Genomic DNA, 72,089 nt, shown 5'->3' with positions numbered 1-72,089 from the left:
AAGGGTGCAGGTGCCCAAGGCCTTGAGCCATCCTTAATGCTGTCCCAGGGCAAAAGCAGGAGACCAGATTGAAAGTGGAACACATAGGGCATGAACTGTACCCATAAGGGAAGCTCAGCCCATCAGGCCACAGTTCAGTCCACAGATACTGACAGCTTTCAAAGGAAGCAGGGACTGACCATGAAAACACTGACATGCTCTCTGCGTCTTCCAGGGGAATACTCTTTACTGCTTCCTCAGTTTGTGAAATGGTGAACACCATAGGCAATCCTTGAGTACCATTTGCAATACTAGTTTCATCATTTTCCACTTAGATCAGCAATGCCTAATTTCCGTTTTTCTTTGTGAACATTTTTGAATGAAGGACACTGCAATGTGTATGAAGTGGTATCTCATTGTGGTTGCCATTTTCATTTTCCTAATGATGAATCATGCTGAGAAATATCGCTTTAATTCCTTGTCCATTTTGGAATCTGTTTTTATTGCATTTGAGTCCTGTGCGTTTTGCTGCCAGCTGGTCTCTTGACCACTGAGGGAGTGATGCATCAGTGTTCTCCAGCTGCAAGAACCAGTGGAGACAGTTTGAGGGCATTTCCATTTATTGTAAAGCAAGCCCAACATTTATGGACAAGAAAAGGAGAAGGCAAAAGGGCAATCTGTGGAAGTGGACCTCTGGACCAGTTCATCAGATGCCCCAGGATCCCAGAACTCATACAAGAGTGCTAGCAGTGCATGTTGGTTTCTCATAAAACAATTGTTCTGGATATATTCCTAGGAGTGCTATTGCTGGATCATACGGTATGTGGAATTTGAGTTGTTTGAATATTCTCCATACTGATTGCCATAGAGGCTGTACCAGCCTGCAGCCCCACCAGCAGTGGAGTAGGGATCCCTTTTCCCCGCAACCTCGCCAACAAGTGTTGTTGGTGCTTTTATTCATGTGGGCCAGTCTTACTGGCGTTAGGTGGTACCTCATTGATGTTTTAATTTGGATTTCCCTGATTGCCAGGGAACTTGAGCATTTTTTCATATGTTTATTTGCCATTTGGGTTTGTTCCTTTGTGAAGTGTTTGCCCATTTCCCGTGCCCATTTCTTGAGTGGCTTGTTTGTTTTGACATTTTGGTTGTTTTGTAGCTCTTTGTATATTCTGGAGATCAGCCCTCTATCACCTATGTCCTGTGCAAAGATCTTCTCCCATTCTGTGGGTTGCCTTTTTACTTTGTTGATTGTTTCTCTAGCTGTACAGAAGCTTCTTAGTTTGATGAGGTCCCAATTGTTTATTTTGGTCTCGATTTCTACTGCATTTGGAGTCTTTTTTAGGAAGTGAGGGCCTACCCCTAAGTGTTCCAGTGTGTTTCCAACATTTTCTTCCAAAAGTTTGAAGGTTTCTGGATGTAGGTTTAGATCTGTTATCCATTTAGATCTGACCTTAGTGTATGGTGAGAGATGTGGATCTATTTTTTTGTTTCTGCAGGCTATTAACCAGTTGTCCCAACAGCATTTATTGAACAGACCTTCCCATTTGCCTGGATTGTCGTTTGTCTTTTTGTCAAAGATTATTTGGCTGTATCTGTGTGGGTTTCCTTCTGGTGTTTCTATTCTGCTCCATTGATCTTCCTCTCTATCTTTGTGCCAGTACCACGCTGTTTTGATAACCACTGCCCTATAGTATGTCCAGAGGTCCGGAACTGTGATTCCCCCTGCTAACTTCCTGTTCTTCAGGATGGTTCTAGCTATCCGTGGTTTTTTGTGCTTCCAGATGAACCTTTGGATCATTGTTTCCAGTTCCATGAAGAATGTTTTGGGCAATTTGATTGGGATTGCGTTGAATGTATATATTGCTTTTGGCAGTATAGACATTTTAATGATATTGATTTTACCTATCCAGGAGCATGGGATGTTACTCCATCTTTTGAGGTCTTGTTCAATTTCTTTTTTAAGTAGTTTGTAGTTTTCTTCGAATAAGTCTCCTACCTTTTTGGTTAGATTTATTCCCAGATATTTCATACTTTTCTCTGTTATTTTGAATGGTATCTTGCTGGTTAAGTCTTTTTCCATCTTGGGGCTGTTCGCATACACTATGGCTGTTGATTTTTGTTCATTAATTTTGTACCCTGCCACTCTACCAAACTCTTGTACAAGTTCTAGCAGTCTCTGTATTGAGTCTCTTGGCTCTTCTACATAAAGAATCATATCATCTGCATATAGTGAGAGTTTGACTTCTTCGTTTCCCATTTGGATTCCTTTGATTTCTTTTTCTTGTCTTATGGCCTCAGCGAGTACCTCTAGGACTATGTTGAATAGTAGTGGAGAAAGTGGACATCCCTGTCTTGTTCCAGATCTCAGTGGGAAGGGTTCCAGCTTTTCTCCATTCAGTATGATGCTGGCGTTGGGTTTTTCATATATGGCTTTAATTATGTTGTGGATTTTTCCATCTATGCCTACCTTGGTTAGGGTTTTTAGTAGGAAGTGGTGTTGGATTTTGTCGAAAGCTTTTTCTGCATCTATTGATACTATCATGTGATTCTTGTTTTTCAGTTTTTGGATGTGGTGTATCACATTTATGGATTTGCGAATGTTGAACCATCCCTGCATTCCAGGGATGAATCCTACTTGATCTGGATGAACGATCTGTCTGATGTGTTTCTGAATTCTGTTGGCTAGGATTTTGTTGAGAATCTTAGCATCAATGTTCATCAAAGAGATAGGTCTGTAGTTTTCCTTCTCTGTTAGTTCTCTGTCTGGTTTTGGGATTAAGGTAATGTTGGCTTCATAGAATGAGTTTGGAAGGGTTGCCTCTTTTTCTATTGTTTTGAAGAGTTTGTAGAGGATTGGGGTCAGTTCTGTTCGGAATGTTTTGTAGAATTCTGTAGTGAAGCCGTCTGGGCCTGGGCTTTTCTTTGTTGGGAGGTCTTTAATCACTGATTCAATCTCTACTTCAGCTATGGGTTTGTTCAGGTCGTTTGCTCCTATGCTCATAGCAGCACAATCAGCAATTGCAAAAACATGGAAGCAACCAAAATGCCCATCAACAGAGGATTGGATAAGAAAGCTATGGTTCATCTACTCCATGGAATACTACTCAGCTATTAAAAAAAACAAAATGCAGTTCTTTGTGGCCAAATGGGCCAAACTGGAAACCATAATGCTAAGGGAAATGAGCCAATTACAAAAGGTTAAGTACCACATGTTTGCCTTAATTTAAGATGATATGATGTTATGTATAAAATGTTATGTTTTGAATGTTATATGTTGTGTATAAACTAAATTGAAGTATAGGTGAGGTGGTCACAGAAGGTGGCTGGGAACTCGCATTTACTTTTAACATATTGGTTACTCATTAGTATGTCAATTAATTCCATAATGATGTAAATTTTTGCTGATGGTATGATGGAGCTTTCAATTGACTGGGATAATACTCTGCTAGCTCTGTCTGCAGACCAGAGAGGGTATACCTAAGAAGCCGTTGAACTTGACTGGACAATAAGATGCTGGACTCTATGTTTGGTATATGCTTGCAATGGGGGAATCTCAACTGAACTTGAGCTGTGGTTATGCAACAAGGTGAAGGAATCCACCATGGTGGGAGGGTTTGGGGAGGGGTGGGAAAACCCAAGTATCTATGTAACTGTGTCACATAATACAATGTAATTAATGAAGTTAAATAATAATAAAAAAAAAAGAGTGCTAGCAGGAAGCAGACTTGTTGTGTAGGCCTGTGGCTGCCTTGCTGGCCAAGCTTGGCTGGGAATGAGCAGCACCTCCCTGTGCCTCCTTTCTCATTAGTTGTTTGTAGCTGATCTTACCCCTTTTGCAGTTGATTGGTTTGATTCTTAGAATCTGTTCCAGAAAACCATGTTTACTCCTTTGCTGCTAAGGTGATTGTTATTTTATTTTCCTGATGGCTATCCTTAGAGGGGCTTTCCTTGGTTGCCTAGGTAATCTGTTATATTGAGTTCAATAAATGATGCATTGCTTCCCTTGCCTTGCATCCCCTGTGTCCCGATCTTTCTCAGTGTGGTTGTCATGCCTCTGGTCCTGTTCTGAGGACAGAGGGATCATCCACACAGTCCCTGACAGGCCTCCCACCCAATAATGGCACTGTAATTGAGTTGAAGGCATGTCTATCCCTTTAGACCGTTCAATCATGTCACAGGTCATCTTTTGCACACGTGAGTGGAAGCCTTGCCTCAGGTTATGGGCAGATAGGATATTAGTTTCGTCCACCAGGCAGTATTTTATTTGACAGTCATACTTACATTGTAGTATAAAAGTATTACTTAATTTGCAACTGATGCACAAATTAAGTTGAGATAGTCTTATAACTCTACCAGCCAGTGACATTTAACATGTTTTTCAATGTCACAATTACGTTTAATGTTGGGATGGCAATTCCTGAAAGCAGCCCACTCTGAATGTGCTATAATGTGTGAATTGGAGTGAAATCTTGATAACTCTAACTTGGCTCATAACACCATTCTTAAGTTACAGTTTGATAAACTTATTTTCTAATTGATTTTGATTGGAAAGTCAGATTTACACAGAGAAGTGATGGAAAGAAAGATCTTCCATGTACTGGTTCACTCCTCAAGTGTGCACAATGACCAAATCAGCCAAAGTTGAGCTTAAGTTACACTAGGAGCCAGGAAATTCTTCCAGGTTTCCCATGCAGCTGCTGGTTTCCAAGGCATGAAGCCCCCCTCTACTGCTTTTGCAGGAAGCTGGGAGGGAGGTGAGCAGCCAGGATACAAAGCAGTGCCCATATGTAATCCTTGTGCATGTAAGGCAAAGACTTTAGCTACTGCTCTACTGTGCCAGGCCCTAAATTTATATATTTATTTATTTAGATTTGTATTTTGAATTTTTTGTTTTCATTGTGCAGTATCGTAGACTGGGATTCCCACCCCCGACAGTTTTTTCCCCAGTATGTTATGATAATATAGTCCTTCATGAAGAGTCAAGATTCCATCAGTGTGTTATTTAAGTGTGCCCCAACTTTTCTCGTACAATGTCCATCCAGCATCCCATTTTCTATACATTTCTGACATCTTCATTGGGATTGCATCTCTGATTTGGCAGCAGATGCATATGGCATTGTATGCCCACATCTGGATATGGTAGTTTGTACTACTCCATCACTATATATTCCCATCAATGGGAAGCCATGAAATAAGGTCAACAACCAACATGAACTGGAACAACAACAAAATTACAGCACTGTCAAACAATGTGCCACTGAGTAACCAATGCATGGGGGACAACAAGAAAACACAAGACTCTTAGGTGAAGTGATGCCACTCTGTAATCCATGAGCCAGTCATGGTTTGACAAGAGAAAGGGAAGTATCTAGAAGAAATGAAACTGATATCAAAACACATGAGATGATCATATGGGTCTTATTTTCATTGTGTTTATTTGATGTATCACATTTATTGATTTGCAAATGTTGAACCATCCCTGCCTGCCTAAGATGAATTCCACCTGACCCGGGTGAATGATCTGCCTGATGTACTGTTGGATCCTGTTGGCTAGCATTTTCTTGAGAATCTTTGCAATTATATTCACCAAGGATATTGATTTTATGTTGTTTCTCTATCTGGCTTTACTATTAAGGTGATACTAGCTTCATAGAAAGAGTTTGGAAGGATTGCCTCTCTTTTTGTGTTGTTTTGAAAAGCTTGTGCAGGATTGGGGTAAGTTCCTCTTGAAATGTTTGGTAGAAATGAGCAGTGAAGCCATCTGGTCCAGGTCTTTTCTTGGTTGGGAGGGCTTTAATTACGCATTCAATATCACTGCATGTTATTGGTCTACTTAGATTGTTAATTGCTTCTCAATTCATTTTTGGTGGATTGTATGTGTCCAAATATCTCTCCATCTCTTCTAACTCTTCTGATTTTTTTGTTCCTTGCAATAGTTCCTAATAATTCTCTCTGTGTCCCAGGTGTGTATGGTCATATTACCCTTCTCACCTCTGATGCTATTGATGGGTATCTTCTCCCTCGTGTTTTTAATTACTTGGGCTGGCGCAGAGTCTAGTTTGTTTTCACAGAGAACCAGCTGTTTGATTCATCAATTTTATGTGCAGTTTTTTGTTTGTATTTGGTTTATTTCCTCCCTTATTTTGATTGTTTCTCTTTTTTTTGGTCTAATCTTGGGATTGCTTTTGCTGTTGCTTTTCCAGTTTCTTCAACTGCAAGCTTAGCTCATTTACTTGGTGCTTTTCTAGTTTCTTAACATAGGGCACTAATTGAGATGAACTTTCCTCTTAAATAAGCCTTGATTGTGTCCCATATGTTTTGATATGTTGTATTGTGTCCTTCATTTTTTCAAGCAATTTTTAATTTCCCCTTTGATTTCTTCTCTAACCCACTGCTCATTTAGTAACATGTTATTCAGTCTCCATGTGTTTGTAAGTCTTTGTTGGTGTTTTGACTTCTTGGTCTCTAGCTTCACTCCATGATGGTCTGAGAAGATGCATGGTATGGTTTCTATTTTATTTTTCAATTACTAATGCTTGTTTTGTGGCCTATTTATAACATAGTCAATTCTAGAGATGGTTCTGTGATGAAAAAAGTGCATTCTCTCTTTTTAGGATGAAATTATAAAGTAAGTCCATTTGCTCTAGAGCTTGGGATAGTTCCGTTGTTTCTACTGAGTTTCTGTCTTTTCAATGCATTCACTGCATTCTCTTCTGGCCTGTAGTGTTTCCTCTAAGAGGACAGCTCTGAGTTTGATTGGGCTTCCTCTGTATGTCACTCAAGTTTTTTTCACATGTGCATTTAAGGATTTTTCCTTTTGTTCAATGAAGAAAGCTTGATTATCATGTTTTGTGTTGAATTATGCTTTTGACCGATTCTGTGGGGAGTTCTGTGCCCCTCCTGTATAGTTTTGTAATCCTGTCTCCAGATGGGAGAAGTTTACGTGTATCATTTTATTGAATACACTTTTCATTTCAGCTTCTCTTTCTGTACCTTCTGGAACTCCCATCATTCTTATGTTGGGCCTTTTAATTGTGTCTTTTAATTCTTGGATACTTTTTACCTTAGCCCTGCTCTGCTTCTAGCTTTTATTTGTTTATTTCTTTGTTTGTTTCTTTATGGTAACAGGAAATATCTTCCAATTCTGAAATTCTTTCTTCTGCTTCATTCATTGTATTTTTGTGACTCTCCACTGTACTTTTAATTTTCTGCACAGTATTCTTAATTTCTGATATATCATCTTTGATTTGACTCATTGCTGCTATTTGCTGTGTAACATGTTGCTTAAGTTCCTTGAGCTTGGGTTGGTGTTTCTCATTGTTCAGAAGCTTTGAAACAGGTTTTCTGAAATCTGTGTCCCCATTTTTTTTCAGTATTTTCATCAGTTAACTCTGAGGGTGGTTGAGGTATTTGTTTCTGCCCCGGGTTGTGTTCAGTACCATTCTTTTTTTTTTTTTTTTTTTTTTTTTTAAAGATTTTATTGTTATTGGAAAGCCAGATATACAGAGAGGAGGAGAGACAGAGAGGAAGATCTTCCATCCGATGTTTCACTCCCCAAGTGAGCCGCAATGGGCCGGTACGCGCCGATCCAAAGCCGGGAACCTGAAACCTCTTCCAGGTCTCCCATGCGGGTGCAGGGTCCCAAAGCCTTGGGCCGTCCTCGACTGCTTCCCCAGGCCACAAGCAGGGAGCTGGATGGGAAGTGGAGCTGCCGAGATTAGAACCGGCGCCCATATGGGATCCCGGGGCTTTCAAGGCGAGGACTTTAGCCGCTAGGCCATGCCGCCGGGCCTTCAGTACCATTCTTAGTGCCTCTGTCTCTGCTTTTACTTATTGTCATTGCCATTCTGGTTCTCAGATTCTTCTTCTTAATGCAGTTTTTTAAGATGTATTACCTATACGTCTACAACTTGATTTTTATGTTCAATCAGTGTCCTGGATTACGAAATTGCCACTTGTCCTGAATGACTGTTTTTTTGGCAGTTCCGATGCTGTGGATACCTGATGGCCATAAATAATTTCACGTGGAATTCATCTGGGTGGAGATGGCAGGACTCGAAAACAGCACTGTTTTGTTAGAAAAGCCATGGAGACAGTTAGCCTACTCTGCGTAGTGGAGAAAGATAGTGTGGTTCAGCCTCTGCTTAATGTTGCCTGGGTTGGTTGTGTTTCCAGGCCTGTCTTCCACTGGAATCAATGGGTCTTGCAGTCCAGCCTGATTCTGCCCAGCACAGGCTCGGGCATCACTCTTGCTTCACTCACGTCACTCCCTGTGGCTGGCTTGATGACAGGGAGCATTCTGATTGGCTGCAACTCTAAGACCTCACAGGGCTGTGTGGCCCTACAAGCTGTCCAATCAGCAGCTGCCTGGTCATAGCAGCCCGGAATCCTGTAGCCTCAGCATTCTAGAAAAGCCATGGTGACAGGCAGCCTCCTCTGCAGGGTGGAGAAAGATGGTGAGTGGTTCAAGCTCTGCTTTCTTTCATCGTTCTTCCCCCACAGGCCCTGGCAGGGAGGACGTGCAGACTCCATGGAAGCCAGCAGAGCGTGAGTGTGTGGGGTTGGGTTTCCCTTGAGTGTGGGTTTGCCAATCCACTGAAAATGTAGTAAAGCCTAGGGCCTTTTCAACACTGGTACTATGAAAGCATTTCCATTTTCCGTCGATGAGAATCCTTGTGTCTGTTCAAGGAGACAATCTAATCCTAGTTCTCCATTAGAGGTAGTGTGTGGACAAACCTATGTAATGTGGAAGAGCCAAGCCAAGCTGATTTCCATAGACAAACATTACATCCCATTTCCTGTCATGGCTCTCAGTGAATTTTTCCTAGTGCAGTCCTGTGTCATGTAACTGGGTCAGCATAGTGTAAAAGAGATCACTTCAGGGAGATGGTTGGGATCAATACCATGGTTGGATACAGGCTTGGAATTAGGGTTATAATGCTATCTAGGCTTCTGGTTGCAGTGATGTCAAAGCCTAGATTTCAGGTTAGGGTGAGGTTGAGTGTTAAGGTTCGATTGAGGCTTCTGATTTGGGTTACTAGTAGCAAGAGAACTAGGATTATGCTGAGGTGGAATTAAGGTGAGGGCTAGCTGTCTAATGCTAAAGGTCAAGTCTAGTAGTGAGGTTACTGTTAGGTTTTGAGATTTGAGTTCTGGTTATCCCAATGGTTAGGGTTAGGGTTAGGGTTAAGGTTCAACTTAGAAATAAGATTAGGTCCAGATTTAGGTTTTGTATATGGCATGAAGTAGGATTTGTGTGAGGATTAGTATTAGGTAAAGAATAGTGTTTGGATTCATGCCAGATATAGAGTTTGGGTTCCATTTCTGGTTCAGGCTTGGTGTGAGTTAGTGCTAGTTTGAGGGTTATTGTTAGGACTGTGGAAAGGACTGTGTGGAATCAGAATACAGTTAGGGTTACACTTGAGGTTGATAAAAGCTGTGGCTACATTGAGGATGAAGAGGTTGTTTTGTGTGAATTTGAGTATTATGGTGAGGTTCTAGTGAATGTCCGAATGATTATGCTTAGAGCTAGAGTTCATGTTAGGGTGTGGGCTAATGCTAGTGCTACAGTTCTTGTAGGATTAAGGTTAGGTCCAAATGTAGTGTTGGGTCCAAATCTTGTGGTGAAGGTTTTGGCTACAGTTGGATTTGGTTAGCTTAGTGTTCTAATGAGGGTGATGATTCAAATTAGCATTGCAGTTTAGAATTAGAAATTCTCTGGGATTGGGTTCAGTGTTAGGGCTAGGCTTAGTATGACAGTGACGGCTCCATGTGTGTCAGGGTTGGAGTTGGTGTTGGGACTAGGGATTTGGTTGTGTTTAGGGCTAGGATCACTTTTAGGACTGGGGCTAGAGCTAGAGCTAGAGCTAGAGCTAGTATCAGCATGAGGGTTAGGATGATGGCAAGGGTTGGAGATCATCCTGTCTGGCTTTGGGTGTGCTCTAGGTCGTTATTAGTATTTGTGCTAGGCTTTGAAATATGGTTGGGTAAGTGCTGTAGATCTTACTTTCCAATAAAACGCCACAATTCTTAAAAACAAAAGAGTTATGGCTACTGTAGCTTGAATTTATGACTAGGGTCAACGTCAGGTTTAGGATTAGGCCTATAGCCTGTCTGCTGATTGCAACTTTCAAACGTCAAGAGACTGAGTCAGCATTACAGGCAGGGTTAGTGTGAACTCTTCCTGTAAAAGTAGCCCTAATTCTAATCTTACACCTAGCGCTACTCTCATCGACCTCTGCTTTGACTTAACCCTGTCCCAAATACTAACCTTAATCCTTGTCCATCTCTACTACTTGCCCTAACCATCGTCCTGCCCGATCGTAATCCCAAGATTTTTAAAACAATCTAACTGAAATATGAGCGTTCAAGCTCAACATAATGCCAAGCAGAGTCATAGCTCCAAGTGTCACACCAGACCCAAACACAACACTAAAGATTCCCTTCATCCTGAACCAGCCGGGTTCCTGAAAAAAATCTTCCCTGAGGCCAGCCCTTTCTGTAACTCTAAGCCAAGCCCTAGACTTTACCTGATCATACCCCTAGACCAAATGATGACCCGATTTCTACTACTACTACTACTACTAAGTGCATCCCTAGCTCAAACACAAATCAAACTCCTAAAGCTAACCCTAACTCCTTTTGTCTTTGTTTAATTCTATTGTTGACAATCTTGACATAGTTGATAAGGTTAAAAAGGTTCAAGGGCTACAGGACAGTGGGTAAGGCTATTATTTCCACATTCTCTTCTTTGACTGTATGTGGGGGTAAATGGGGAGGGAGATAAAGGGAGAAGCCGCACTCAGTCTCCCCTTGGCAATCATTTAACCCTGCTCTTTCTCAGATACTTAAAACTTTTTATTTATAAAAAGTCTCAGTGCCATGGCCTAACAGATAAAGTCCTCACTGTGGGCACACCGGTACCCTATATGTTCACCAGTTCTAATCCTAGCAGCTCCACTTCCCATCCCTCTCCCTGCTTGTAGCCTGGGAAATCATTCAAGGACCGAGCAAAACCTTAGGACCCTGCATCTGTTTGGGAGTCCTGGAGGAAGTTCCTAGCTCCTGGCTTCAGATTGGTGCAGCATTGGCTATTGCAGTCACTTAGGGAATGACTCATTGGATGGAAGAGCTTCGTCTCTGTCTCTCCTCATCTCTGTATATGTGACTTTGCCATGAAAAAAAAATAAATCTTAAAAAAAAAGAAAAGACTAGTGGAAAAATTCAAAGTCACCTAGTATATTTAGTAAATAGTAAGGACGTTAAAATGAAGCAGACCTGGAATTGATTAGGTAGGGTAATGGACTTCTTCCTCGCTGAAACTTACACAGCTGGAATGTGTTTGTAATCCAACAAATAAATCCACTTGGGATGCCCACATCTGATATTGAAGTGCCTCCTCATGTTGCAATCTTCTGCATTTCCCACCCTGTTTCCTGCTAATGTGCATCCTTGGAGAGTGTAAATGATGACTCCTGTACATTTATCCCTGTCAGCCCTGTGATGGACCCAAATGGTGTTCTGAGCTTCTGGGTTTGATTTGGCTGTTACAGGCATTTGGAGAGTGAACCAATGGGTGGAAGAACCCTCTCTTTCTGTCCTGAAATATAATGAAAGTAAGTTAATCTTTTTAATTTTTAAAAAATAAATGCTCCAAGTGTAAGACTTCAAAAATATTTTTGTGAGACTCCCAGGTTAGTGAAAGGAGTTTTATTTAACTTCTAGTTGAGAGCCACATCCTGCCATGGACAGGAAACACATTGAACAAAATAAGTGGAGTTTTTATAGAAAGTATCGGTGGAAAAATCAAAATCTACATGACATTGGGCAAAGACATGATTAGGGGCTTTTTGGTGACACAAAGCAGAAAAAGCAGATACTAGAAATTTACAATGCATAGGCTTGAAATCCTGATCCTACTTCAATGTGGGCAGTAGTAAAACAGCATGCCTTAAAGGTAGCTGTCTTTCCCATAAATCCTAAAACTCCAAGATCCTTTATATTTCCTAGCTGCTTCCTGGTGTTTCAGGAAGTAGGACCTTTTTCTCATAACAGGGTGCATGTGTCTCTTTGGTGATTCCAGATTTATAGGAGTCCCGTCACCTTTACAATTAACACTTTCATCCAAGAAATAGAAGTCTCTATGTTCTCATTCCATATTGGGTTTGGTAGTTTTATTTTTTTTTTATATTGTTGAAAATCTTCACATAGTTAATTACAGTATAATGGCTCAGGGGCTATAGGGAAGTGGGTAAGACTTTTATGTCCATATTGTTTCCTTCATGTATCTGAGGCAAAGGGGGATATTGAGGGAGAAGCCCCACCCAGTTTCCCACACGCCCAAAGTCCCGGATGTGGGACATGCTCTGAGATACTTGCTCAAGTGGTTTCAATAGTTCTCCAGTTATGGATCGCTGCCGATCTCACCACTCCCAGCTCGATGAGGTCTTTGAAGAATCCACTGATTGTCATCCGGTGCTTACTAGAACATACAAGACTGATCTGGGAATACCTCAAAGTTTCTTTGGAGATCTCCCCAATCAAACTGCTGGACTCAGAACTCTAGCCAAGAAAAGACTGAGGACAGAACAAATCAGTTAACCACCTCAGCTATATGTTGGGCAGCGAAATACTGGGCAAATGAAGACTCTATTTTGGACTGTGACAATCAGTGGTAGTTTTATTTTCAGAAGTATTTAACTATTGTAGTCAGACACAGATTGAGGACATAATAAGCTAGTTTTCATCTAAATATACTCTAATATGATGCAATATATACACACACATATGTATACATATGCACATATTAAGGATCTATTTCTTTTTTTTAAAGATTTATTTTTATTACAAAGTCAGATATACAGAGAGGAGGAAATACAGAGGGGAAGATCTTCCATCTGATGATTCACTCCCCAAGTGAGCTGCAACGGGCCGGTGCACACCAATCCAAAGCCGGGAACCAGGAACCTCTTCCAGGTCTCCCATGTGGGTGCAGGAACCCAATGCATTGGGCCGTCCTTGACTGCTTTCCCAGACCACAAGCAGGGAGCTGTATGGGAAGTGGAGCTGCTGGGATTAGAACCAGCGCCCCTATGGGATCCTGGTGCCTTCAAGGCAAGGACTTTAGCCGCTAGGCCATGCCACTGGACCCAGTTCTTTGAACTCTTGTATGTGCTTCTCATTGTTGATCAGAAGCTTTAAAATAATTTTTCTCAATTCTGTGTCTCCCCTATTTTCTTGATGTCTTCCTCAGTTAACTCAGAGGTTGGCATAGGGTTTTGCTCCTTTGCAGGGAGTTCAGTAATATTTATTGTGCCTTTGTCTCTTCTTTTGCTCTTGGTCACTGTGCTTCTAGTTATCAGATTCTTCTGCTTGGGATAGGTTTCTAAACTGTGTCACCCACAAGTCTACAGTTCGATTTTACTTGTTTCTGTTGGAACACAGCTCTTTGCTTATAGCCAATTGTGCCACTCCCTCCAGCAGGTTCCAGGTCTGGGTTCCTATCTTAGATTTCCACCATGGTCTCTGTAGCCCCAACTCCTGGCTCCCCACTCTCCACCTCCTGTGATATCGTGCTGAGGCTGCACCGTTATGTGTACAATCTACTCCCACTTTCAGCTGGAGCAGGTCCCAGGATTAGGGAGACACCAGGTATCCTACATAGCTAGGTTGTTGGTGGCGCTGATCTTGCCAGACCTGTTGGATATTAGGTCTGTGTGCCACACGGACTTATTTGGACCCGTATGATGACATAGACGGTATTATTTTCCTGTGGGACCAGGGCAGTCTACTGAACTCGATGTGTTCTTGTGAGCTCAGCACATGTGCAGTTCATTGTTGTCCCTGCAGTCCTAAAGCTTTTGCCACAGTGTGCAAAATGGAGCCTGACATGCCCCTACTAGAGTTCTTGATCTGCTGGCCGTCAAGTCTGAGGGCTACCCAGACGTGTTTTAGGTGGAACCTGTGGAATGCTGCGTTGCTGCAATTATCTGAGTCAAAAAAGAGTTCACTCCCAGCTCAGTTTATGCTCATTCCTTCCCCTTTGCCTCCTTAGGCAAAATGGTGCCCAGTTCAGCTCTAGGAGGCTGACTGGGCTGCGAAATCCACCCTGTTCTCGCACTTCCCGTCTGGGATCTGCTGCTCTGTCTCTGCTCCTGCTCAAATCAAACAGACCGGCAAGACGGACAGTTCTTAGTATGGGCTCACCTCCCAAGCTCCCAGTGAAAGTCACTTCCCACATGGTTGCTGGTGGAGTTCCAGCTGCTGGTGGAGTTCAGATCACGGTTTGCTGAATGCGGCTGGACTATCAGTCACTGCAACACCACACTGTTGTGTCTGCTGCTTTCCTGTGTCTCAAAGTCTCTAGGTACCCCCCTGCTGCTGTTCTGTCCTCTCCTATTTCCTGGAATGTGTCCTCTCTGCTTCATCCTGATGAAGTGTTTCTCCCTCCGTTTAAACATGTCCTTACCCTATTCTGCCATCTTGATTCTCTCCCTGACCCAGCTTTGTGCGAGTGTCCCAGGAAAGCAGCAGAGGATGGCTCAAGTACTTGGCCCCTGTTGCCCACCTGGAAAATCCAGAAGAAGCTCCTGGCTTGAGCCTGGTCCAACTGCAGCCATTGCTGGCATTTGTGGAGTGAACTTGACGGTGAAAGATCTCTCCATCGCTGCCTCTCAGTAATGTCCTCCTGACTGGCTCACCCACCACTGTAGTTGGTGACCTCCCCAGGCTGGGCCCTGGGCCGGCCAGGACTGCCATCTTCATGGAACATCCGGGCTGACTGGCACAGCCTGTTCACCTTTCACTTGTTACCTCTTTGCATCTTCACGTCTCTTTAATTTTAACATTTTTTTTTTATTGGAAAGTAAGCTTTAAAGAGAGGAGGAGTTCCATCCGATGATTCACTCCCGAAGTGGCCACAATGGCCAGAGCTGAGCCAATCCGTAGCCAGGAGCTAGGGGCTTCTTCCAGGTCTCCTGTGCAGGTGCAGGGTCCCAAGGCTTTGGGCTGTCCTCGACTGCTTTCCCAGGCCACAGGCAGGGAGCTGGATGGGAAGCAGGTCGGCTGAGGCATGAACCAGTGCCCATATGGGATCCCAGTGTGTGCAAGGTGAGGACTTCAGCTGCTAGGCTACCGTGCCGGGCCCTCACATCTCTCTTCATTATTTCTTTGCATCTATTTGGAAGGTGGACTGACAGAGGGAGGAGAATACCTTCTGTGTTCAGATTCACTCCCACATGCCAGAGCTGACCCAAGACAGGGAGCTCTTCCATCTGCTGGTTAAACCCCACAAATGGCTGCAGCTGCTACAGCTGAGCTGCTCCTAAGCCAAGCCAGGCGTTTCTTCCAGGTCTCCCACGTGTGTGCAGGGGCCAAGCACTTGGGCCATTCTCCACCACCTTCCCAGGCCAGCAGCATGGAGATGGGTCTGCAGTGGGGCAGCCAGGACTCCCACCAGTGTCCATATGGGATACCCGTGTGTAGGCAGAGGGTTAGCTTGTTGCACTACTGACCCCTGCACCTTCCTTTTGAAAAGTGTGCTTTTGTAGGTAGCACGTTGTTGCATCTTGCCTTTTTTCCCCCTAAGTCAGTCTGGCAGTTCTGCTTATTGATTGAGCTTTTTCAGCCATTCACTTGCACTGTGCTGAGGGAGAGGTTGGGCTCCAGTGTGCTGCTTCCGGTTTGTCCCTGTGGGGTTGTCAGTGGGAACCTGGCTGTGGAATGTGGTGGCTGTGGGGTTGCTGGTGTGCTGCTGCAGTGTGTCCCAGCTCAGCAGGAGCTGCTTTCCTGGGTCCCTCTTGTTTCTTTGATTTCCACGCGCAGAGTGCACAGAGCAGTCCACGGTTCTGTTTTATTTTTTTTTTCAATACAAAGTCAGATATACAGAGAGGAGAGACAGAGAGGAAGATCGTCCGTCCGATGATTCACTCCCAAGTAAGCGCAACAGCCGGTGCTGCGCCGATCCAAAGCCAAGAACCTGGAACCTCCTCCGGACCTCCCACGTGGGTGCAGGTTTCCAAAGCGTTGGGCCATCCTCAACTGCTTTTCCAGGCCATAAGCAGGGAGCGGATGGGAAGTGGAGCTGCCGGGATTAGAACCAGCACCCATATGAGATCCCGGGGCTTTCAAGGCAAGGACTTTATTCACTAGGCCATGCCACTGGGCTGCCACGGTTCTGTTTTAAATGACCACTTGTGTGATTTCTTTTGCTGGAGTAAATTCCTGTTGTTGGCCGGAATCCCAGACATGTGCTGGTTCAAGTCCCAGCTGTTCCACATTTGATCCAGCTCCCTGCTTATGGTCTGGGAGAGCAGCAGAACACGGCCCAGCTCTGGCCGTTGTGGCCATTCAGGGAGAGAATCAACAGGTGATTCTCTATATCTATCTCTGTATCTAGTTGTGTGTCTTCCCTGTGACTCTGCCTTTCCACTTTTATTTGAAAAAAACTAGAAAAATGAGGTGACAGGGGCAGTCCAGCAGCTGGTGGGCTGGCTGTGTGCACTGTGGCCCCTGGCCGTGAAGAGTACAATGGTGGAGGTCAAGGAGTCTGGTGGGAGATCATGGTGGGTGTTTGTTGCCCATGGGCTGTGGGGGCTGGGCTGGGCTGGCTCTGGCTGTCGTGTGTGGCACAGGACAGAGCCCCGAGGCAGAGCGGGCACCAGGGTACTCTGCGCACATGTCCCACTTGGTGTCTCACTGCTGTTGCTTTTTTTTTTTTTAAGATTTATTTATTTTATTACTGTCAGATATACAGAGAGGAGGAGAGACATCTTCCTGTCCGATGATTCACTCCCCAAGTGAGCTGCAATGGCCGGTGCTGCGCTGATCCAAAGCCGGGAACCTGGAACCTCTTCCAGGTCTCCAACATGGATGCAGGGTCCCAAAGCTTTGGGTTGTCCTCAACTGATTTCCCAGGCCACAAGCTGGGAGCTGGATTGGGAAGAGGAGCTGCTGGGATTAGAACCGGCGCCCATGTGGGATCCCGGTGCATTCAAGGCGAGGACTTCAGCTGTTAGGCCATGCCACCAGCCAGGGTTTGTTTTTTAATCCAGTCTACTATTCTGTGATATATGATTGAGCTTCAGGATTAATGCGTATGGGTGGTAATTTGATCCTGTCATTTTAGGAATGGGTTTTTCATTGATTTAGACTTGTGTTATCATTTTACTGGGATGTTCTTCACATTTGTGTTTGGTTTTACTGGGTGCTATTCCCCTTCTCTGTCAAGAGAACATCTTTAAATATCGTTTATAGGTCAGGTTTGCAAGAGGTATATTCTTTTAACTTTACTGTGGAAGAATTTGATTTCATTTTCTTTTCTTTTTTTTTTTTTTTAAAGATTTTATTATTATCGGAAAGCTGGATATACAGAGAGGAGGAGAGACAGAGAGGAAGATCTTCCATCCGATGTTTCACTCCCCAAGTGAGCCGCACTGGGCCGGTGCACGCCAATCCAATGCCGGGAACCAGGAATCTCTTCCAGGTCTCCCACGTGGGTGCAGGGTCCCAAAGCATTGGGCTATCCTCGACTGCTTTCCCAGGCCACAAGCAGGAAGCTGGATGGGAAGGAGAGCCTCCGGGACTAGAATCGGTGCCCACATGGGATCCCGGGGTGTTCAAGGCGAGGACTTTAGCCGCTAGGCCATGAGGCTGGGCCCTGATTTCATTTTCAAAGACATTCTTGCATGTAGAGTTTCCTGTGAGAGGTCTCCTCTGAGTTTGTCATTCCTTTTTATGTCAATTTTTTTTAATGTGAACTTAAATTCAAGAATCTTTTACTACTAATTGATTTGAGAGAGCTTGATTATCATGTGTTCTGGTGAAGATTATGTTTGCCCTACCCTGTTGGGAGTTCTGTGACCCTCCTGGATGTCGTTTCCGGATTCTTTCACTAGATTGGGGAAATTTTTGCTTATTATTTCATTGAATAGACCATGAATCCCAGCTTTCCTTTCTGCATCTTCTGGTAATCCTATAATTCTTACATTAGGTCTGTTAGTAGTGTCTTTCAATTCTTGAATACATGTTTTGATCTGATCCAGTTCTGCTTCCAGCTTTTGTTTGTTTCCCCAAGTAACAGGAAATATCTTGCAATTGTGAGATTCTTTCTTCTGCTTGCTTCATTCTATTTTGGAGACTCCCCACTACACTTTTAATTTGCTTCTCTATATTCTTCATTTCTAATGTATCAGCTTTTATTTGATTGATTTCCAGTGTGACATATTCCTTAAATTCCTTGAATGCCTGCTTTGCGTGCTTCTTTTTGTTGAGAAGCAGCTTTATAACAAGTGTTTCAAATTCTGTATCCCTAATTTTCTGGTTGTCTTCCTTAATTAACTTTGAGATTGGCAAAGCCTTTTGATCCTTTGGAGGGGAGTCTTCAGCAATATTCAATGTACCTTTGTTTGCTCTTGGTCATTGTACTTCTGGTTAGCAGAGTCTTCTCCTTGGTGCAGGTTTCCAAGGTGTGTCACCAAAGGTCTACCGTTTAATTTTACTTATTGCAGTTGGTACATGGCTCTTTGCATGCAGCCAATTGTGCCACTCCCTCCATTGAGTTCCACATCTGGGTTCTTATGTTAGATTTCCCCCATGGTCTCTGTAGCCCCAGCTCCTGGCTCAGCAGTCTCTACCTGTTTTGATATTGTGCTGTGGCTGCACCATTGTCTGTACAGCCTTTCTCCCACTTCCAATTGGAGCAGGTCCCAGGATTAGGGGGACACAAGTTGTCTTTTATAGCTAGTTTTTGGTGATGCTGATCTTGCTGGAACCTATTGTGCGTTAATTCTGAGTGCCAGACAACCTATTTTGACCCATGCGATGTCATACTTGGTGTTACTTTCCTGTGGAACTACTGTCATACATTGAGCTCATTGAGTTCTGGTGAGCTCAGGACAAGTGCAGTTCACTGTTATCCCCTGTAGTCCTAAAACTTTTGCTGCACTGTACAAAATGGTGCCTGACTTGCCACTACTTCAGTTGTTGGTCGTCTGGCTGTCATGTCTGAGGCCTACCTGGACCTGTCTTGGGTGGAACCTATAGGATGCTATGTTGCTACAGTTTACTGAGTCAGAAATATGTTCACTCCCAGCTCAGCATATGCTCAGCCCTTTCCCTAATCTTTGCCTTCTTATGTAAAATGGTGCCCAATTCGGTGCTAGGGAGCTGACTTGGCTGTGAAGTTCACCTCGTTCCCACAATGCCCTTCTAGTACCTGCTGCTCTGTCTCTGCTCCTGGTGAAATCAAACAGACCAGCAGGATGGGCAGTTCTTTGTCTGGGTTCACCTCTGGAGCTCTCAGTGAAAATCCTTTTCCACCTGGTTGCTGGTGGAGTTCCGGCTGCTGGTCGAGTTCAGGTCACCATTAGCTGAATGCAGCTGGATTATCAGTCACTACAGAACCACACCATTGTGTCTGCTGCTTTCCTGTGTCTGTCAGTTTCCAGGTACCCTTCTGCCATTGTTCTGTCCTCTGGAATGTTTTTTTTTATCTGCTTCATCCTGATCAAGTGCTTCTCCATCCATTTAAACATGTCCTAACCCCGTTTCGACATCTTGATTCTCCCTTTGCCCATTTCTTGACTGGTTTGTTTGATTTGTTCTTATGGTTGTTCTGGAGTTCTTTGAATGCATATTTTTTTTAATGTGGCATTTGAAAATAAGCTATTTTTGGGCCCAGTGGTGTGGCCTAGTGGCTAAAGTCTTCACCTTGAATGCACCGGGATCCCATTTGGGCACTGGTTCTAATTCCAGCAGCCCCACTTCCCATCCAGCTCCCTGCTTGTGGCCTGGGAAAGCAGTCGAGGACAACCCAAAGCTTTGGGACCCTGCACCCACGTGAGAGACCCGGAAGAGGTTCCAGGTTCCTGGTTTGGATCAGCACAGCACCTACCATTGTGCTCACTTGGGGTGTGAATCATCAGACGGGAAGATCTTCCTCTCTGTCTCTCCTCCTCTCTGTATATCTGACTTTGTAATTAAATAAATAAATCTTTTTTAAAAAAAGAAAAAGACAGTAAGCTATTGTTTGCATTACTAGGAAAGTAATAAGACCTGCAGATTATAATAACATATCTTAATATGCAGAATCTATGTTTATCTTTTTTAAAAATGCCTAAAGAAATTGTTATAAATCTTTAAGTGTATTAATCCTCTTGCAAGTGATCTGTACTGATTCCTGCTTTTCCAGAGAAAACTTCAGTAGGGTGTCTGACATGTGATGAAAAAGTAGGCTTGCTACAAATTAAGTTGGTTTTGACCCTTACTGTGTCATCTTGTCTGAGCAGCCTAGACTTGTCACTGTGAGGCTGATGGTCCATGCTTCTTTCTAGGCTTTTTCTTGCTTCCTGGATGAAGATCATTGACTGTTGTCACATCAGTGATTGGGAGTGTGTGCTGGAAGACGTGACTCCAGACCTAGAGTACCTCAGCCTGCTGGGCAGCGTAGCATGTTCCAGTGATCTGGTCAGCTTGGAGAATGATGAGGAAGACTGCAAGAGCTACAGGTGAGTGTGTGGAGGGAGAAGGGAGAAGTGTCAGTCAAGCATCAGTGGACTTCCCATGGTGGTGTTAAAGTATCACCTTCTGGTAGCCTTCAGTCATTGTCTTCCTTCTTGAGTTCCCAGGAGTGAAGGGATGAAAGATGTGATGAAAGATTATGTGATGGCCTAGATCAATTTATCAGGGTTATATTTATTTTAGAAAGGGCTATGTAATTATTTTAGGTATTGAAGTCATAGAGACCCTTTCACAACTCATTGTCTCTGCTGGCTGCTTTGCAGCATGGAAGTAACCATAAATAATTTATGCTTAATTGAGCATTGCAAATTTCTCATAAGGCTTAATTTACAAAGTAAGCAGTGGCTAGATTTGACCCATGGGCTGTACTTCATTGACCTCTTCTCTGGATTTTTAGATCTTTCTGAGGTCTACCTCATAGTCACTTGGAGAGAGACCATTTCCATCCAAAGTTTAGGGAGCCAACTAACATACAAATCCCACACATGCTAAGCACCACTAAGATGTGCCTTGCCGTGCACCAGCCATGTGCTCAGCTAGGCTGTGGGTAGAAAGAAATGCTTGCTTTCCTTTGATTTGTAGACTATTTTCTTTGGAATGCCTGATGTAAATGCACTTGCTCTTGGTGACTCTACCTCATTTTGCATATTTCACTAAGCTAATTTTATTTTCCTTCTTCATTTTGCATACCCAATTTTAATTGCACCTTTAGCATATGTGCCATTTCTGTCCCTTACGATAGAGGCTTTCCTTAACATTCCAGCCAACCAATGTGGTCAGAAGGGAGCAAGTGAGAACAGAAGGAAGGAAACACTAGGCTGGTAGGTCTTTCAGGATAGAGACTTGAATCGGTTTTGGAAAGAGGATCATGGTTTGAATGGGACTTGTTCTGCTTATTTTACTGAAATTCATGAAAATGTAGGCTGACCTAGAAAATACACTTAGGAGCATTAATTTTGTAAGAGATTTGTTTTTATTGCAAAGTCAGATGTACAGAGAGGAGGAGAGACAGGAAGATCTTCTGTCCCATGAATCTTCTGGGTCTCCCAGGCGGGTGGGTGCAGGGTTCCAAGGCTTTGGGCCATCCTCAACTGCTTTCCTGAGTCAGAATCAGGGAGCTGAATGAGAAGCAGGGTCATTGGGATTAGAAATAACACCCGTATGGAATCCGAGTATGTTCAAGGAAGGGCTTTAGCTGCTAGGCCGCCGCACTGGGACCCAGGAATATTAATTTTGTATGAAAGCAAAGCTTTAAGAAATACTGATAATTCTATTTAACATTATAATCTGCTGTTGAATATTGTATAATATATATGCTTCTTTGTAAGGCTGTAGAAGAAATTCATTTATATTTCTCTATTAGAAAGAAGTTTGTGCTTTTGACCTCATGTTTTAGATATTCTGAATAATTTGATAAGTATTTTACATCTGATCATATATTTACAAATAATTTATTTTAATTGAAAAGTGAGATACACAGAGAGGAAGATCTTCCATCGAATGATCCCCTCCCCAGTGACTTCAATGGTTGGAATTGAGTCCATGCAAAGTCAGGAACCAAGACCTTCTTCTAGGTCTCCCACATGAGTGCAGAGTCTCAAGGCCATCCTTCACTGATTTCTGAGGCCACAATCAGGGAGCTGGATGGGAAACAGAGTGGCTGGAACACAAATCAGAATCCACATGGGATCCTGGCATGTGAAATGAAAGACAAATAGCTGCTATGCTACTGTACTGGGCCCCTGATCATATTTTTACAAATCTGGACCAACAATGTGACGTTGTTAAATCATTGTCTGTGACCCTGACATCATGTTCAGGCACCAGTTTTTGTCTTGGATGCTCTATTTCAATTCAGCTCCCTGCTTATGTGCCTGAGGTAGCAGTGGAAGGTGACCTGAGTGTTTGGGCTTCTGTTGCCCATTCGGAAGATCTGGATAAAGCTCCTGGTGCCTGCCTTCATCCTGGCCCAGCCCTGGAAGTTGTGTTCATTTGGGAATTGAACTGCCCATGAAAGATTTCCCTCTCTGTCTCTGCCCCTGCCCTGCAATTCCTTCAAATATACACAAAAATATAAAATAGTACAGGCCCTGTTTACAATAAAAAAAGTTCACTAAGTGATTGTCCATCGTGGTGATAAATATTTTCATTTTGGGTTTGATTGAACTGATTTATTTGTGACTTCTGTAAGAGAAAATATCTATCTATAACTGTATATTTGATAGCACAGTGAGTGCTATTAGAGGAAAAGAAATATATGCATATAAATACTTCCTACTCCCAGTTTTACCAGTCATTTTCCTGAGAAGTTTTAATACTCTTGGAGTCAGATTTTGCTTAGTACCTGGCATTTGTTGAGCACTTACTGTGTAGCATACACTGTTGTGAGAACTGTACACATACTAGCTCATTAATATTCACTCTTTGGTGGGAGTACAATGAATTATTTTCCCATTTTTCAACTGAGGATCCAGGATTCAGAGTCCAACCCAGATGGTGGGGGTCAGGGCAGGTGCACTCCCGGAGCTTTCCTTCTTGATGCACTTTTCCGGTTTTTCAATATTCTTTTCTTTTGATGAAGGAATTATTTTGTTCGTTTGAAATATGGAGTTACATAAAGAGAGAAATGGAGATGTAGAGAGAGCAGTCATCTCTCCTCTGCTTCACTTCCTCCAATGGCTCAGTCTGGTCAGGCCAGAACCAGGAGCTGGGAGCTTCATCATGTGGATGCATGGACCCCAGGTCCTGGGCCGCTCTCTGTTGCTTTCCAAGGTGTGTTAGCAGGGAGCTGGATTGGACATGGGACCACTGGGACTTGAACTGTAGTAATCCATGTGAGATGCTGAGATTTCTGGCAGTGGATTAACCTGTTACCCATAATGCCAGCCCAAGATTCTGAATCTTAGATTGACCTGGTGTGGGATGACAGTTGAGGTGTAATTTGGGTGTTTACTGTGGTTGGTTGGGTTGATGCTATATGACTACTGGCATATGGGTGTGCAGGACCTTGCCAATCCCCCCAGGGACACAGACCAGCACATGACTAGTTGATTGTGTGGTTGTTGGTGGGGCGTGGGAAAGTAGTGACCTGAGAGGAGAAGCTGCTTTTTCAGCCATCCACTCACTAATTTAGGATCCGTGTCCATTTGCAGCTTGCTGTCTTGCATGTTTGTCTTGTCATGACACAGACAAGGCCCTGTTTTTGGGAACCTCACAGCCCAGAAAGCAAAGAGATACCAAGCTCCACAATGGGTGGGAGTGTTGGGAAAAACAGCAGTAAGTGTGCATGTGGCTCCAGGTTGCAATGCCCAGCTCTGTCCACACTTGTAGGGGTCTGTGCGTTCCAGCATGAGGACTTCCTGCATGTAGATTGAGTTGTAGAGAGCTCTTGTCCAGGTGCTTTTCTGGAGGCTGGGATTTATGATTATTCTGGCACCTGGCTTAAACTGAGCTGCATCAGCTGAGGAAACTTATGCCACATTTTGTGTCAGCGTGATGTTTTTTTCTTTCTGTTTGTTGAGAATTAGAGTAAGCAGAACTGCCTGACACTCAGATTGGCTTGAATGAGAAAATACACATACATATGTGTGCATGATTGAATAGTGTTAGGCTTGCCTCTGGTAACTCCTGTAAGTCCCCAGTGTAAGGGCTTCTTCTGTAGCTTAATCCTCATTTCAGTGGCATTGGCAACACATGGATTAACCTAAAAATTTCTGGATTTTCTGTTAATGAAGTTTAGAAATTTACACGAAGTACCAAAAACATTATTTCTATGTACATTTCACTTGGTTCCCATTTTTGAAAAGATTTATTTATTTTTATGGCAGTCATTCATGTGTGTATATATATATATGTGTGTGTATGTATACATATACATATACATATACATATACATATACATATACATATACATATACATTTACGAGGAGAGACAGAGAGGAAGATGTTCCATGCAATGAATTGCTCCCTGAGTGACTGCAGTGGCTGGAGATGAGCAGATCTGAAGCCAGTAGTCAGGAGCTTCGTCCAGGTCTCCCGCGTGGATGTAGGGTCCCAAGGCTATGGGCCATCCTCAACTGCTTTCCATTGTTTTAAAAAGATTTATTCATTTTATTACAGCCAGATATACACAGAGGAGGAGAGACAGAGAGGAAGATCTTCCGTCCAATGATTCATTCCCCAAGTGAGCTGCAATGGGCCAGTGTACGCCAATCCAAAGCCGGGAACCTGTAACCACTTCCGGGTCTCCCATGCAGGTGCAGTGACACAATAAATTGGGCCGTCCTCAACTGCTTTCCCAGGCCACAAGCAGGGAGCTGGATGGGAAGTGGAGCTGCCGGGATTAGAACCGGTGCCCATGTGGGATACTGGGGCTTTCAAGGTGAAGACTTTAGCCACAAGGCCACGCCGCCGGGCCCCCTCAACTGCTTTCCCATGCCACAAGCTTGGACCTGGATGGGAAGAGGGGCTGACTGGATGAGAACCAATGCACAAACTGGATCCTGTTTCATTCAAGGTGAGGACTTTAGCTGCTATGCTACTCCTCCAGGACCAATTCCCATTTTTAAGAGAAAGTCTTCATTATTGTTTTATAGCACTGATATCTTGAAGGATGTCAGAAGATTTCTATTTAATGTGACATTACTTTATTTTGATATTTCCTTTGCTTATACATTATTCATACACGTTAGTGACATTTTGTGCCTGCTTGGAAAATGAATACTGATGTCTGTTTAAACCATCCTTGACTCTTGCTAACTTGTTATTCAAGCATTTTCTCTTTGATTCAATAATTTGTCAAACTTGGGCTGACATTCTCTTTATTCTGTGGTTGAGACAGAATGAAATCTCCTCTTTTGAAAATATGTATTAATTTGAGGGGAGTATTTTAGATAAAATTGCTTTTTAAATTACTTGTGTTGTTCATGGTAAAGATGGAGACAGGGATCAAGATATGGTGCTGATGAAGGCAGAACTTTGACATGTACGTGGCAAGTGAGAACCTTGACGTAATATATGTGGTAAGTGATTAAAGGGGGGCCATTACCTTAGTTTCAAAGTCCTCTTGGAATAATTAAAGGACATGTGAAATCTTGACATGAAGATGGCTTCTACTGTTTCATGCTTGGTGTCAGGAGATGGTGGAGTTGTGGTGTGTGTCTGCCTGTGTAGAGATAGCTCTGATTGTGTGCACCTGCTGTGGCTGTGTGCAGCTTCAGCTTAGATGAAGGATAGGCAGGTAACCTTGTCCCAGTGTCAGCCAAGAGACATCCAGACTCCAGGTGATTGATTGTGTGCGTGCAGGTAGTTAAGTAGGTACTTTTTACTTATTCTAAAAATTTTAAATTTTTGTAAAGATTTGTTTTATTTTTATTGCACAATCAGATATACAGATGGGAGGAGAGAAAGAGAGGAAGATCTTTCATCCGATGATTCACTCCCTAAGTTACCTCAGTGGCCAGTGCAGTGCCGATCCAAAGCCAGATGCCAGGAAATTCCTCCAGGTCTCCCATGCGGGTGCAGGAACCCAAAGCGTTGGGCCATCCTTGACTGCTTTCCCAGGCCGCAAGCAGGGAGCTGGATGGGAAGTGGAGCTGCTGGGATTAGAACCGGCACCCATATGGAATCCCGGCATGTTCAAGGCAAGGACTTTAGCCACTAGGCCACCACACCGGGCTCTAAATTTTATTTTTAATGATAGAATTTCATAGGCTCATGGATTTCCCTTTTTACCCTCAGGATTGTCCTTCCCTTTCACTGTTTCTCCCCATGTTGTTAGCATAGTATATTCCTTCAGCAACAGGTGCAACCCTGTAATCCTGCTGTTTAAGTGTATCGTGATATTGTAGCTGTTGACAGTGGTCCAAGGTCAGCATCCTATTGTCAAGCTGTATTTAACAGTTTTGTTAGGAGTTATTTTATTTGAAAGTAGAGATGCATACTGCAATATATCTTCTCTGCTTGTTATGTTAGTCTCCCATATATAATTTCTCTGTTTGAATGTGTGTATACTGATTTTGTATTTTGCATGAAAGTTGCCTTATATCAGAGAGAACATAGGATTTTTGGGGGGGGTAGGGGAGTGAGTTGTGTCATTGAGCATATGATCTCTAGCTGTGACCCTTTTGTTGCAAAAGGTAGAATTTCATTCCTTTCCACGGTTGAGTAGTATTCCATAGAGTAACTTTAACACAGGATTTTTTTATGTTTTCCTCTTTTAATGGGCATGTTTTTGCTATTGTAAATTGTGTTACTATAGTACAAACAGGATTACAGGTCACATTCTCATATGCAGATTTCATTTCCTTGAATATATTCCCAGGAGTGGGATAGCTGAGTCGTAGGTAGATGATTTTCAGTTGTCTTAGCAGTCTCCATGCTGATGTCCATAATGGTTGCACTAGCCTACACTCACACTAACAGTGAAGTAGGACGGGTTGTGTGAGCGGTGTGGGTATAGAGGGGAAATGGTGGGGGAGAGGAGGGAGGAAGAAGGGTGAGAGAGGGAGATGGGGAAGGAGAGACAAGGGGAGACGGGGTGTGGAAAGGTAAGGACCCTGAGCAAGGAATGGGATATTTGCACATATGTGTGTGTGAATGTAGGTGTTATATATATACGTATATAGTATAAAGGAATATATTTGCGTAATTGTGTGTGTGAATCTAGGTGCTTATATATTAAAAAGGTATGTATGTAATTGTGAGTGTGAATGTAGCCGTGTATGAGTTTATATAGGTGTATATTTTGTGTATTCATGTGTTGAGATAACAGAGAAGGAACGTGGGTGTGTGAGGGGCACAGGAAAAGAGGGAGACTTAGGGGCCCAGGGAGAGGAGGGAGGAGGTAGTGGGAGAGAGAGAGGTGGGGAAGAGAGAGTCAAGGGGAAATGGGATCGGGAAAGGGAACTAGGGCAAGAAATTGGGGTGTGTATATGTGTTTAAGTATATATACACGTGCTTATAAAGGTGTGTGTGTAATTATATATATGTATGTTTATGAGTGTAAGTGTATATGTCTTTATGTAAGTATATATGTATGTATGAATGAATGTGTTTAGGTATTTGTATATGAATATACTTATGCCTGTATTTACATATATATTTACATGTATTTGGTTAAGAATGAAATAGAAATTTACATAGGTATATGTGTTTATGTGTAGCTGTTTATGCGATCAACAAATGGTTACGTGTGTGCACACATGCATTCATGTAGGTATATTCATTATGTGTATGTATTGTGGGTTTATTATATATGTACACATGTAGTTAGGCATTGTGTGTTTGCATGAGTATGAATGAATACAGGTGTGTATTTGTTTACTTAGTTATATATTTATGTATGATGTGTTTATGTATTGAAACACAACAGAATGGGGCAGAGGGGGTATGTAAGTTCTTCCACCCACTGGCTCTCTCCCTGTAAGTGGCTTCCATAGGCCACACTGGGCCACACCAAAGCCAGGGTGCCAAATCTCCATGTGGGTCTTCCCCGTGGGTGGCAGGGACCCAAGCATTTGGACCATCTCATGCTTCTATGGCTTCCAAATGTGGGGGTGGCTGACAGGAACTGGGTGCTGGGATGTGGCAGCATGCAGCAGCATCTAGTGTGCCACCACACCCATGGTAGGGGTTGCCTGTGCCAGGCACTGAAACTCAAAAATAAAGCCAGAAGCTTGGCCCCTGATACATATTGCAGAACCCTTCCTGCACAGTCCCTGGGCATGCCATGAGGAGCCACCCTCAGTGTTGCTGGCCACCCTGGGAAAAACCCATTGCAGCCAGCACCAGGCCTCTCAGGGGAGGCTGTTACCTGTGACAGTCGGGTGAGCTCCTTGGGTTTCTGGGATTTTCCAGAGAAGTCTCCTCTACTGCTCATTCTGGAAATCTTGACTGCACACACTCTCATTTCTGACAGAGTATTCTTTTTGCAGGAGGGTTGGATACAGAGCTGCTGGATATTCTTGTATACTCTTGTGTCCCTGGGTAGGTGGAGGCCTGAGGTGGGGCCAAAGGTTGTGTGGGGACAAAAATCAGGAAGGTGTTATGTGTGTCAGGGGGAGGCAAGGGGAGGAGGGAGAAGGGAAAAGGGAGGAAGAAAAAGAAGTGGATAAGAAGGAAGAAATGAGGGTGGGGAGAAACGGGGGTATAAGAGGAGAGAGAGTGTGGGAGGGGTGGGTGGAGAGGAAGATGAGACAGAGAGAGGGCAGGACTTTCCTTGACAGTGTTTGCTCTCATTGAGCCAGAGGTGCCCTTGGAGCCTTCGGTGAGAAGAGGTGGTCAGCTCCTCTCTTCTAAGTATACTGAGGTACACCCAGGGGCAGGAATGGGCAGCCATGGCTCTGAATAAATACACATGTAATCTGGTGACTTTTCAGGCTCAGCACACGTGGCATAAATATTAAGATGGCAGAAAAAGCAGAAACCTAGAGAAACCCAAGATGCATCTTATGCCCTGTTCCAGTCACTGCTTCGGTAGTATGACATCTCATAGTAAGTCATATTTTTCTTTCTTACTTGCTTGCTCTTTAAGATTTAATTGGAAGGAAAGATGAAACTGTCACATAATGCAAAATAATCAATAAAAAAAAGATTTAATTGGAAGGAAAGCTTAGAGAAAGTGGAGTGTGGTAAAGAGTGTGCCTGCATTCACTGGTGGACACCATTCAAATGGCCACCATGGTTTAATGTGGGCTTTGCTGAAGCCAGGGGTCAGGGCCATCATTTGGTACTGCTGTATGGGTACAGATCCCCAAGCATGTGAGCCATCTTCTGCTGAGTGAAGATTGGATCGGAAGTAGAGCAGCCAGGAATCCAACTGGGTTCATATGTGGTTGAATACCTTGCCAGTATTAAGATGAATCAAACAGTGTAACGAGGAGGATGGTTTGGATGAGGTAGAATGAATGCATCTTGTTTCAGTGCACTTGATTCAAGCCTGGCTACTCCTCCCTGTCTGATTTTCAATGCTTATTTATTTCTCTTGAAAAGTCAGAGGCACAGACAGCAGGAGAAACAGAGATGATCTGTCGGCTTAGTCACTCCCCAAGTGGCCATCATAGTTAGTGCTGAGCCAGGGGCTTATTCTGGATCTCCCATGCGAGTGCAGGGTCCCGTTGCTTTGTGTTGTCCTCAACTGCCTTTCAGGCCACAAGCAGGGAGCTGAATGGAAAGTGGGGCCACCACGATATGAACCAGTGCCCATATGGAATCAGGGGCGTGTGCAAGGTGAGGACTTTAACACTAGGCTTCAGCACAAGTCTCTGCTCCACCCTTTTAATCCAGCTTCCTGCTAAAGCATCTGAGAAGCAGCTGGTGGTGGCATAAGTACTTGAGTGTCTCGCATCCACATGTGACATGAAAGGGGCATTGTTGGACCCAGAGTCAGTCTGACACAGCCACAGCTGTTAAAAGCATTCAAAAACTGTGCACAATGCATCTGTTTTTCCATCATTCTTCCTTTCAAGTGCATAGGCACATTTGAACAAAAGAGTGTAACACTTTTTTCATATACAAGATGAGCAAGAGGTTCAAAGAGAAAAGCCACCCATTTGTTTGATTACAGAGTTGTATTTGTTTATGTGTTTATTTATTTATTTAATTCTTAATTATCTACCTATTTTAAAGATGTATTTATTTTTGTTTGAATGACAGATATACAGAGAGAAGCAGATACAGAAAGATCTTCTGCCTTCTGTTTTACTCCTCAAGTGGCCTCAACACCTGGAGCACAGCCAGAGCTCAGCCAATCTGAAGCCAGTATCTGGGAGTGTCTTCCTGGTCTCCCACGTGGGTGCAGGGTGCCAAGGTACTGGGCTGTCCTCCACTGCTTTCCCAGGCCACAAGAAGGGAGCTGGATGGGAAGTGGAGCAGCTAAGATTAGAACTGGTGCTTATATGGGATCTCTGTGGGTGCCAGGATGCTACCTGTTAGGCTACCATGCCAGTTCCAGGTTTTGAGTATTTAAATAATCCTTGGGGTGGATGTTGTAAGATAACATGTTACATTGCTGCATGCAGTGCCAGCATTGCATATAAGGATCAGTTATGCTCTGATGTTCCCTTTCTGAGCTAGCTTCCTGCTGCTGTGCTTAGAAGATAACATAAAATGCTCCAGTTCCTTGGATGCCTGCAGCCCTGAGGAGGATCTGAATGGAATTCCAGGCTCCTGGTTTTGGCTGGACCTTGCTAATTATTGTGACCATAGGGAGTAAACAAGTGGAGGGAAGATCTCAGTCTGTCTGTTTTTAACTCTTGTACTGTGATTCTCACATTTAAGCAAATAATAAATTCTTTTGAAAGAATTAAAAAGGGCCTGGTATGGTAGCATAGTGGCTAAAATCTTGATCTTGCGTGAGCCAGGATCCTCTGTGTTTGCTAGTTCATTTGTCCTGGGTATTCCACTTTTTATCCTGCTCCCTGCCTGTGACCTGGGAAAGCAGTAGAAGACAGCCCAGAGTCTTGGGACCCTGCGTCTGCATGCAAGACCCTGAAGAAGCTCTTGCCTCCTGGTTTCTGGCTTCAGATCATTTCAGTTCAGACTCTTGAGGTCAATTGGGTAGTGAACCAGTGGGTGAAAGATCCTTCTCTCTGTCTCCTTATCTCTGTAAATCTGAATTGCTAATAAGTAAATAAATATTTAAAAATCTACAGTTATCAATTTTAAAACAATAATTGTATAGAGATGGCTCACTGTTTGAGAGGATGATTCTGAGTTTAAACAAATTAGAGTGAATTTTGATCGGCATGTACTTGAATGCTAACATAAGGTACAGTGCAGTATTTGAGTACATATATAGCATACGCTGAGTAAACCAGGTGCCCAGGTTTTGTTTCAACAGCACAGGGTTCCCCCATTCCTATTTCCTGCATAAACTTATCGTATTGTGAACTGTAGTCACCGCACGCTGGGATGGAACCCTGGATCTTGTTCCTTCTGTCTCACTTTCTTTGCTACCTGTTCCACCTCCTTCCTGTCCCCAGGCCTCACTCTTCCCAACCTGGAATAATCACCATTCTAAGTCTTATCATAACCGGTTTCATCTATCTTGCAACAAATACAATATTTTATTCTTTCTGATGGCTGAATGCATTCATTAGGTTTCACTCTTAAGAAAATCAGGGGAAACAACATGTAAAGCAAAAAGAATTGTATCTTCATTCCTATTTCTATGCCTTTGATTTTCTTCCTTTTGTTTACCTTTATTTTTATCAGGTATACTGGTGTAGAATATGTTTAGTAGGATTTCTGGGATATGAAAGGTTATTTCAGAAGAAGCATTAAGAAATAAATCTACAGAAGACCAACTATGCTACAATGGAGACTGAATTTTTACTGAGCCATTCCATTGTGTTTTTCAATTGCAAACAGTGTCAGATGTAGGATAAGATCTGCCAACTGCTGATTCAGTCTAGTTTTGAAATCTAACTATTGTTAGGCCTAGGATAAGTTTGGAATTGTTTTATCCCTTTCCAATTTTTACAATCATTCTATAATCATTGGTGTTACTTTGGTAAAATTTAGTGGTGAAGAAACCTGAAGGTTTATTTTATCTATGTGGGAATACAGAGGATGCCCCAGCGCTTGAGTCCCTGTACTGATGTCGGGGAACTGAAGAAGCCACTGGCTCCTGGCTTCCACCTGGTCCTGCTTTAGCCATTGTGGTCACTTGGAGAGGGATAAGCAGATGGAAGATCTCTCTAACTCTCCCTCTTGCTCTGTAACTCTGCCTTCCATATAGATAAAATAAATCTCCACTGACAAAAAAATGGCAATGGATCACTAGGGACGACTAACGCAGATTATAAACTTATTAGTAATGGTTAATTCCTGGATACGTACTCGCCCATCAAACTAAATCAGGAAGACATTAAAATCTCATCAGGAGGGTGGCTAAAGTTTAAAAAAAAGAAAAAAAAAAGTTCTTGTGAAGATTCTCAAAATGGTGCCGAGAGACAGCAAATGAAGACATATTTGAGGAAAAATGAAGGTTTGATCACGGCAGGGAGACTCGGTGTTATTTGAACCTAGAACTGGTTCCTCCCTCCCCCATCATGACCAGGTCAAGTGGGAACTGCTCTCCAGGCAATTGCAGCTGAGAACACAGACCTCCACCTCCTGCTGAGTCCCAGCAAAGATGGCATCACCACTTTTTCTGTCCTCAGTTACCTGTTGCCATAACCATGCTCTGCTGAGTGGTGTAAGAAGAGTGGGCCCAGGGCCTGCAAGGGTTATGGGGTTCTTATTGAGCATGAGGACACCTGGATCCCATCTTCACCATATGCTGTGTGCACTGTGGATGAATCTATATAGAAGCAGCACATTTGTAGTGACTTTGGACTGGAAGTATTAAAATACCAGGGAGAAATCCAGAGAGGACGCTTTTCTTTCCTTTTTTTTTTTAAATAAACCTTCTTTGAATTTTATTTTTATTTGAAAGACAGCTTTACAGAGAAAGAAGTAGAGATAGAGAGGTATCTTCCATCTGGTGGGTCAATCCCTAAGTGTCCTCATTAGCTGAAGGTGGGCTGGTCCTAGTTAGGAGCTTGGGATTTCTCCCAGCCCTCTGACATGAGTAGAGGGACCCAAGGACTTAGACCATCCTTTGTTGCTTTCCTAGCCATGAGTGGAGAGCTGGATTGTAAGTGTAGCAGCCAAACCCAAAGCAGCACCATAGGAGATGCCAGAACTGCAGGTGGATGCTTAGCCACAGAATGCTGGTAGCATCTTTTTGTATGGTTTTGTTTTAGAGGCAAGGGGAGGGAGCGTGGAGAGAGAGTACTCTCAGAAGCTGGTTCACCACCCAAATTCTTAACCTTATTAGGTTAAGTTAAAACTGAGATCTAATGAGGCAGGTATGGCAGCACAGCAAGTGTAGCCGGGTATTTAGATACCTCTATTTTCTTTTCTTTTCTTTTTTTTTTTTTTTTTTTTTTTTTTTTTGCAGACAAGTCCTGGTTTAACCCCATCAAGTCAAATTCAAATGAAAAATAATAGGGAACAATGACATAATAGCAGGAACATTAATGGGAGTTTCACAAAGTTTGTCATGCAAAGATATTTCATACTTGATCATAGCAAACTATAGAGAAAGACTCTATTGGTAAAGATCATAATGTACACATAGACACCATGCATCTTTGATTTGTGTATTTTCTATCAAGAGTGCCAGTTCAGGATTTGGCTACTTGCAATTAGCAGCTTCATTGTACTGTTCCTGGATAGACAGCAGAAATAGCCCAGCTACCTGGGTTTCTTACCATCCCTGTGGGAGCATGGATAGAATTCTTCATTTCTAGTGTTGGCTTGACTCATCTTGGCTCTTGTGTGTGGGGAGTATGAACCACCAGATATAAGTTCTCTGCATTTCAAATCAATGAAATGATTCTGAATAGTTGGAAGCTATGTGTCAAATGTAAGTATCCAACCTAGCTGAAAATCTGCTTGAACTTCACATTTCAGTGATGTCCCAGGTGACCTTGTGCAGGCAGCTGTGATTGAATCAGGCGTGGTGTTTGCATTCAGAGCAGGCAATCTGGGTTGTGTTGATATCAAGCAGAAATTTTCCTGCTATGGTCAACTTTTTTGAAGATAAAAATAACTGGAAGTTGATGGTGGTAGTGATCATAATTAAGAAACCATGAGTTTAACTTGTAAGTTTTCTGATGAGGTCTATGAAGATGATTTTTGATGCAATAAATTATTTTTAAAATGTCAAGTGTTTTAAGTGTGTCTAACTCCAAGCCACACTAAACACGTTTCATGTGCAAGAGGTGGAAGAGAAAGATGATATAATGGGTTTGTCTTTTTAAGAATGGGATTAGAAAGCTAATTATTTTTCTTTTTAAATTTGGTCAGACACTAACGTTACATGGGATTAATTTTTTTCTGTAATGAGTGACAAAAGTTATCCCTTTGGGCTACTTTTGTGGTGTAGTGTTTTAGACCTCTGGTGGTGATTCTGCATAGGATACAATTTTGCAGTGCTAGGGTAGGGAAAATGCTACAGCCTGTGAAATTTTATCACAAAATTAACATAAAATAGAGGAAAAAAGAAGCACAATACCCATTGTACCAGTAAAAATATCACTTGCAGAAGTGTCTCTGTGAAGTTCTTTTAATTGAATTTTTTTTGAAAAATTAGTTTATTTGGTCAAAAAATATTTTTAAGTCCATGCACATGAGTTTTCACATGGAAAGCATGTACGGTGAAAAATTATGCAAGGATCTCAAAATCAATATTTTAATTATATTTTTCCATGTACTTTTTGAGGCACCCTCATATCTTCTGTTAGATATATGCTTAAATAGAAGCTTCTCTGAAGGCTTTCATGAAAGCGATTTGGGTGGATATGTCAAATGACACTACTTGCCTAATTTTTCTTCTGTTTTGGAAAATATTTAACCCTGGGATAAATCCCGCACGGCCTGGATACATAATCTCTTTGATGTGTGGCTGGATTTGATGTGCTAGTATTTTCTGCAGACTTTTTCATTTCAATTTATTATAGACATTGGTCAATAATTCTCTTTTTTTCACTGTACTTTTCTTTGATTTTGTTTTTAAGGTAATCTGGCCTCAAAATAAGTTTGGAAAGATTTTTGCCCTTTCCATTGTTTAGAAAAGTTTAAGAAGTATTAGGGTTCTTTCTCTCTTATAAATGTGGTATAATTTAGCAGGGATTCCACGTGGTCTCATGTTTCATGTTGTGAGTAGGCTCTTTGTTACTGATTTCACCTCAGTCTTGGTTGGTTGCCTAATGTGATTTTTTGTGTTTTAACCTCAGACTTGGTAAATTGTGTGCATCCAGAAGTTTTTGCGTTTCTACTCGATTTTCTAATTTGCTTGCATCTAATGGTTTGCAATAATTCCTAATTACTCTTTGTATTTCTGCAGTATCAATTGTAATATTTCCTTTTTGTTCTCTGATTTTATATTTTATCAGCGTGGGTCTCCTTCCTATTTCTGGCTTATTAGGCCAATAGTTTTTCAGTTCTCTTTCTGTCTTCTTTCATTCATTTTTTTTCTCTTTTTTTACATTTTCAAAAATTTTATTTTTTTATGATTATTTTCATTTTCTGATACAGTACCATAAGCTCTGGGATTTTCCTTACTCCCTCCCAAATTCCTTCTGTCCTGAGTTCCCCTATATCATTACTGTAGTGTGATTCTTCATAAACAGACATATGTCCATCATTTCAGGCATGGACAATGGCAGAGAGTCCAGCATCGTATAGTCAAGATATAGTAAACATTCTCATTGGGAGTTCATCTTTGTTTTGAAGTAGAGATGCATACTGCATTGTATCCTCACATCCGGATATGATCATCTGCATTACACAGTTATTATATGTCTTCTTTTTTTGTTAAAGATTTTTTAAATTTTTATTACAAAGTCAGATATACAGATGAGGAGAGACAGAAAGGAAGATCTTCCGTCCGATGATTCACTCCCCAAATGAGTCCCCATGGGCCGCTACGCGCCAGTCCGAAGCTGGGAACCAGGAACCTCTTCCGGGTCTCCCACGCGGGTGCAGTGTCCCAGTGCATTGGGCCGACCTCGACTGCTTTTCCAGGCCACAAGCAGGGAGCTGGATGGGAAGTGGAGCTGCCGGGATTAGAACCGGCGCCCCTATGGGATCCCGGGTCGTTCAAGGTGAGGACTTTAGCCGCTAGGCCATGACGCCGGGCCCTATATGTCTTCTTAAACGAGAAGCCACAATACAAAATCAATAACAGGAAGAATATAGAAATTTACAATGTCTTGAAGGTAAATAACATGTTACTAGATATGAGAGTCTCCATTACACAGTTACTGTACATCCCATTAAATGAAAAGCTACACGACAAAATCAGCAACAGGAAGGAAAAAATGAATCAACACCACCACAAAGTTAAATAACATGCTACTGAATGACTAAAGTGTTGCTGAAGAAAGGAAAATCATGAACTGTCTTGAAGAAAGTGATGTTACTATATGATCTATGAGTCATTGATTAAATTAATGAGAAAGAAAGTGTTTTGAAAAGATAAAACTAACAAAATTCTCAACCTATTTGATAGATTTTCCACTCATCTTTCTTAGTGAGATGTGTTCCTGTAGCCAATAAATCGCTAGGTTTTATTTTTTTTTAATCCAGTCTACTAATCTATGACATGATGTTTGATTGATGAGCTTAAGCCATTTACATTTAAGGTTAAAACAATGGGTGGCAATTTGGTCCTGTTAGTGTCACAATGGGTTGTTAATTGATTTAATCTTCTGTTGTTATTTGACTTGGATGTTGTTTACATTTGTCTTTGGTTTTGGTTGGTACTATTCCTCTTCTCTGTTGAGAGAACATCTTTAAGTATCATTTGTAGGGCAAGTTTGGAAGAGATAAATTCTTTTAACTTTTCTTTACTGTGAAGAATTTTATCTCATTTTAAAAGACAAAGGAAAGCTGTTCTGGGTATGCTATCGTGGGCTGACATCTTTTTGCATTTAGAAACAGGAATATGTGACTCCATTCTCTTCTGGCCTGTAGAGTTTTCTGAGAGAGGTCTCCTGTGAGTTTACTTGGCATTCCTTTATATGTCAATTGATTTTTTTTACATGCACATATAAAATATTTCATATATATATATATATATATATATATATATATATATATATATCTTCTGTTACTTGATCTCCCATCCAATGATTCACACCCCAAGTGACCCCAGTACCAGAGCTATGGTGAGCTCAAGCCAGGAGCCTGGAGCCTCTTCTGGGTCTCCCACATAGGCGCAGTGTCCCAAGGCTTTAGGCTGTCCCTTGTTCTTTTCCCAGGCCTCATGCAGGGAGTTGGATGGGAAGTGGAGCTGCCAGAACATGAAGCAGCACCCATATTGGATCCTTGTGCATGCAAGGCAAAGACTTTAGCAGCTAAGTTAGGGTGCTGGGACCCCAGTAAAAACTCTTTTCAAACTGTGTTGCTGTCATAGTTATGGATATCCTATGGGTTAAGGCAAATAAAATAAAGTCAAGTGTCATTGTGGGATTATGAGGGAGAAAGTGTCATTGAAGTTTTAAGAGCTTTCATTTGGAACAATTACTAGAAAGCTATATAGAATGTAAATATACATTATATCATTTTTTCCATATATAGGTGTAGACAAATTTGCTTTAATTGAAAGATGTTTGCCTTCTACTGAGGTTAGTGTTAAAAGCAAGAAGTGTTCCAATGGAAGTTTTTTCCTGAAGTCCTATGCAGCTCACTGTAGAAATAAAGAAATACCTTATACTACCCAATTCTTTCACTGTACCATATATTTTAGTAAAAATATGATATATTTTTTTAAAGATTTTATTATTATTGGAAAGCCGGATATACAGAGAGGAGGAGAGACAGAGAGGAAGATCTTCCATCCGATGTTTCACTCCCCAAGTGAGCCGCAATGGGACGGTGCACGCCGATCCGATGCCGGGAACCAGGAATCTCTTCCAGGTCTCCCACGCGGGTGCAGGGTCCCAAAGCTTTGGGCCGTCCTCGACTGCTTTCCCAGGCCACAAGCAGGGAGCAGGACAGGAAGTGGAGCTACTGGGATTAGAACCGGCGCCCCTATGGGATCCCGGGTCGTTCAAGGCGAGGACTTTTAGCCGCTAGGCCACGCTGCCGGGCCCAAAATATGATATTTTTAATGATATTTTGTAATTTGTTTTTTAATATACATTTTATTATTATTGCTATCATTTTGTGATACAGCTATATATTCCCTTATCTCCTCCACAATTCCCTCCCCCCCACCTAGTTCCTCTATATCATTACTAACATATAGTTCTTCATACACAGTCATATGTCCATCATTGCGGGCATGGACACTGGCAGAGAGTCCAGAATCCTATTGTTATGATATAGTAAACAGTTTCATTGTAAGTCCATCTTTGTCTGGAAACAGAAATGCATACCACACTGCATCCTCACATCTGGATGTTAATCTTCATTTCACAGCTACTGTACATCCCCTTAAATAAAAAGTCATGTTTCAAAATCAACAATAGAAAGAAAAGAGGAAATTTACAATGCCATGAAGTTAAATGACATGTTACTAGATATGACAGTCTCCATTACACAACTGTACATCCCCTTAAATGAAAAGTCATGATACAAAATCAACAATAGAAAGAAAAATAGAAACTTACAATGCCATGACGTTAAATGACATGTTACTAGATATGACAGTGTCCATTACACATCTACTATACATCCCCTTAAATGAAGAGCCACAAAACAAAATCAACATCAGGGAGAAAAAAGAAATTAACAACTCCAAAAAGTTAAATAACATGCTATTAAATGACTAATGTGTAGCTGAAGAAATGAAAATCAAGAACCTTCTTGAAGAAAATGATGCCACTGTATGATCTATGAGTCACTGAATGATTTAATCAGAAGAAAGTGTTTTGAAGAGATGAAACCAACAGAAAACAATAAAACACATGCGATATAGTTTCCACTGATCTTTGTTGAAGTGTGTCTCCTCCAGACAATAAGCAGATAGGTTTTGTTTTTTAATCCAGTCTACTAATCTATGGCGTTTGATTGAGATTAAGCCATTTACATTCAGAGTTTAATATACATGGGTGTTACTTTGGTCCTGTCATTTCAGGAATGGGTTGTACATTGGTTTATTCTTCTGTTGTCATTTTACTGGGATGTTCTTCCCGTTTGCCTTTGGTTTTGGTAGGTGCTATTCCTTTTCTCTGTCAAGAGAACATCTTGAAGTTTCATTTGTAGGGCAGGTTTGGTAGGGGCAAATTCTTTTAGCCTTTCTTTACTGTTGAAGAATTTTATTCCATTTTCAAAGACAAAAGAAAGCTTTGTTGGATATGTTATCCTAGGCCGACAATTTTTTTCTTTTAGAATCTGGAATGTCACTCCATTCTCTTCTTGCCTGTAGAGTTTCCTGTGACAGGTCTCCTGTGAGCTTAATTGGCATTCCTTTATATGTCAATTGATTTTTTTCACATGCACATTTAAGGATCTTTTCCTTATGTTCGATTGAAGAGAGCTTGATGACCATGTGTCTTGGTGAAGATCGCTTTTGATCAAGCCTGTTGGGAGTTCTCTGCCCCTCCTGGATCTTGCCTCCCAATTCTTTGTCCAGATTAGGGAAATTTTCCTTTATTATTTCATTAAATAAATTTGCAAACTCAGTTTCTCTTTCTGTACCTTCTGGGACTCCCGTAGCTCTTATATTTGGCCTCTTAGTAGTGCCTTTCAATTCTTGAATACTTTTTTTGGCCTGATTCAGCTCTGCTTCCAGCTGTTTGTTTGCTTCCCCCAGTGAATGGAAATATTTTCCAATTCTGAGATTCTTTCTTCTGCTTGCTTCATTCTAGTTTGGAGACTCTCCACTGTACTTTTAATTTGCTCTTCTGTGTTCTTAATTTCTGATACACCAGCCTTGATTGGCTTTATTGCTTCCTTAAATTCCTTTAACTCTTGCATGAGCTTCTCATTTTTGATCAGAATATTTAAAATGAGTCTTATGGATTCTATGTGCCCCATTTTCTCGATGTCTTCCTCAGTGAACTCTGAGGTTGTTATAGGGTTTTGCTCCTTTGCAGGGAAGTTTTCAGTAATATTCATTGTGCCTTTGTCTCTTCTTTTGCTCTTGATCATTGTACTTCTGCTTAGCAGAGTCTTCTCCTTGGGGCAGGTTTCTAAGCTGTGTCACCCACAGGTCTACACTGCGATTTTACATATTGTGGTTTATACACAACTTTTTGCTTGCAACGACTTGTGCCACAAACTCCAGTGAGTTCCAGGTCTGGGTTCTTAAGTCAGATTTCCACTGTTTTCTCCACACCCCAGCTCTTGGCTCACCACTCTCCACCTCCTGTGATACAGAGCTGAGGCTGCAACACTGTTGTCTCTGTAACCTTTCTCCCACTTCCGGTTGGAGCAGGTCCAGGATTAGAGACTCCAGGTGTCCTCTGTAATTTGGTTGTTGGTGGCAGTAACCTTGTTGGAACCTGTTGGACATTAGGTCTGGGTGCCATACGGACCTATTTTGGCCAGTATGATGCCACAGTCAGTATTATTTTCCTGCTTGACCCGTGCAGTCCATTGACATCAGGAAGTTCTCCTGAGCTCAGCACATGCGCAGTTCACTGTTTTCCCCTGCAATCCTAAAGTTATTGCCGCAGTGTACAAAAAGGTGCCTGACGTACCACCACTACAGTTCTTGATTTGCTGGCTGCCAGATCCGAGGGCTACCCAGACCTGCTCCGGGTGGAACCCATAGAATACCACATTGTTGCAGTTCACTGAGTCAGAAATGAGTTTACTCCCAGCTTAGCACATGCACAGTCCTTTCCCTTGCCCTTTCCCCCTTATGCAAAATGGCACCCAGTTCAGCTCTAGGGGGCTGACTGGGCTATGAAATCCACTCTATTCTTGCACTGCCCATCTGAGATCTGATGCTCTGTCTCTGCTCCTGGTCAAATCAAACGGACCAGCATGATGGACAGGTCTTTGTCTGGGTTCACCTCCCGAGCTCCCAATAAAAGTCCCTTCCCACCTGGTTGCTGGTGAAGTTCTGGCTGCTGGTGGAGTTCATATTGCCGTGCTGGAGTATCAATCACTGCAACACCACACTGCTGTGCCCGCTGCTTTCCTGTGTCTGTCAGTCTCCAGGTACCCCTCTGAAGTTGTTCTGTCCTTTCCTATTTCCTGACATATGTCCTCTGAGCTTCATACTGATTAAATATTTTTCTTTCCATTTAAATGTGTCCTTGCTCTGTTCCGACATCTTGATTCTCCTTTTGTAATTTGGACAGTAGTAATCACAGTTGTAGAAAAAATAAGATAGTGTTTAGCAGTCACAGCATTATTATTTCATTTCATTGGAAAGTCAGATTTACAGAGAGGAGAGACAGAACGAAAACGCTTCAATCACCTGCCTCAACCTCCAAGTAGCCTAAGTAGCCAGAAGAGAGCCAATCAATGGCAGGAGCCAGGAGCTTCTTCCAAGTCTCACAAGTGGGTGTAGGGTCTCAAAGTATTTTGCTATTCTGCACTGCTTTCCCAGGACACAAGCAGCTTGTGGGAATAAAAATGTAGTAGTTGGGATATGAATCAGCATCCATATGGGATCCTAACACATGCAGGGTGAAGACTTTTAGCCACTATGCTACGGCGCCATGTTCAGCAACATTTGTAAATAAGTAGTAGTTGTTTGCATTAACTCAATGATATCTTGAGTTTCATCCCTGCAAGTTATTGTATTGTTGATACTCATTCCAGAAAATTTCCTGGCACTTGTGAAGCACTACTCTTATTTCTTTCTCCAGGCATTGTGTCTGCTTCCTGCCTTGACATTACTTAGTAAGAATCACTAAGGAGACTGGGAACAAGCAAGAAAAACTCATCACTCCCTCTGCCCACCTTCTCTTGCAGGTTGTAGCCCTGCAGCCCGCTTCATGCTTCCAAGGCTAGAGAACACACACACACCTTCAGTAAGTTGTTTGTTTACTTCTCACCTTGTTTAACGTTGTATTTAAGAACTTTATGATGGTTTTTAAACTAAAATGAAAAAACAAGTATGAGAGAAATAAGGCAAAATTGTCTTAACTATGATATTGGAGCTGTCAAAGCTGATTCAAACTTTCCCTTGAGGTTTTTAATTGCATAGCCAAGACATGATTACTATTACGTGATTCGTATGGAAACTAAGAATTTGCCAAGTTTGAAGCTGTGTTTATTGATCATCCTATTTATGTATTTTAAAGACTAACTTGGAGAAAGAGAAGGATAGAGACAGAGACAGACATGTCTGCTATCTGCTGATTGATTCTCCCAGTGGTCACAGTGGTCAGGGCTGGATCATGGCACAGAGAAGAACCAGGCGGTCCATCTGAGTGTCCCAGATGAGTCTCCCACCCAAGTGCTTGAGTCATCTGCCACTGCCTCCAATTAATATGGACTTAGAACTGGCTTGGAATTGACATAGATGGTAGCTTAGGCTGCTATGCCACCATGCCATGTCCTGCTGAAGGGTGGTTTTGCTATTGCAAGGGCTTAGATTTTTTGGGGCTTTTGTTTTTTTGAAAGATGTATTAATTTGAAGGCAGGTCTACTAAAAGAGAGAGAGAGAGAGACAAAGAGAAAGAGATGAAGAGACATCTCTTACGTGCTGGTTTACTTCTCAACCAGAATGAGCAGAGATGAGCAAGTCTGAAGCCATGAGCCAGGAATATTGTCCAGGTCTGCAACTTGATTACAGGAACCCAAGTGCTTGAGCCATCCTCCACTTCCTTTCCAGGCCTGTTGTCAGGGAGTTGGGTCAGAAGTGGAGCATCCAGGATATGAACCAATGTCCATGTGGGATGCAAGTGTCTATATTTGCTAAACCATAGGGCTGGGTCCCTGTTGCATTCTCTTTGATTTTTATTTCAAATGCAAGGTTTCAGAAAAAAGAGAGAGAGAGCTCTTCCATGTGTAATTTTATTCTCCACTTGGCAGCAATGGCAAGAGCTAAGTCAATCCAAAGCTAGGAGCCTATTTTGGATCTACCACATGGGTGCAGGTGCCCAAGCCTTCAGCCATCCATAATGCTCTCCCAGGGCAAAAGCAGGAGGCCAGCTTGAAAGTGGAACACACAGGACATGAACTGTACCCATAAAGGAAGCTCAGCCCATAAGGCCACAGTTCAATCCACAGATATTGACAGCTTTCAAAGGAAGCAGGGACAGAGAATGGAAACACTGACATGCTCCCTGCGTCTTCCAGGGGAATACTCTGTACTGGTTCCTCAGTTTGTGAGATGGTTAACACCACAGGCAATCCTTGAGTACCATTTGTAATACCAGTTTCATCATTTTACACTTAGATCAGCAATGCCTAATTCCGTTTTTCCTTGTGAACATTTTTGAATGAAGGACACTGCAATGTGTATGAAGTGGTATCTCATTGTAGTTGCCATTTTCATTTTCCTAATGATGAATCATGCTGAGAAATATCGCTTTAATTCCTTGTCCATTTTGGAATCTGTTTTTATTGCATTTGAGTCTTGTGCGTTTTCCTTCCGACTGGCCCCAAGAACACTGAGGGAGTGAGGCATCAGTGTTCTCCAGCTGCAAGAACCAGTGGGGACAGTTTGAAGGCATGTCCATTTATTGTAAAGCGAGCACAACTTTTATGGACAAGGAAAGGAGAAGGCAGAAGGGCAATCTGTGGAAGTGGACCTCTGGACCAGTTCATCAGATGCCCCAGGATCCCAGAACTCATATGAGAGTGCTAGCAGGAAGCAGACTTGTTGTGTAGGCCTGTGGCTGCCTTGCTGGCCAAGCATGGCTGGGAATGAGCAGCACCTCCCTGTGCCTCCTTTCTCATTAGTTGTTTGTAGCTGATCTTATTCCCTTCTGCAGGTGATTGGTTTGATTGTTAGAATCTGTTCCTGAAAACCATGTTTATTCCTTTGCTGCTAAGGTGATTGTTATTTTATTTTCCTGTTGGCTATCCTTAGAGGGGCTTTCCTTGGTTGCCTAGGTAACCTGTTATATTGAGTTCAATAAATTGTGCATTGCTTCCCTTGCCTTGCATCCCCTGTGTCCCGATCTTTCTCAGCGTGGTTGTCACACCTCATGTCCTGGTCTCCTCAGAGGGATCATCCACACAGTCCCTGACAGGCCTCCCACCCAACAATGACACTGTAATTGAGTTGAAGGCACGTCTGTCCCTTCAGACCCTCCAATCATGTCACAGGTCACCTTCTGCACACGTGGGTGGAAGCCTTGCCTCAGGTCATGGGCAGATAGAATGTTAGTTACACCCACCAGGCAGTATTTAACTTGACAATCATACTTACATTGTAGTATGAAAGTATTACTTAATTTGCAACTGATGCACAAATTAAATTGACTGTCCTGTAACTCTACCAGCCAGTGACATTTAGTATGTTTTTTAATGTCACAATTATGTTTAACTTTGGGATGGCAATTCGTGAAAGCAGCCCACTCTGAATGTGCTATAATGTGTGAATTGGAGTGAATTCTTGATAACTGTAAATTGGCTCATAACACCATTCTAAGTTACAATTTGAAAAACTTACTTTCTAATTGGTTTTGATTAGGAAGTGAGATTTACACAGGGAAGGAGAGATGGAAAGAAACATCTTTCATCTTCCATCCTCAAGTGTGCACAATGGCCAGAGCTGCCAGAGTTGAGATTAAGTTATGCCAGGAGCCAGGAAGTTCTTTCATGTTTCCCACAGAGCTGCTGGGTTCCAAGGCCTTAAACCCCCCTCCACTGGTTTCCCAGGAATCTGGGAGTGAAGTGAGCAGCTAGGATACAAAGCAGTGCCCATATGTAATCCTGGTGCATATAAGGTAAGGACTTGAGCTAGTGCTCTAGTGTGCCTGGCCCTAAATAAATTTATTTATTTATTTACTTATTTATTTATTTTTATTTATGATTGTATTTTTTCCTTTTTTAAAAAAAAATTTATTCATTTTTTATTTTTTGCCCAACTCCTCCCTGTACCCTCCCCCCTCGGTGGACTGTCCCACCCCGTTGCCATATTACATTTTTGGTTTTTTGGTTTTGGGTTTTTTTTTTATTACATTGCATTATGTGTCATGGTTCTATAGGCCCTGAGATTCTCCCCCACCACCACCACAATGTATTCCTCAACCTTGTTGCACCACCACGGATCAAATTCAGCCTGGATTCCCCCACTGCGCGCATCCACCAGGCAAGAAGACCCACATCCCATTGTCCAAAAATGTCCATCAGTTTCTTGGAGAGACCATCTCTGGTCCAAAGGCAGAGCCAGCAAAGTGGTTTTGATAGTTCTATAGAACTGTATTGTTGCTAGTCTCACCACTATAGGCACGATGCGGTCGTTGGAGAATCCACCGATTGACATTGTCCATCATATAGTCTTCAGTTGCCCGATTTTTTCATTGTCAACACACAGCTGAGGTGGTCGATTGACTTGTTCTGTCCTCTGTCATTTGATGTTTATCTTCCAGAGACTGAAAGCTCGATTGTGGGGATCCTAAAAGAAACTACGTAGGAGGTGCCTACTATCTCCCTACTAGGCCTCTCGAGCTTCTGGGCCTTGGTTTGTTTGGTGGATCAGTCTGGCTCTAATAGTTCTTATGGGTGCTCTCATTCAAACCTTCAGGTCTCTGTCCCACTCTTGCCCTAGTGTTTATGGTTACTATTACTGGGAATACAGAGAAAATTATCTCTCCCCTACACAAAGGCTGGCCTTATTTATCGGTGGCCCTAAGCAGCGATTTCTGATAATAAAAACTCAGAAATCAACTTGACTGTTGTACATTCCAAATGCTTTTCTAAACACTACATTTAGTGGAGAACTAGTATTAGTTTGGCTCCTTGTAGAGCCAAGTATTCTCATTGATGGAAAAGTAAAATGCTTTGATAGTACCAGTGTTGAAAAAGGCCCTAGGCTTCACAACATTTTCAAACCAATCCCACACACTCACAGTCTGTACACTTCCATGAAGGCTGAATGTCTCCCTGCCGAATGTCTCTCTGCCAGGGTCTGTGGGGAAGAACGATGAAAGAAAGCAGAGCTTGAACCACTCACCATCTTTCTCCACCATGCAGAGAAGGCTGTCTGTCTCCATGTCTTTTCTAGAATGCTGATGCTGCAGGATTCTGGGCTGTTGTGAACAAGCAGCTGCTGATTTGACAGCTTGTATGGCCATGGATCCCTATGAGATAAAAAAGATGCAGCCAATCAGAATATTCCCTGTCATCAGGACAGCCACATGGAGTTATGTGAGTGAAGCAAGAGTGAGGGCCAAAGCCAGAGCTCACTTTCAGAGTTTTGATAATTCATTTGGTCATGGCCCTCCAAAGTTGTGTAAAACATTATCTTTTGATGAAAAATACAGTAAAATATGTGATATGGAAGAAGAGTCATTAGAAAATAACTTAAATAATCAAAATATATAGAAATGAACAAAATGGAAGTCCAGGAAAATCTGAGCAGTGGCCCAGCATGGGTGTCTGTGTCTCCCAGCCTTGTGGCTGTGGCTTGGGTTACCCATGCCAGCCCTGACTTCCTGCTGGGGATAATAGCTCTGCATGCAGTGATGCTAGGTAGATTGAAGGTCCTGGGCTTGTTGGCAGCCAATGCACCAACTGGCACCAGGCTCTACCTGCTGGCCACTCAACTACAAGCTCTGGGCTTTTGAGGGCGTGGAATTACTACCTAGCCATATTCATGGATAATGCCACAGTACCTGTAGGGTGAGGAATGTATCCTGAGTGACACCCAATGACAGGGCCACTGTACTTACAAGTAAGCAAGGAGATTGAAACTTCATGGTTTGGAAGGAAGAGACCTGTAGATATTATTTTGGGTCGGACTGACGTTCCAACCCCCATTCAAGTCCTGGTTGGGCTTCTTATCCTGGAACATAGCTGACAACCACATGCCAACACACATATAAGTTCTGGCTGGGGACCTGTCCTTGGGCCATCCTCTACCGCTATCCCAGACCACAATCAGGGAACTGGATGGGAAGTGGAGCTGCTTGGACTAGAACCGGCACCTGTATGGGATCCCGGGGCATTCAAGGTGAGGACTTTAGCCACTAGGCCACACCACCGGGCCCTAGGATACATCTTCTCATGACCACACTCCATGCTTCAGTGTTAATGTGGACAAGGAAATAATCAACAAACAAACATTAGACCTGAGATTCCATCATGAAGCAACTACAGATAAAACAATCAATTTATTAATCAATCAGCCAATAAATCAAAGCATATTGTACAAAATCCAAGCCAACTTCCACAAATTGGCAAGAGGACCAGACCCAATGAATGGAAAACAAGAATCTAAACATCTCTTTTGAACCAAAAACAAATAAATAAATTCTTCAATCCATTCCCCCACCCATACAGAAAATACATTGAATAGAACAATACTTTTAAAACATAACTTTCTTAATCTCATCCAGATTGTCACATACAAGCCTACAACATACAACACAAGGAACACAGCATTATTGAAAATGGTACCACTGAGATTGGATACAAAATGGTTGCATCTTCTTCTGACCAGGCTCCAGGTTTACAATGAAAATGTGGTCATGGTAACAGCCAAGAAACAGAAAACACAAGTCTAAGCATCTATTTGGAGCATAAATATATAAATAAACACTGTGAAAAACCCTACATAATTCAAACTCTAAATTACCCAATTCTCATGGTGACTGGATCCAAAGGAGGAAGTATAACACTTCACACAATGATACAAAGGCACCAAGAACCAACACAAAATGCTATTTCATCAGAAAAGGAGGGGCTGGCAGGTGGTGAGTCTAGGAAGGGTGACTACCTAAAAAAGAAATGCATCAAAAAGAAGATGTATGTATGTAAGATTTGTAAGTATTCTTTCCAACATACTTACAAAAAGCACCCATGACAAAACATAACACATGGGTGGGGAGCATGAAGAGAAGTTCCAAAAGAAGTGTATGAGTGAATGGTTATGGAAGTTTAACATGCATAGGATTCTAACAACTGCCAAGCATTGTATCAAGCTCCAGATCCCAGTGAGGTAGCAGGCCAATGGACAGATGACTTGGACCTACAAGAAGGTGACCACAGAAAAACTTTGGAGGGCTATGACCAAATGAATTATTAATGCTCTGAAAGTGAACTTTGGTCTGAGGTCTCATTCTTGCTTCACTCACATAACTTCCTGTGGCTGTCCTGATGGCAGGGAATATTCTGATTGGCTGCATCTCTAAGACCTCACAGGGCTGTGTGGCCATACAAGGTGTCCAATCAGCAGCTGCCTGGTCATAGCAGCCCAGAATCCTGCAGCATCAGCATGCTAGAAAAGCCATGGAGACAGACAGCCTCCTGTGCGGGGTGGAGAAAGATGGTGAGTGGTTCAAGCTCTGCTTTCTTTCATCGTTCTTCCCCACAGACCCTGGCAGAGAGAGGACGTGCAGACTCCATGGAAGCCAGCAGAGCGTGAGTGTGTGGGGTTGGGTTTCCCTTGAGTGTGAGTTTGCAAATCCTTTGAAAATGTTGTGAAGCCTAGGGCCTTTTTCAACACTGGTACTATCAAAGCATTTCAGTTTTCTATTGATGAGAATACTTGTGTCTCTTCAAGGAGCTAAACTGATCTCCACTAAAGGCAGTGTTTGGAAAAATATGGAATGTCCAAGAGCCAAGTCAAGCTGATTTGTGTAGGCAGATCACATGCCATTTCCTGGCATTGCTCTCAGTGAGTTTTCCCTGCTCAAATCAGTGTCATGAAACGGGCGCACCATAGTGTAAAAGATGTCCCTTCAGAGACATGGTTAGTTTTCATGTTGCGGTTCAGTGTAGGACTTGGAACAGGGGTTATCATTATATGCAAGACATGGTAGTGATTAGGTCAAAGCCCAGATTTATGGTTAGGGCAAATGTTAGTGTTAGGGTTCCATTTAGGTCTATGATTTGGGTTATCATTTAGGAATAGAACTAGGATTAAGTTTGGATGTAATTAGTATTAGGGCTAGGGCTAATGCTAAAGGTTAGGTTTAGTACTGAGGTTATTGTTAGGATTGAGATTTGAGCTATATTTAGCCTTATGGTTAGTGTTCAGTTTAAATTTACAAATAGGATTAGGTACAGAGCTAGTTTTGTATGTTGCATGAAGTCGGATTTGCATCATGGTTACTACTAGAGTACATTAGTGTTTGGATTAATGCTAGATATAGTGTTTGGCTTATATTTCAGGTTCAAACTTAGTTTTCATTAATGCTAGATTGAGGGTTATGGTCAGGATTGGGTTAAGGACTGTGTGGCATTAGAATAGAGTTGGGGTTACAATTAAGATTAGGATTAAAGCTGTGTCTACATTGAGGACTAAGAAGTTTTTTTATGTTAATTTTAGTATTATGGTGATGTTAGAGTCAATGCTAGAATTATTATGCTTAGAGCTAGTGTTCATGTTAGGGTGTGGGCTAATGCTAGTGCTAAAGTTCTAGGATTAAGATTAGGTTGAAATCTAGTGTTAGACTTATGATTGAATTTTGGCTACAGTTGGATTTAGGATTCATATATAATGAGGGTAATGATTGCAGTCATCATTAAGGTTACGTTTAGAAATACAGCTAGGGTAAGGTTCAGTATTAGTCTTAGGCTTAGTATTACAGTGATGGCTACATCTGTGTCAGGGTTAGAGTTAGTGTTAGGATTGCGTTTTGGTTGGATTTAGGATAAGGATCACAATTATGTTGGAGCTAGAGCTAGTATCAGCATGTGGTTAGGAAGGAGATTTAAGTTCAGGATTAAGTTTCAATTTGGGGTTAGAGTTAGGGCTGGGATTATTTCTTGATGTTTTAATCCTCTTCTGAATAGGGTTAGGGGCATGGTCATAGCAATGGTTAGAGTTATGGTTAGTGTCTGTGTGTGAATTATGGTGGGTCTGGCACAATAGCCTAGCAGTTAAACTTCTGGCCTTAAGGGTGCTTAGTTCACATATGGGTTCTAGTTCTCATCACAGGAGCCCCGGTTCCCATCCAGCTCCTAGTTTGTGGCCTGGTGAGGCAGTCTAGGATGGCCCAAAACTTTGGGAACCTGCCCATGTCTTGTAAGAGGCTCCTGGCTTCAGATTGGTGCGGCTCTGGCCATTGCAACATCTTGGGGAGTGAATCTTCAGATGGAAGATTTTCCTCTCTGTCTCCTGCTCTCTGCATATCTGACTTTGAAAGGAAAAGGAGTAATTTTTTAAATGAATTACAGCTAGTTCAGGTTGAATTTAAGAGTAGGGCCATCATTAGTGTTAGGACTCAGGCTTCAGCTTGACTGATGGCTACAGATATAAAATGTCAACAGACTGAGTTAGCATTAGGGCAAAGGTTAGGATTAGGAGTAATGCTAAAGTTAGTACTAGATTTAGGGTTGGGGCTGAAGGAGACTGTGGATTAGATTAAAATTTGACGTTGGGATTTGAGTTAGGGCTAGAGTTAGTTCTTGAGATTGCTACTGTCTATGTTTAGGGTTAGCCACAACCCTCATCTTAACTCTCATCTAGCCCTACTGCGAGCACTAACCATACACCTATAGCTAACACTAAGTTGATTTATAATTCGAAATTTAGTCCTAGCCCGAATCTTAATCCCTGTCCACATCCTATCATTAAATGTATAACCAACTTAACCCTATTGTAGCTCTCATCCCAACTGTAGCCTAGCCCTAGCTCTAATTCTAGCTCCACATCCTTTCACTAACCTTTGCCTGAATCCTTATGCTAACCTTTCTGTATAACCATTGAACTATCCCTAACATTAACCATAACATGAACACCAATCATACCCATAGTCCTAACTCTAATCCTAGTCTTCATCCTAACCCAAAACCTAATCCTACCCTATCCCTAAGAATAATACCAAGTCACAGCCCTAACACTAACACTAACCGTAACCCTAAACTTAATGCCCATTATCACTCTGCTCCTAACTGTAATGTTAACCTTTATTAAAAAGATTTATTAATTGTTTTTTATTCCAAAGTCTAATTTAGAGGAGGAGAGAGAGAGAGGAAGATTTTCCATCCGATGATTCACTCCCCAAGTGACAGCAACAGCTGGTGCTGTGCTGATCTAAACCCAGAAACTAGGAAACTCTTCTGGGTCTACCACGTGGGTGCAGGGTCCCAAAGCCTTGAGCGGTCCTCGATTACTTTCCCAGGCCACAAGCAGTGAGCTGGATGCGAAGTGGAGCTGCCAGGATTAGAACCGATGCCAGTATGGGATCCTGGGGTGTTAAAGGAAAGTTCACACTGCCTGGCCTGTAATTTTGATCTTAATCTCAACATTTGCATTTGCCTTAACCCCAGCCCTAATGCTAACACCAATCTTAATCCTAGAGACCAGGCAGCACTCACCCAAAGTTTAATACTAGCACTTTCCTAAAACTACAAGTTTGCTTAAATGCAACTGTAATCCTAACAATATTGCCAATCAAATCTCTATCCTTATTTCTATTGCTAGTGTTAGCCCTTACTATAGAACTAATCAATCTTAACCTAATGCAAACACCTGTCATAGACCTATGCTTTTACCTAACCCTGTGCCAAATACTAACCCTAATTCTTGCCCATGCATACTACTAGCTCTAACCATAATCCTAGCCAAATCCTATTTCCAGAATTTTAATACAATCTGACTGAAATGTGAGCATTAAACTAACATAATGCCAACCATACTTGTAGACCCAACTGTAACACCGGATTTAAAGGCAACAATAAGATTCCCTTAATCATGAACCTCGCCGTATTCCTGCAACAAATGTTCCCTAAAGACAACCCTGTATATAACTTTAAGGCAACTCCTAAGCTTTACCTAACAATACCACTAGACCAAATGACCCTACTAAGAACATCCCCAGTTGAAACACAAATCAAACTCCTAAAGATAACCCTAATTCTTGCGATAATCATAGCCATAACCATATGTGTAACCATAACCGTAACTATCACCGTAGTTTTACCTCTAGTCCTAATTCTTGCTGGAGACCAGCTGCAGCGAATTTCAGAGTTCAGGAAGGGTGCATGATTGGCACAAGAGAGGAGAAGGTGAGATACAGACCACTACAGTGTGATACTCATAATAGACAACTCAGAATAGTTGCCTTCTTTATTTTATAGGAAGCATCGCACTTTTACACAACATCCAGTTGTTTTATTACCACACTTTGATTAAAGAGTGATTGGAAAAAAATTCTAAAAAAATTATGATTTTACTTTATGAAAACATTCTCAGCAAGCCATTGCTCATTCAAACCTGCGGTCACCTGGCTGAAGCCAGGAACTCCACGGTTGGCAGGCTATGTGGTTAGAGAGTGAAAGGCAGTTTACGTATATGCAAAGCCAATTTTCTCTAAACCTATACTAATATTACCTAAAAATCAAGAATACAAAATTTAAAAGAAAGCTTATAAAATAAAGGCATTCATGAAGACAAAATCATACATTCTTATTAAATGTTAACTTAGTCATACACTAGTAAATCATCACCTTCGTCTAGTACTGATGCAATTGTTTGCTTAAGACTGCTTGCCTACCATTGGCCAGGTACCCTGGCTTAACAGGCTATTCATCTACCTTTCCAGTGCCAGAATCCATGTAGGCACTTGTTCATGTCCCAGCTTCTCCATGTCTGATCTGAGTCCATGCTTATGGCCTAGAAAAGCAGTGGCCAATGCCCGAAGCTTTTTTTTTCCACTTTTCTGAAGTGCATTAATTTTTTTGAGATGTATTGGTTTTTATTGTAAAGTGAGATATACAAAGAGGAGGAGAGACAGAGAGGCAGATCTTCTGAGCACTGATTCACTCTCCAGGTGGCCACAATGGCCAGAGTTTAGCTGATCCGAAACCAGGAGCCCCGAGTTTCTTCTGGGTCTCCCAGGAGGGTGGAGGCTCCCAAGGGTTTGGATGCCCAAGTATTTGATACCCTGCATCTACACAGGAGACGCAAGTAAGCGCTGGCTTCAGTTCAGTTCAGTTCTGCTCATTGTGGGCTCTCTTTCTCTCTGTAAAGCTGTCTTTTCAAATCAAAATAAAATTTTTTTTAATGAAAATTGTTGCCTGCCACAGCATTGCTCTGAAACTCATTTGAATGTTGTGTTGTCTGTGTTGATATTCTGTCAAGACAAAGGTTTAAAACACTATTCTGTGTATTCACAAGGAAGGTTTCATTGCTGACATTATGTGACTCCTTTAAAGGATGACCACAGTCCTTGGGACCCTGCACCCACATACTGAAATTGGAATAGCTCCTGGCTCCTGACTTTCAAAGGCGCTGCCGCAGCTATTAAGGCCATTTAGAGTGACTGAAGAGATGGATAATGATCTGCTGTGTGTCTCAGTCATTTTTTTTTAAAGATTGATTGATTTTTATTACAAAGTCAGACATACAGAGAGGAGAGACACAGAGGACCTCTTCCATCCGATGATTCACTCTCCAAGTGAGCCGCAACGGCCAGTGCTGTGCTGATCCGAAGCCGGGATCCAGGAACCTCTTCCAGGTCTCTCATGTGGGTGCAGGATCCCAAATGTTTGGGCCATCCCTGACTGCCTTCCCAGGCCACAAGCAGGGAGCTGGATGGGAAGTGGAGCTGCTGGGATTAGAACCAGCGTCCATATGGGATCCCGGGACATTCAAGGCGAGTACTTTATCTACTTGGCCACGCCTCTGGGCCCGTCTCAGTCAATTTTTTTTTTTTTGATTTATTTATTTTTATTACAAAGTCAGATATACAGAGAAGAGGAGAGACAGAGAGGAAGATCTTCCGTCCGATGATTCACTCCCCAAGTGAGCCGCAACAGGCCGGTGCTATGCCGATCCGAAGCCGGGAGCCAGGAACCTGGAATCTCTTCCGGGTCCCCCACACGGGTGCAGGGTCCCAATGCATTGGGACGTTGGGCCGTCCTCAACTGCTTTCCCAGGCCACAAGCAGGGAGCTAGATGGGAAGTGGAGCTACTGGGATTAGAACCGGCGCCCATATGGGATCCTGGGGCTTTTAAGGCGAGGGCTTTAGCCTCTAGGCCATGCCTCCGGGCCCGTCTCAGTCATTTTTAAAAAAAGATTTATTTATTTATGTGGAAAGGCAGATATACAGAGAGGAGAAGAAACAGAGAGGAAGATCTTGTGTCCAATGATTCACTCCCTAAGCAACTGCAATGGCTGGAGCTGAGCCAAACCAAAACCAGAAGCTGGGAGAATCTCCCACGAGGGTGCAGGGTCCCAAAGCTTTTGGCTGTGCTTGACTGCCACAAGAAGGGAGCTGGATGGGAAGCGGTGCCCATTGCGATTGTGTAGTGGTTAAAGTTCCAGCCTTGAACTCACTGGGATCCCATATGGACACCAATTCTAATCTGATCCAGCTCCCTGTTGTAGCCTGGAATGCAATCCAGGATGGCCCAAACCTTTGGGACACTGCACCCACATGGGAGACCCGGAGGAAGCTCCTGTCTCCTGGATTTGGATTGGCTCAGCGCAAGCCTTTGTGGGCCCTTGGGCAGTGAACCATGCATTGGAAGATCTTCCTCTCTGTCTACCTTTCTGTATATCCGCCTTTTAAATAACAATAAAAAATGTTGAAAGAGAAGTCAAATGAACCAACGTCAAAAAACCAACACAAAGAAGAAAGTCCCAAAACTTATTGAACATTCAGTAAATTGTAATTCATTTTTTTTGGGTTGTTACCCATTTTTAGGATTCCAGACTTTAACAGGATCTAGAACTAGAGACAAGGAAAGAGGCCAGCAGGTGAAAGCGACCCCTACTGACGGGAAGCTTAAACTGCAATATAGGAACCTTATCTCAGATCTGATGTGAAGCCCTGCCCCTTTCCCTCCCTCCTAAAATCCAGGTGTCCACCCTTATGCTCAGTGTCTTTCTCATTGGCTGTTCACAGTATGATGCCTGTGCAAGCAGTCCAATTACACGCGGCCTTGAAACCCTGCTGCAGAAGGCAGGCTGATGTGTTGAGGTGCCACCATTCCTGCTTGGCTGGTTCTGCTCCTTAGAGTGGCCCAGGGAGCTGAGCCAGTGCTGCCCTGGGAACTCCCTGCCCTGAGGAGCCCTCAGGAGGACACTGGACTCCTCAGGAACTGGGAAGTGGTGAGTGTGTGAGCGCATCTCCTCAGGCCCCAGGGCGGGAGGGGACTGGAGGAGGACCTTGTTGTCCCACTCTGCAGCCCTGACCTTGAACCTTAGGACTCCCATCTTTCCAAATTGTGCAGTGAGGAGGGGGCGAGTGCCCAGGGACAGGTTGACCTTCATGTTGGATGGATTTTCTGTCTCTCTCTCTTTCTCGGAAATTGAGATTTCTGTTTTTCTTGGGTCTAATTCAAAGCTGATATTTTAGGGTCAGTGCAGAAATGATTGAACTCTTGTTTGTCTCAGCCTTTCTTAGCTAGGGAGTAAAACCTTTGCAAAGGCCTGAGTAAATGCCAGGACAATGTGCTTGGGGTACCGAGAAGTTTCATTTTACTTCAATAAAATTGTCAACTCATATGAGTGTTTGTACCCACAGAGAATTTTGGTGAAGGAGCAATTCTGGTGACAAGAGCACTTACCAATTTGTGAGTGTATTTGGTTGAATAAAAAAATATTGTTTTGTGCTCAGTATATGGCACAAGGATCTTAAGGTGATGGGATTTACTGAGACAAAAGAGTAGCCCTGATTCTAACATGCCCACCCAGAACCAAGACAAGCTAATGTTAAGGAGATAGGTCTGGGTGGGGTTCCTTGATAACTTCTTAAAGGAGATAAAAGATCAGAATAGCTAACACCTGCTATCTACTGACATTAATCTGCACCTGTGTATAGAGTTTGAGCCTTGACTCTGAGGCCTCTACTACCTGTAGATGAAGAAAGAATTGAGTTGTTAAGGATTTCATTGTTGGTGTTAAATTTGTATTTAGTAGCATAATACATCTGGTGTTACAAGTGCACAGAGAAAATCTCAGTGGTCACAGCACCACTTGGCTTCAGTGTGCTGTTTCAAAAGAGATTTAAGAAGCTGGAGGTGACACTGCAGGCTGTGAGGAGTTTTCAGGCCACTCTGTCACATTGCTGGCTGCTTAGGATTCCCTCAGTCACTGCAGTGAGCCCTATGGGCACTGTGTCCTCAGTGAGAGTGATCCACAGGGCCTGGGAACCTGAGTAAGCTGCTGAGTGTGGATCTCCCTGTGAAGTGTAAGCAGGCTGCTTCCCAGAGCTCATTGTCTGTCATGTGCTAGTGCTTTGATTTGCAGTTTGCCCACTTCTGCAGGAATGATGCGTACTTATTTGTATGTTACATTTTTGTTCTGTTGCCTGAAGCGAGAGTTTATTCAATGGTCTCAGAAAGAATAGAAAATTCTTGACAACTTTATTTTCTGCCAAGTTTCAGTAAAACTCTAAGCTGTATAACTGAATGTCTTTGTCAGTTCAGGTGTTGGTCTCTTACCTCTGACCTAGGAAGTGACTAAGTCCTGATTTTGTCTAGTGTTTGAGGTTTTTTTTTGAAAAATTTCTTCTTTTTTTTTTTTTTGGAAAATCAGATATACAGAGAGGAGTAGAGATGGAGAGGAAGATCTTGGGTTCAGTTATTTACTGTCCAAGCTGTAGCAATGGCCAGAGTTGAGCCATTGAGCAGGAGCCTTGACCTTTTTCCAAGTCTGTCATGCAAATGCAGTGTCCCAAGGCTTTGGGGTATCCTTGACTGCTCTCCCAGGTCACAAGAAGAGAGCTGGATGGGAAGTTGGGCCACTGGGATTTGAACCAGTAACCATATGGCATCATGGCATGTGCAACACATGTACTTTAGTTGTTAGGCTAGCATTTCAGGCACAGATTTGATGGTTTTGATTGCCTAAAATTTGTTTCTTTGGCAATGTGGTAGCACAGCAAATCAACCTGCTACCTGCATATTGGTAGCATGTCAAGATCTGGCTACTTCAGTTAAAATTCTGCTCTTCACTAATACATCTGGGAAGGTAGTCCAAGGAGTCCAGAGTGCTGGGGTCCCAGGATCCTGGTGGGATTCCCAGAATAAGTTCTAATTCCTTTGCCGTTGCTTGGCCCAACAAGTGCTGTCATCTAGGAAGTGAATCATTAAATGGAAGATATTTTTCTCTTCTTCTGGCTTGCGAAGGCTGTAGAGGACAGCCCAAGGCCTTGGGACTCTACACCCTTGTGGGAGACCTGGGAGAAGCTCCAGGATCCTGGCTCGGTTTGGCATAGCACTGGCCATTGCACTCACTTGGGGAGTGAATCATCAGATGGAAGATCTTCCTCTGTCTCTCCTCTATATCTGATATCCCAATAAAAAGAAAATAAATGTTTATGAAAAAAAGTATGCATTGGCTTATTTTCAAGTGAGAGTTACAAAGTAAAAGAGGCAGAGATCTTCTTTCCACTGGATCACTCCCCAATGGACAAGATGACCAGTCCTAGACCAAGCTGAGTCCTGGAGCCTGCAGCTTCTTCCAGGTCTTCCAAGTGGCTAATCAAGTTCCAGGCACTTGCATGATCTCCCACTGCTTTTCCCAGGAGTTTAACTGAGAGCTGGGTGGAAGTGGAACAGCTGACTCCATATGGGATGCTGCTGTTGTAGTTGGCAGCTTTACATATTATACCACAATGCTGGCCTTTGCTTTTGCTTTTGTACTGATGGCAACATTTTTCTTGCCTTTACTTCTCATATGCTGATTCCTGGCAAGTGTTTTACATATGGGAAATATTCCTTTGTTACAAATTGTGGATGAATTCTGATGATGTTTGAGGTATTGGTAGGGTAGAAGGATTGGAGTCTAACATTTCCTTCCTGTGCACTTCTTTCTTTTGTGATTTTCTAGGACTTGGTTTGACTCTCTTTTCTTCATGTGGTGCTAACTATATGCCTGTGTGATCACCTTGCCAAGTAGCAGCCACCACTGGCTGGGCACTGATAAGGCAAATAAAATCATAAAGTCAAGTGTCATTGTGGGATTAGGAGTGGGAAAGTGTCATTGAAATTTTAAGAACTTTCATTTGGAACAATTACTAGAAAGCTGTATAGAATATAAATATATTATATATCACTTTTTCCATATATAGTTGTAGACAAATTTGCTCTGATTGAAAGATGTTTGCCTTCTACTGATGTTAGTGTTAACAGTAAGAAGTGTTCCAATGGAAGTCCTTTCCTGAAGTCCTATGCAGCTCACTGTAGAAATAGAGAAATACTTTATAGCACCCAATTCTTTCTCTGTAGCATATATTTTAGTGACAATATGATATATTTTCTATGATATTTTGTAATTTGAACAATAGTAATGATAGTTGTGGAAAAATAAGTTAGCACTTGGCAGTCATATCATTATTTATTATTATTATGTAATTTTCACTGGAAAATCAAATTTACATAGAGAAGAGACCGAATGAAAGCTCTTCTATCACCTGGCTCACCCTCCAAGTAGCCCCAACAGCTAGAAGTCAGCCAATCTGTATCAGGAGCAATGGGTTTCTTCTGAGTCTCCATATGGGTGCAAGGTCCCGAAGCGTTTTGCCATCCTTCTCTGCTTTCACAGGACACAAGCAGGGTGCTGGAATAAAAATGTAGCAGTCAGGATATGATCAGGACCCATATGGGCTCCTAACACATACAAGTTGAGGACTTTTAGCCACTATGCTACGGCGCCATGTTCAGCAACATTTTAAAATAAGTAGCAGTTGTTTTCACTAACCTAATGATATCTTGAGTTTCATCCCTGCCAGGTATTGTATTGTTGATACTGCTTCCAGGAAGCTTTCCTGGTGCTTGTGAAGCACTACTCTTGCCCATGGAAGCTGATTGCTTTTGTTTCTCCAGGCATTGTGTCTGCTTCCTGCCTTGACATTACTTAGCATAGTAAGAATCACTAAGGAGACTGGGAACAAGCAAGAAAAACTCATCACTCCCTCTGCCCACCTTCTTTTGCAGGTGTAGCCCGGCAGCCCGCTTCATGCTTCCAAGGCTAGAGAACACACACACCTTCAGTAAGTTGTTTGTTTACTTCTCACCTTGTTTAACGTTGTATTTAAGAACTTTATGACGGTTTTTAAACTAAAAAGAAGAAAACAAATATGAGAGAAAGAAGGCAAAATTGTCTCAAATATGATATTGGAGCTGTCAGAGCTGATTGAAACTTTCCCTTGAGGCTTTTAATTGCATAGCCAAGACATGATTGTTATTACATGATTCGAATGGAAACTAAGAATTTGCCAAGTTTGAAGCTGTGTTTATTGATCATCCTATTTATGTATTTTAAAGACTGACTTGCAGAAGAAGAAGGATAGAGACAGATATGTCTGCTATCTGCTGATTGATTTCTCCCAGTGGTCACAGTGGTCAGGGCTGGATCATGTTACAGAAGAAGCAGGAGGTCCATGTGAGTGTCCCAGATGAGTCTCCCACCCAAGTGCTTGAGTCATCTGCCACTGTTTCCAATTCACATTGGCTTAGAGAGTCAAACCAAGTCCTAGAAAATCACAAAAGAAAGAAGTGCACAGGAAGGAAATGTTAGACTCACATTGGCTTACAGCTAGTTTCTCACCTGTAAGGAAAGAAATGATGTAGGTGGTAGCTTAGGCTGCTATGCCACAATGCCATGTCCTGCTGAAGGGTGGTTTTGCTATTGCAAGGGCTCAGTTTTTTGGGCTTTTGTTTTTTAGAAAGATTAATTAATTTGGATGGCAAATCTGCTAAGACACAGAGAGAGAAATGAAGAGACATCTCCCATGTGCTGGTTTACTTCTCAAATAACCAGAATGAGCAGAGATGAGCAAGTCTGAAGCCATGAGCCAGGAATATTGTCCAGGTCTGCAACTTGATTACAGGAACCCAAGTGCTTGAGCCATCCTCCACTTCCTTTCCAGGCCTGTTGTCACAGAGTTGGGTCAGAAGTGGAGCATCCAGGATATGAACCAATGTCCATGTGGGATGCAAGTGTCTTTACTTGTTAAACCATAGGGCTGGGTCCCTGTTGCATTCTCTCTGATTTTTATTTCAAATGCAAGGTTTCAGATAAAGGAGAGAGAGAGCGCTCTTCCATGTGTAATTTTATTCTCCACTTGGCAGCAATGGCAAGAGCTAAGACAATCCAAAGCTAGGAGCCTATTTTGGATCTATCACATGGGTGCAGGTGCCCAAGGCCTTGAGCCATCCTTTATTCTCTCCCAGGGCAAAAGCAAGAGGCCAGATTGAAAGTGGAACACACAGGACATGAACTGTACCCATAAAGGAAGCTCAGCCCATCAGGCCACAGTTCAGTCCACAGATATTGACAGCTTTCAAAGGAAGCAGGGACAGACCATGAAAACACTGACATGCTCCCTGCGTCTTCCAGGGGAATACCCTGTACTGGTTCCTCAGTTTGTGAGATGGTTAGCACCACAGGCAATCCTTGAGTACCATTTGTAATACCAGTGTCATCATTTTACACTTAGATCAGCAATGCCTAATTCCGTTTTTCCTTGTGAACATTTTTGAATGAAGGACACTGCAATGTGTATGAAGTGGTATCTCATTGTAGTTGCCATTTTCATTTTCCTAATGATGAATCATGCTGAGAAATATCGCTTTAATTCCTTGTCCATTTTGGAATCTGTTTTTATTGCATTTGAGTCTTGTGCATTTTGCTGCCAACTGGCCCCAAGAACACTGAGGGAGTGAGACATCAGTGTTCTCCAGCTGCAAGAACCAGTGGGGATAGTTTGAAGGCATTTCCATTTATTGTAAAGCGAGCACAACTTTTATGGACAAGGAAAGGAGAAGGCAGAAGGGCAATCTGTGGAAGTGGACCTCTGGACCAGTTCATCAGATGCCCCAGGATCCCAGAACTCATACGAGAGTGCTAGCAGGAAGCAGACTTGTTGTGTAGGCCTGTGGCTGCCTTGCTGGCCAAGCATGGCTGGGAATGAGCAGCACCTCCCTGTGCCTCCTTTCTCATTAGTTGTTTGTAGCCGATCTTATTCCCTTCCACAGTTGATTGGTTTGATTTTTAGAATCTGTTCCTGAAAACCATGTTTATTCCTTTGCTGCTAAGGTGATTGTTATTTTATTTTCCTGTTGGCTATCCTTAGAGGGGCTTTCCTTGGTTGCCTAGGTAACCTGTTATATTGAGTTCAATAAATTGTGCATTGCTTCCCTTGCCTTGCATCCCCTGTGTCCCGATCTTTCTCTGTGTGGTTGTCACACCTCATGTCCTGGTCTCCTCAGAGGGATCATCCACACAGTCCCTGACAGGCCTCCCACCCAACAATGACACTGTAATTGAGTCGAAGGCACGTCTATCCCTTTAGACCCTCCAATCATGTCACAGGTCACCTTCTGCACACATGGGTGGAAGCCTTGCCTCAGGTCATGGGCAGATAGGATGTTAGTTACGCCCACCAGGCAGTATTTAACTTGACAATCATACTTACATTGTAGTATGAAAGTATTACTTAGTTTGCAACTGATGCATAAATGAAATTAAGTTGAGATTGTCCTGTAACTCTACCACCCCGGTGACATTTAGTATGTTTTTCAGTGTCACAATTATGTTTAACTTTGGGAAGGCAATTCCTGAAAGCAGCCCACTCTGAATGTGCTATAACGTGTGAATTGGAGTGAAACCTTGATAACTGTAAATTGGCTCATAATACCATTCTAAGTTACAATTTGATAAACTTACTTTCTAATTGATTTTGATTAGCAAGTCAGATTTACACAGGGAGGGAGAGATGGAAAGAAAGATCTTTCATCTTCCATCCTCAAGTGTGCACAATGGCCAGAGCTGCCAGAGTTGAGTTTAAGTTATGCCAGGAGCCAGGAAGTTCTTTCAGGTTTCCCACAGAGCTGCTGGGTTCCAAGGCCTTAAACCCCCCCTCCACTGGTTTCCCAGGAATCTGGGAGTGAATTGAGCAGCCAGGATACAAAGCAGTGCCCATATGTAATTCTGGTACATATAAGGTAAGGACTTGAGCTACTGCTCTAGTGTGCCTGGCCCTAAATAAATAAATAAATCTATCTATCTACCTATCTATTTATTTATTTATTTATGAACGATTGTATTTTTTTTCTTTTTTTAAAAAATTTATTTATTCATTTTTTATTTTTTGCCCAACCTCTCCCTGTACCCTCCCCCCTCGGTGGACCGCCCCACCCCGTTGCCATATTACATTTTTGGTTTTTTGTTTTTGGTGTTTTTTTTTATTACATTGCATTATGTGTCATGTTTCTATAGGCCCTGAGATTCTCCCCCACCACCACCACAATGTATTCCTCAACCTTGTTGCACCACCACGGATCAAATTCAGCCTGGATTCCCCCACTGCGCGCATCCACCAGGCAAGAAGACCCACATCCCATTGTCCAAAAATGTCCATCAGTTTCTTGGAGAGACCATCTCTGGTCCAAAGGCAGAGCCAGCCAAGTGGTTTTGATAGTTCTATAGAACTGTATTGTTGCCAGTCTCACCACTATAGGCACTATGCGGTCGTTGGAGAATCCACCGATTGACATTGTCCATCATATAGTCTCCAGTTGCCCGATTTTTTCATTGTCAACACACAGCTGAGGTGGTCGATTGACTTGTTCTGGCCTCTGTCATTTGATGCTTATCTTCCAGAGACCGAAAGCTCGATTGCAGGGATCCTAAAAGAAACTACGTAGGAGGTGCCCACTATCTCCCTATTAGGCCTCTCGAGCTTCTGGGCCCTGGTTTGTTTGGTGGATCAGTCTGGCTCTAACAGTTCTTATGGGTGCTCTCATTCAAACCTTCAGGTCTCTGTCCCACTCTTGCCCTAGTGTTTATGATTGCTATTAGTGGGAATACAGAGAAAATAATCTCTCCCCTACACAAAGGCTGGCCTTATTTATCGGTGGCCCTAAGCAGCGATTTCTGATAATAAAAACTCAGAAATCAACCTGACTGTTGTACATTCCAAATGCTTTTCTGAACACTACATTTAGTGGAGAACTAGTATCAGTTTGGCTCCTTGTAGAGCCAAGTATTCTCATTGATGGAAAAGTAAAATGCTTTGATAGTACCAGTGTTGAAAAAGGTCCTAGCCTTCACAACATTTTCAAACCAATCCCACACACTCACATTCTGTACGCTTCCATGAAGGCTGAATGTCTCCCTGCCGAATGTCTCTCTGCCAGGGTCTGTGGGGAAGAACAATGAAAGAAAGCAGAGCTTGAACCACTCACCATCTTTCTCCACCCCACAGAGGAGGCTGTCTGTCTCCATGGCTTTTCTAGAATGCTGATGCTGCAGGATTCTGGGCTGTTATGAACAAGCAGCTGCTGATTTGACAGCTTGTATGGCCGTGGATCCCTATGAGATAAAATAGATGCAGCCAATCAGAATATTCCCTGTCATCAGGACAGCCACATGGAGTTATGTGAGTGAAGCAAGAGTGAGGGCCAAGGCCAGAGCTCACTTTCAGAGTTTTGATAATTCATTTGGCCATGGCCCTCCAAAGTTGTGTAAAACATTATCTTTTGATGAAAAATACAGTAAAATATGTGATATGGAAGAAGAGTCATTAGAAAATAACTTAAATAATCAAAATATATAGAAATGAACAAAATGGAAGTCCAGGAGAGTCTGAGCAGTGGCCCAGCATGGGTGTCTGTATCTCCCAGCCTTGTGGCTGTTGCTTGGGTTACCCATGCCAGCCCTGACTTCCTGCTGGGGATAATAGCTCTGCATGCAGTGATGCTAGGTAGATTGAAGGTCCTGGGCTTGTTGGCAGCCAATGCACCAACTGGCACCAGGCTCTACCTGCTGGCCACTCAACTACAAGCTCTGGGCTTTTGAGGGCGTGGAATTACTACCTAGCCATATTCATGGATAATGCCACAGTACCTGTAGGGTGAGGAATGTATCCTGAGTGACACCCAATGACAGGGCCACTGCACTTGCAAGTAAGCAAGGAGATTGAAACTTTGTGGTTTGGAAGGAAGAGACCTGTAGATATTTTTTTGGGTCAGACTGACGTTCCAACCCCCATTCAAGTCCTGGTTGGGCTTCTTATCCTGGAACATAGCTGACAACCACATGCCAACACACATATAAGCTCTGGCTGGGGACCTGTCCTTGGGCCGTCCTCTACCGCTATCCCAGACCACAATCAGGGAACTGGATGGGAAGTGGAGCTGCTTGGACTAGAACCGGCACCTGTATGGGATCCTGGGGCATTCAAGGTGAGGACTTTAGCCACTAGGCCACGCCACCGGGCCTTCTTCTCATGACCACACTCCATGCTTCAGTGTTAATGTGGACAAGGAAACAATCAACAAACAGAAACATTAAACCTGAGATTCCATTATGAAGCAACTACAGATAAAACAATCAATTTATTAATCAATCAGCCAATAAATCAAAGCATATTGTACAAAATCCAAGCCAACTCCCACAAATTGGCAAGAGGACCCAATGAATGGAAAACAAGAATCTAAACATCTCTTTTGAACCAAAAACAAATAAATTCTTCAATCCATTCCTCCACCCATACGGAAAATACATTGAATAGAACAATACTTTTAAAACATAACTTTCTTAATCTCAACCAGATTGTCACATATAACCCTACAAAATACAACACAAGGAACACAGCATTATTGAAAATGGTACCACAGGGATTGGATACAAAACGATTGCATGTTATCCTGAGCAGGCTGCAGGTTTACAATGAAAATGTGGTCATGGAAACAACCAACAAACAGAAAACACAAGTCTAAGCATCTATTTGGAGCATAAATATATAAATAAACACTGTGAAAAAACCCTACATAATTCAAACTCTAAATTACCCAATTCTTATGGTGACTGGATCCAAAGGAGGAAGTATAACAATTCACAGAATGATACAAAGGCACCAAGAAGCAACGCAAAATGCTATTCCATCAGAAAAGGAGGGGCAGGCAGGGGGTGAGTCTAGGAAGGGTGACTACCTAAAAAAGAAATGCATCAAAAAGAAGATGTGTGTATGTAAGTTTTGTAAGTATTCTTTCCAACATACTTACAGATAGCACCCATGACAAAACATAACACATGGATGTGGAGCATGAAGAGAAGTTCCAAAAGAAGTGTATGAGTGAATGGTTATGGAAGCTTAACATGCATAGGAGTATAACAACTGCCAAGCATTATGTCAAGCTCCAGATCACAGTGAGGTAGCAGGCCAATGGACAGATGACTTGGACCTACAAGAAGGTGACCACAGAAAAACTTTGGAGGGCTATGACCAAATGAATTATCAATGCTCTGAAAGTGAACTTTGGTCTGAGGTCTCATTCTTGCTTCACTCACATAAGTGCATGTGGCTGTGCTGATGGAAGGGAATATTCTGATTGGCTGCATCTCTAAGACCTCACAGGGCTGTGTGGCCATACAAGGTGTCCAATCAGCAGCTGCCTGGTCATAGCAGCCCAGAATCCTGCAGCATCAGCATTCTAGAAAAGCCATGGAGACAGCCTCCTCTGCCGGGTGGAGAAAGATGGTGAGTGGTTCAAGCTCTGCTTTCTTTCTTTGTTCTTCCCCACAGACCCTGGCAGAGAGGACGTGAAGACTCCATGGAAGCCAGCAGAGCGTGAGTGTGTGGGTTTGTGTTTCCCTTGAGTGTGAGCTTGCAAATTCGTTGAAAATGTAGTCAATGCTAGGGCCTTTTTCAACACTGGTACTATCAAAGCATTTCAGTTTTCTATTGATAAGAATACTTGTGTCTCTTCAAGGAGCTAAACTGATCTCCACTAAAGGTAGTGTTTGGAAAAATATATGGAATGTCCAAGAGCCAAGTCAAGCTGATTTGTGTAGGCAGATCACATGCCATTTCCTGGCATTGCTCTCAGTGAGTTTTCCCTGCTCAAATACAGTGTCATGAAACGGGCGCACCATAGTGTAAAAGATGTCCCTTCAGAGACATGGTTAGTTTTCATGTTGCGGTTCAGTGTAGGATTTGGAGCGGGGTTATTATTATATGCAGGATATGGTAGTGATTAGTCAAAGCCCAGATTTCGGGTTAGGGCAAATGTTAGTGTTAGGGTTCCATTTAGGTCTATGATTTGGGTTATCATTAGGAATAGAATTAGGATTAAGTTTGGATGTAATTAGTGTTAGGGCTAGGGCTAATGCTAAAGGTTAGGTTTAGTAGTGAGGTTATTGTTAGGATTGAGATTTGAGCTATATTTAGCCTTATGTAACTTACAAATAGGATTAGGTACAGAGCTAGTTTTGTATGTTGCATGAAGTAGGATTTGCATCATGATTACTACTAGAGTACATTAGTGTTTGGATTAATGCTAGATATAGTGTTTGGCTTATATTTCAGGTTCAAACTTAGTTTTCATTAATGCTAGATTGAGGGTTATTGTTAGGATTTGGTTAAGGACTATGTGGCATTAGAATAGAGTTGGGGTTACAATTAAGATTAGGATTAAAGCTGTGTCAACATTGAGAACTAAGAAGTTTTTTATGTAAATTTTAGTATTATGGTGATGTTAGAGTCAATGCTAGAATTATTATGCTTACAGCTAGCGTTCATGTTAGGGTGTGGGCTAATGTTAGTGCTAAAGTTCTAGGATTAAGATTAGGTCGAAATCTAGTGTTAGACTTATGATTGAATTTTGGCTACAGTTGGATTTAGGATTCATATATAATGAGGGTAATGATTCCAGTTATCATTAAGGTTAGGTTTAGAAATACAGCTAGGGTAAGGTTCAGTATTTGTGTTAGGCTTAGTATTACAGTGATGGCTACATCTGTGTCAGGGTTGGAGTTAGTGTTAGGATTGCGTTTTGGTTGGATTTAGGATAAGAATCACAATTATGTTGGAGCTAGAGCTAGTATCAGCATGAGGTTAGGAAGGAGATTTATGGTCAGGATTAAGTTTCAATTTGGGGTTAGAGTTAGGGCTGGGATTATTTCTTGATGTTTTAAACCTCTTCTGAATAGGGTAGGGACATGGTCATAGCAATGGTTAGAGTTATGGTTAGTATCTGTGTGTGAATTATGGTGGGTCTGGCACAATAGCCTAGCAGTTAAACTTCTGGCCTTAAAGGTGCTTAGATCACATATGGGTTCTAGTTCTCATCACAGGAGCCCCAGTTCCCATCCAGCTCCTAGTTTGTGGCCTGGAGAGGCAGTCTAGGATGGCCCAAAGGTTTGGGAACCTGCCCATGTCTTGTAAGAGGCTCCTGGCTTCAGATTGGTGCGGCTCTGGACATTGCAACATCTTGGGAAGTGAATCACCAGATGGAAGATTTTCCTCTCTATCTCCTGCTCTCTGCATATCTGACTTTGAAAGGAAAAGGAGTAATTTTTTTTAAATGAATTACAGCTAGTTCAGGTTGAATTTAAGAGTAGGGCCATCATTAGTGTTAGGATTCAGCCTTCAGCTTGACTGATGGCTACACATATAAAATGTCAACAGACTGAGTTAGCATTAGGGCAAAGGTTAGGATTAGGAGTAATGCTAACGTTAGTACTAGATTTAGGGTTGAGGCTGAAGGAGACTGTGGATTAGATTAAAATTTGACGTTGGGATTTGAGTTGGGGCTAGGGTTAGTTCTTGAGATTGCTACTGTCTATGTTTAGGGTTAGCCACAACCCTGATCTTAACTCTCATCTAGACCTACTGCAAGCACTAACCATACACCTATAGCTAACACTAAGTTGATTTATAATTCGAAATCTAGTCCTAGTCCGAATCTTAATCCCTGCCCAAATGCTATCATGAAATGTATAACCAACTTAACCCTATTGCAGCTCTCATCCCAACTGTAGCCCTAGCCCTAGCTCTAATTCTAGCTCCAAATCCTTTCACTGACCTTTGCCTGAATCCTTATGCTAACCTTTCTGTATAATCATTGAACTATCCCTAACATTAACCATAACATGAACACCAATCATACCCATAGTCCTAACTCTAATCCTAGTCTTCATCCTAACCCAAAACCTAATCCTACCCTATCCCTAAGAATAATACCAAGTCACAGCCCTAACACTAACACTAACCTTAACCCTAAACTTAATACCCATCATCACTCTGCTCCTAACTCTAATTTTAACCTTTTTAAAAAAGATTTATTAATTGTTTTTTATTCCAAAGTCTAATTTAGAGAGAGGAGGAGAGACAGAGAGGAAGATTTTCCATCCGATGATTCACTCCCCAAGTGACAGGAACAGCTGGTGCTGTGCTGATCTAAAGCTGGAAACTGGGAAACTCTTCCGGGTCTACCACGTGGGTGCAGGGTCCCAAAGCCTTGAGCGGTCCTTGATTGCTTTCCCAGGCCACAAGCAGTGAGCTGGATGTGAAGTGGAGCCCCCAGGATTAGAACCAATGCCCATATGGGATCCTGGGGTGTTAAAGGAAAGGACCTTAGCTGCTAGTTCACGCTGCCTGGCCTGTAATTTTAATCTTAATCTCAACATTTGCATTTGCCTAACCCCAACCCTAATGCTAACACCAATCTTAATCCTAGAGACCAGGCAGCACTCACCCAAAGTTTAATACTAGCACTTGCCTAACACTACAAGTTTCCTTAAATGCAACTGTAATCCTAACAATATTGCCAATCAAATCTCTATCCTTATTTCTATTGCTAGTGTTAACCCTTACTATAGAACTAATCAATCTTAACCTAATGCAAATACCTGTCATGGACCCATGCTTTTACTTAACCCTGTGTCAAATATTAACCCTAATTCTTGCCCATGCATACTACTAGCTCTAACCATAATCCTAGCCAAATCCTATTTCCAGAATTTTAATACAAACTGACTGAAATGTGAGCATTAAACTAAACATAATGCCAACCATACTCATAGCCCCAACTGTAACACCGATTTAAAGGCAACACTAAAGATTTCCTTAATCATAAACCTAGCCCTATTCCTGCAACAAATGTTCCCTAAAGACAACCCTGTGTATAACTTTAAGCCAAGCCCTAAGCTTTACCTAACAATACCACTAGACCAAATGACCCTACTAAGAGCATCCCCAGTTCAAACACAAATCAAACTCCTAAAGCTAACCCTAATTCTTGTGATAATCATAGCCATAACCATATGTGTAACCATAACCGTAGTTTTACCTCTAGTCCTAATTCTTGCTGGAGACCAGCTGAAGCGAATTTCAGAGTTCAGGAAGGGTGCATGATTTGCACGAAAGAAGAGAAGGTGAGACACAGACCACTACAGTGTGATACTCATAATAGACAACTCAGAATAGTTGCCGTCTTTATTTTATAGGAAGCATCGCATTTTTACACAACATCCAGTTGTTTTATTACCACACTTTGATTAAAGAATGATTACAAAAAAATTCTAAAAAATTATGATTTTACTTTATGAAAACATTCTCAGCAAGCCATTGCTCATTCCAACCTGCGGTCACCTGGCTGAAGCCAGGAACTCCACGGTTGGCAGGCTATGCGGTTACAGAGTGAAAGGCGATTTATGTATATGCAAAGCCAATTTTCTCTAAACCTATACTAATATTACCTAAAAATCAAGAATACAAAATTTAAAAGAAAGCTTATAAAATAAAGGCATTCATGAAAACAAAATCATAGATTCTTATTAAATGTTAACTTAGTCATACACTAGTAAATCATCACCTTCATCTAGTACTGATGCAATTGTTTGCTTAAGACTGCTTGCCTGCCATTGGCCAGGTACCCTGGCTTAACAGGCTATTCATCTACCTTTCCCTTGCCAGAATCCATGTAGGCACTTGTTCATGTCCCAGCTTCTCCATGTCTGATCTGAGTCCGTGCTTATGGCCTAGAAAAGCAGTGGACAATGCCCGAAGCTTTTTTTCCCCACTTTTCTGAAGTGCGTTAATTTTTTTGGGATGTATTGGTTTGTATTGTAAAGTGAGATATACAAAGAGGAGGAGAGACAGAGAGGCAGATCTTCTGAGCACTGATTCACTCTCCAGGTGGCCACAATGGCCAGAGTTTAGCTGATCCAAAGCCAGGAGCCCAGAGTTTCTTCTGGGTCTCCCATGAGGGTGGAGGCTCCCAAGGGTTTGGATGCCCAAGTATTTGATACCCTGCATCTACACAGGAGACGCAAGTAAGCGCTGGCTTCAGTTCAGTTCAGTTCTGCTCATTGTGGGCTCTCTTTCTCTCTGTAAAGCTGTCTTTTCAAATCAAAATAAAAATAATTTGTTTTTTTATGAAAATTGTTGCCTGCCACAGAATTGGCAGAATTGACAATTGCGTTGTCTTTGTGTTGATATTCTATCAAGACAAATGTTTAACACACTATTCTCTGTGTATTCACAAGGAAGGTTTCATTGCTGTCATTATGTGATTCCTTTAAAGGATGACCACAGTCCTTGGGACCCTGTAACCACATACTGAAATTGGAATAGCTCCTGGCTCCTGACTTTCAAAGGCGCTGCCGCAGCTATTAAGGCCATTTAGAGTGACTGAAGAGATGGATAATGATCTGCTGTGTGTCTCAGTCATTTTTTTTAAAGATTGGTTTATTTTTATTACAAAGTCAGACATACAGAGAGGAGAGACACAGAGGACCTCTTCCATCCGATGATTCACTCTCCAAGTGAGCCACAATGGCCAGTGCTGTGCTCATCCGAAGCCAGGACACTGTAGCCTCTTCCAGGTCTCTCACGTGGGTGCAGGATCCCAAATCTTTGGGCCATCCTTGACTGCCTTCCCAGGCCACAAGCAGAGAGCTGGATGGGAAGTGGAGCTGCTGGGATTAGAACCGGCGTCCATATGGGATCCTGGTACATTCAAGGCGAGGACTTTAGCTACTTGGCCATGCCTCTGGGCCCGTCTCAGTCATTTTTTAAAAAAAGATTTATTTATTTATGTGGAAAGGCAGATATACAGAGAGGAGAAGAAACAGAGAGGAAGATCTTGTGTCCAGTGATTCACTCCCTAAGCAACTGCAATGGCTGGAGCTGAGCCAAACCAAAACCAGAAGCTGGGAGAATCTCCCATGAGGGTGCAGGGTCCCAAAGCTTTTGGCTGTGCTTGACTGCCACAGGAAGGGAGCTGGATGGGAAGTGGGGCCCGTTGCGATTGTGTAGTGGTTAAAGTTCCAGCCTTGAACTCACTGGGATCCCATATGGACACCAATTCTGATCTGATCCAGCTCCCTGTTGTAGCCTGGGAATGCAATCCAGGATGGCCCAAACCTTTGGGACACTGCACCCACATGGGAGACCCGGAGGAAGCTCCTGTCTCCTGGATTTGGATTGGCTCAGCGCAAGCCTTTGTGGGCCCTTGGGCAGTGAACCATGCATTGGAAGATCTTCCTCTCTGTCTACCTTACTGTATATCCGCCTTTTAAATAACAAGTAAAAATGTTAAAAGAAAAGTCAAATGAACCAACGTTTAAAAACCAACACAAAGAAGAAAGTCCCAAAACCTATTGAACATTCAGTGAATTGTAATTCATTTTTTGGGTTGTTACCCATTTTTAGGATTCTAGACTTTAACAGGATCTAGAACTAGAGAGACAAGGAAAGAGGCCAGCAGGTGAAAGCGTCCCCTACTGACGGAATGCTCAAACTGCAATATAGGAACCTTATCTCAGATCTGATGTGAAGTCCCGCCCCTTTTCCCCTCCCTCCTAAAATCCGGGTGTCCACCTTTAAGCTCAGTGTCTTTCTCATTGGCTGCGCACAGTATGATGCCTGTGCAAGCAGCCCAATCACGCGCGGCCTTGAAACCCGGCTGAAGAAGGCAGGCAGATGTGTTCCAGGGCCACCATTCCTGCTTGGCTGGTTCTGCTCCTTAGAGAGGCTTAGGGAGCTGAGCCAGTGCTGCCCTGGGAACTCCCTGCCCCACAGGAGCCCTCTGGAGGACACCCAACTCCTCAGGAGCTGGAAAGTGGTGAGTGTGTAAGCACATCTCCTCAGCCCCCAGGGCGGGAGGGGACTGGAGGAGGACCTTGTTGTCCCACTCTGCAGCCCTGACCTTGAACCCTAGTACTCCCATTTTTCCAAATTGTGCAGTGAGGAGGGGCGAGTGCCCAGGGACAGGTTGACCTTCATGTTGGTCTGATTTTCTGTCTCTCTCTCTTTCTCGGAAATTG

This window comes from Ochotona princeps, chromosome 2, assembly GCF_030435755.1.
Source record: "Ochotona princeps isolate mOchPri1 chromosome 2, mOchPri1.hap1, whole genome shotgun sequence".
Lineage (NCBI taxonomy): Eukaryota > Metazoa > Chordata > Mammalia > Lagomorpha > Ochotonidae > Ochotona > Ochotona princeps.
Note: the sequence above shows the minus strand (reverse complement) of the source record.